This window comes from Megascapheus bottae, chromosome 7 (genome assembly GCF_031878675.1).
Source record: "Megascapheus bottae isolate mThoBot1 chromosome 7, mThoBot2.hap1, whole genome shotgun sequence".
Classification (NCBI taxonomy): domain Eukaryota; kingdom Metazoa; phylum Chordata; class Mammalia; order Rodentia; family Geomyidae; genus Megascapheus; species Megascapheus bottae.
The window spans coordinates 7,014,414-7,086,502 of record NC_143515.1 but is presented as its reverse complement, the minus strand read 5'-3'; the positions used below and the strand labels follow the sequence as shown (position 1 = coordinate 7,086,502).

The window sequence follows — 72,089 nt, the reverse complement described above, 5'->3', positions numbered from 1 at the left end:
CCATCAAAGTCATCCTTATTTCATTTTGTGTCTAGTCTTGACTCGTGTCAGAATCAAAATAAAACAACGAATCCTTTTCTGTGTCCTTATACAGTTATTATCTTCCTAAGTAACTGTACTCAGAGCCCTCTTACAGGCAGGGGGGTAGATACTGGACCATCATGGGCTACTCTGAGCTGTGGTTTGTTCTACCACTATCCTGGACATCTTGACATCATAAGTCCCCTGTAGTCACAGTGACATATGAGGAAGAGGAGGAGGAATTTGGATAGGGAAATTCCTGAGCAGCCTTTCCCTGCTTTCCGGCTCCAGTCTTAGATATTTCCTGAAGTCAAGGGCTATTCAGGCTATTGTAACTCAAGTTCCTCCCAACACACTCCTGTATCCATGGAACGCTACCCATAATGCAGTGAGAATGTATTCCCACAATATAGTTTGAGAAATTGACATGCAGGAGGCATAGAACAATGTGAACAAAAGAAATGTCCTTGGAAAAGGCATAAATGTTGTGACTTAAAGGAAAGACTGTATTGCCTTTGGAAGGGAAGTTGAAGCAATGTCTCCAAACACTTTATATATATTTAGAATATTAGGAAGATGTATGCAGACAAAATGTACAGCATTGGAAGTGTTGGAAATGTATTCCTTGGTATGAGCAGAGTACTGAGGGCTTGTAGAGAAGCTTGCTTGGATAGATTCTCTCTCAGCAGAAAACAGAGTTTTGTGATGAAATGTGACTCCAAGGCAGAGGAAGCGAGGGCTGAGAAACTAAAGTAAGGAAATGAGAAAACTAATGTAGGCCAGAATTCTTGATTCAGCCCTGTCATGTGACTCTGGCTTATTCCTATTGGGACAATGTGAATGTATCCCAGAATTGTCCAGGTAAGGTTTGGAAGAGACTAGCTATCCTCACCATTCCTATCCCCCACTTGCCTCTCAGTCTCTGTCTGTCTGTCTGTCTGTCTATCTCTCCCAGGTTTACACTCTGTGGGTATTAGGCACGTTACTGCAATTGCATTTCCCCACATGTCCTGTCCTAGCAGAGCTTGAAGGAAGATGCCCCAAACAGCTGAAATGACATTATACCTTCTCAGAGTTCCCTGCACCGAAGTGACAGGACTAAAAAGGCTAGCAGAATGTAAAATAGAGTTCAAGGAATATTCATAACAGAGCCATGAGCAGGGAGGAAATGAAGTAATGCCAGAATTATAAGTTTTGATTGTCTGAGAAATTTAAACTCAATAACATGAATGTGTCAGAGGACTTGGCACCGCAGCTGGTCACGTGCAAGAAGTGGTAGGTCTACTGAGAGAGAAGAGCTTGTCATTCTCATTGTCATAGTTAGCATAATTGCATAATAAGCATATGGCATAGTATATGGCAATCTGTATGTGCTTGGTTCCTGTATTCACAGATCATATTAGAGGCCTTAATAAAAGTATCCTTCACAAAGTGAACAAGTGACTTACCATGATGATTCCATAGATTGTTCTACTACTGAAATTCCAGAACACACAAATAATAAGATAATACCTTTCATGCTTCTTATCAACCTCTTTATAATGTTAAATGAGGACAGTGCAATCAGTTCTGAGAGGTTGCCCAAAAGCAATTCAAGCCGATACAAATGATTCTTTTGAAAGATGGATTTATTTTATTTACTGCAGTTAATAACTATAACATAATTACCAATTGCCTGTTAAATTACTAATGGTATTATGAATCCAATGTAATTATCAAGACATACAATTTTGCTTTATATTTGTCTCATTTTTTAGATTTATCCTTTTGAATATACTTATATTTACAATAAACACCCACAATTTTATGAATGTAAACAAGAATGCTTGAAATCTACTCACTCCTCTAACTATGGGTTGGCAGAGGAATAAGAAGAAACATCTGGTTTAACTGGACTGGACTGCTGAGTGGGTACTGAGAGGCGATCAGGAAGGAATGGAAGAGGTTTCATAGAAGAACACTGCCCATCTGAGGGGCACAGGACGTACTGAATGTCTCGAGGACAGGTGGTTGGCATCACCTCATCGGGCACAGTAGTCTCTTAAGGTAAAATAAAAGATTCTCTGATGCTTTGTTTCTATATCCTGGAATTGGTCATCAATATCTGAGGCTATATTTAATTTGTAAATAGAAGTTAATGTTAGTTCCACCCTTTTCTGGCTGAGAATGATGGGCTGTCTTGCTGTGGAGGAGGTGGCTATGCGCCAGCCAGGATAGGAGGCAGACTCAAAGACAGAGATGGAGCCATCTATACTGTGGTCAAGGCAAGGGCTTCTGTGCTTTGTTCAGTAGGCATCTATGAGGCAGATCTCCTGGGAACAGAAAAAAGAAGTACTTGCTAATAAGGAAGACTGTAGAATGGAAAGAAATACATTTGAAATTCTTCTCCTTAGATGCCTCTCATCTTCAGCGGCAAAGTAGGTGTGTGCAGAAGAGGCAGAGAATTTTGCCTTGATTCCCAGGAAACCAAGATCATTTTTCTCCCTCTTAGAATTCTGTATCTCTACACACTACCAAATGAAGAGTGACTGAAAATGTGAGGAAAAGTAGTGTCAGGCTCCAAGCACAGGGAAATCCAGTCCTCTGGCCTCCGAAACATAGGAAAGGGAACTTCCAGGACTCACTCATCCAGGCTGCCTCTACTAGTGACTTGGCAAGTATCCTTTGGTTGCTTTTCTGAATCCTATTTTCTTTTTCTTCCTTCCTGTCCTAACCCCAGTTGTCTCTAGGGCACATTGTTCCTCAAAAGTTAAAAATAAAACTGCTACTATCATTGCAGCTAAATGTGAGCACATGCTTATATTGTGGCCCAGGAAGTGAAAATGGCAGTGATGGATGGAATTTTTATGTTTTCCAAAAAGAGCTGGTCAGTTGTTGTTGTGTTTGTTTGTTTATACTGGAGGCTGCATTCAAGGCCTTGTGCTCTTGCTTGGCCCTTTTGCTTGTAGTTGGTGCTCTTTGACTTGAGCCACTCCTTCACCTTTGGCTTTTTGCTTCCTAATTGGATATGAGATTCTCTTTGATTTGTCTGCCTGGGCTGGCTTCAAACCTTGATCCTCATATCTTAGCGTCCTGAGTAGCTAGGGTTACAAGCATTTATCACTAGCTCCTTGAAACAGGACTAATCTTGAAAGAGTTCCTTTCGCTACACTCTTCTGCAGAGAAAGCTTCCTTGAGTCTCTTTTTTTCCAGATGTACATTTTAAAGTAAGAATGGTCAGCAAACCCTGAGGAAAGCTCCCCGCTCTGGCAAATGTAGTGGTCCTGGATCTCCAGGTTCTGATATCTTGAGATACATCTGTCTGATGCATCCAAGGCTATTGTAAGCCACCATACTCATCTTTAAGCTGAGAACGTTTCAGAACTTGGCAGCAAACTTGGCCCTCTGACAACTTCTGCCATGCCATCTTCCTCCACCCTTCATTCAAAGACATCTTTAAAGCTCCTGTTTGTGATCCTCCATGTTGCTTAAGATGTTTGACTCTGAAGAAAGAGGACCAGAACAGTTTTCTAAGATGTTCCCAACAGGAACCAAGTTGTTCACTGTCCTCCTTGCTTTAAAATCTTCAATGCCCCCTAAACAGGGGTAAACAAACCTCAAACATTCATTCTTATAAGAAGCTCCAGTTCTTCCAGTACTTTGTACTTTGGACCAAGATTTCTCTCCAGGTACTACAAGATTGGATAAAGAGCCATGAAAAGTTTGATCTCATGGCTTCCGAGCCATGTAAGTTACCTTTGTCCAGAGATATCTTGTTGCTTGGGATCTAGCTTCTAGCTTTAGCTGCCTCTAGGGGGTATAAGGAGTGAGTCTAGGACTCTCAGGATTTTTAATGAACAAGGAAGGACCCAATCCCCTGACCCTTAGTGTATCCACTTTGGTAAGAAACCTGAGCTGGCGCAGAGGTCCAGTGAGACTTTGGAGAGAGCCAGGGAAGCAATACAGGTGTGTCTTCTCTGGGTCCCTTGAGAAACTAGAACAGAGCAAACATCAGGAAATAATAGTGAAGAAATACTCAGGCCATCTGACAAGCTAAGGAGGAGGAGAACATCTTTTCTACACCACCTTAGAGGCAGAGGTGTGGCTCTCCTGACTCATGAAGGACTGTGAGGCTGGAGTCATCTCTGAAAAAAAAAATCAGTGTACTCTTTTCAGTAGTTTTGCATGCTCTGTTTCTCATACTTATATTGTACAACTATTGACAGCCTATTCTGCTAAAGGTGTAAGAGCTTCAGAAGCCATGAGTCTATTTCTCACATAAGAAAACAGTGGCCCTGAGAGATGACAAAACTTACACAGTCTAGTCAAGTTAGATACCAGATTTTTCTCTTTTTATTTACTTCATGCTCTAGGACCTGAATTCTTGCATACTTTACTAGATGAAATGCAAAAGGAAACCTCCACTATATATCCAAAGGAGGAGATTCACATGATCAGAGAGTCCTTGGAGATTTGGTTTGAGAATCAGATGGAACTGATTGCCACTGTCTCATGCCTGTAATTTTAGCTCAGGAAGCTGAGGTATGAAAGATCAAAGTTCCAAGCCAACCTGGGCAGAACATTCTGAGAAACTCCAGCTCCAAAAACCCAGGCTGGGTGACAAAGATGAAGCACAAATATGATCTTATCACTTCTTTGCCAAGTACTTTCTCATGGCTTCATTTAGTACGTGAAATAATTACACACAAACCCACATGAACTGGCTTCTGTATTTTTTCTTCTGTCTCTAACCCTGCTCTCTCCATTGTCCTAACCACACTGGATTCTTACTAATTCTTCCAAATCGTTCCTATTTTAGCCACTGCTTATGTGCATTTAGCTCCTTATTATTGTAGGGTTATGTTGTGATCTTTTTTTTTTAACTTTCTGTCACTAAAGGTTAACATAGGCTGCTCTTGTGTAGTTCCTCTCCAGTCTGAAATTCAGCCAGTTTTCCAAAGATGGCAGGTAGTTTCATGACTGTTATTGCTATTGAGTTTCATACAAGATACAATTAAGGTAACTGGAAGGAATTGTATCCTTATGGGCTTGATTTTAAGATTCATAGGTAGATTCAGAGAAACATTTAGTGTAGGTTGAATTATTTTCCACTACTTAAGTAATGTCTTTTGGATATTTTTCTCCAGTATCTTGTGAATATTTTCCAGACCAGCTGGCAGAAACAAGAATTGTTCTCTCTAATCCTTGGAATGGTATTTTTTTTAAATCCTCAACATTAGGACTAATAATTACAATACCATCCAGGGTAGAAAGGAAAAATTGTGAAATTCTGCTAATATAGTTCTTATATCAAGCTTAATGTGATTTAAATTATTTGATCTTAGTCTCATTGATTAAGAATCTATAAGTCCTAGGGTAGCCAAAAAAATGTTTTAAAGGTGTGAAGTCAACAGAATACATTAAGCAAAAGCGCAAAAAGTATTGACTCAAGACAAGAGAATGGATAGAACCATAGAAAACAAAGATGATGGATAGTAATATATCTACATTAAAACTTAAATGTAAATGCTATGAAAAGAAGAGCTAAAAGATGAGATTTTTTTTCAGACTGGATAAAAATGTAAGATATAATCATAATCACAAGACACATAAATCACTTATGAACTGAAAGATACATGCTATTTTTATTCACATTTATCTGAAAAGACAAAACGAGGCTTAGAGAGATTAAGTGACTCAATGAGATCACAAGATTGGTAAGAGATGGACTTAGTATTGATACTCTGGCAGTTTGATTCCCAAGTCAATTAACCTTCATTCCCCAAAGAAGCCAACCAACCAGCTCATGTCATGATTATAAATGGAAGCAGTGTAGTAATAGCGATACTAGAACTGAATATCAGGGCATCTCCCCGGCAGAAGTTTGTTTATACAAAGAACCCAGGGACTACTGGAGAACAAATGCATCAGGAACAAGTACCAGCTGAATTGTTTGAGAGAAAAGGACCATGCCATAGTGCAGCAGATATTGAGACAGGGGAAGAAACTGAGTTGCTTTCTCAACATTTGTTGGCTTAGAGCATTCATGAAGGTTCACATGTCATCAGAGAGACTTAGGTGATGGCACAGAAGAGTCTCCAGGGAGCCACGAGTAGAATGAGGCCTCCAATTATACCCTAGTGCTTCCTTCTCTGTGCTACACTATGGATCATCATGGGGAGAAACAAAGAGGAAGGTGTTACTTTGACTGATAACATGGTAGAGAAATATTGGGATGTGCAGAAAGTGAGGGAGGCTTGTGGGCCAGGGTCTTAGCCCTGCAGCTGGGAGCTTAGCTTGAGATATGGTTTTGTTGTTGTTCTTGTTGAGTCTCTGGGTGTTTCTGGCTGGGATGGGGTGGGGATGTAGGTGGATTGTTGTAGTGGGGGTAGGAATCAGCCAGTTCTACAAGCTGGAATTTGAGGGACTGTATGGGTAACTCACAAGACAGGTGAGGCTCCAGTGTGTGTCACCCCCACACGTAGTTTCTCTTGATTGAGTCACCAAGGGAAGGGCCACATCCACTTCCTTACCTGAAATCCAGGTGAGGCCTGGCAGCTCCAGGAGCTTCCCTGTCTGAAGCTAAGAGGCCTTTGGAGCACGGAGAACACACCTTTCATGGCTTGTAGCTTGTTGCTGGAAAAGCAGGAGATGAAACTAAAAACAAGCTGATGCGGGAGGAAATAGTTCAAGGTTGGAAAGGGTGTGGGTCTGGCTCCTCACAGCATCTGGGCTGGTTTCTATCAAGCCAGTGCAAGGCTGTATGCGAGGTTTTGACCTCACAGGAAGGGAAGTTCTTGACCAGGCTGGAATGAGCCAGCCCACCACACTTCCGACATCCCCAAAGTGAATCCATGTCTGTCTCCTTTTCCATGTCTTCCCACAGTTTATCTGGCAATGAGCATCCATAGCAGACAGGGGCATAGAGTGGATGTGGGAGATGAGGAGATGTGGCATGTTAGAGAGTAGAATGATCACCTTTCCTCTCTTTCTTCCACTCTGCTCTTCCCCCTGCTTTGCCTCGAGTCTTTTGTGATATATTTCAACATTATTATATACTTTTTAATATATGATAGTTTACACACTTGTCCTCTGTGATGTGCTGCAAAATTATTATATATTTTTGCATTTTTATTTTTGGTTTGTGTCAGTACTCTGAACTTTGTGAGTGTTCTTGGCTTTTCTGCTCAAGGCTGGTGCTCTACTGCTCTACTCCACTTCCAAAACCAATTCGTTTAAATTGTGATGATAAGTATAATATGTAATATAAATAACATAACATATGTTCTATGATTATAATTAGATTGTGTCATTGTATATTATGTTATGCTAATACATAATTCTGTAATATACAACTATATATTAAATATTATCTTATATAGTATAGAATAGAGAATATATATTCTCTATACATGATAATGTATATAATATATAATATGCTTAATATATAATATATTTATAAAATATAAACTATATCATTTTATATTTTATAAAACACAAAATACATATTTATATTATATAATGTGTAGAAAAGTATATGTATAATATAATATATAATAAATGCATTGTATATTAATATACTATATTTTATATAATACATTATCTTATATTATATATAATTATATATTATATAATATATGAGATTATCTATCATATAATAAAATAGTCAGTATAATATCTAATAGTATGTTATACATTATATCATATGTTGTATAATATACATTTTATTATTTATGTAATATTATTTTATATAATATATATTACATAAGATATTATATAATACATAATGTTTGTTATATATTATATGTGTAATATATTATATTATACTATACTATAATATTATATATTATATAATAAATATATGATATACTATATAACATATAGTGTATATGATATTCTAAGTATAATATATGTTATATGCCATATAACATATAATATATGGTATATTACATATAATATATAACATATATAACATATAGTATATAACATATTATATGATATATGATATTTATGATGTATAATTTATTATATGACATTTAAATTATGATATATGAGAAGTCTTATATATAATATATTGTATATTTCATATAATATACATTATATGATATATGCTATAAGGTATTATATTATGTATATTATATAATATATACATGATTAATATATAAATATGTTATACATAATATATAAATTTAAAATATTTTTATATTTTATATATATTTATATATGTGTTTTAAAATGTATAATGCATATATAAATTTACTTATATCTAAAATATTTGTGTATTATATATGCTATGTAATATGATATATATATATTATATAAATTATATATCTTGTATAAATAAAATCTTATTTATAAAACATGTTGTAGGCTGAAAGACCCATTCACAAACTTCTGGCCTTAACTGCTATATCAATAAAATGAAGACCTACAGAATAAAATCTCTCTGGAAAATAAAATAGCAACATGAACAAGCAAATTCCTTGACCTTGTTTTCACTGTGAAGTAGTATATAATTCATTCAATGTTGATGCAGCATCTATTGAATAAGGACAAATTGTCTACCAGGACTCTTGTAAGTGCTTAGGTCATAGCAATCAACATAGTAGATGGGGAAAATTCCCTTTATTTGTGTTGGTTTTTTTTTCTAGCAGCATTGGATGGAGGCATATAATAAATAATAAACAGAATATATAGATGTGCTTTGCATTATGTTATATGGTGTGTGGTAGAAATGAATCATGATAAGGGAGCAGTAGAGAAAGCCATAGGAGGGAAAGCTTGAGTCATACACAGAAGGTCGCATTGAGGTAAAGACCTAAAGGTCAAGGATGTGAACTGTCCTGCTGCTTTTCAAGCAGGGAGAAGAGTCAGTGCAAAGGCCTTGATCAAGGAAGAGCAAGAGATCCACATGACCTCATTAAGGACATAAGTGAGTCTCCTTAATGAGGAAGAAGAAGAACAATCGTTCAATAAATATTGGCAATTTTAATGTTTATTAAATTATCTCCCTAACAAGAATTTATTATCTACCCTAATTGTTTGTGCTGACATATCAATGCCATGGACAGCCTTACAGTTAAGTTGGTATCTTCACCCACTGAGCATGTCAGAGAATGAGAAAAGAATAGTGATAGAAACTGCTGGTAGTGAAGCTAAGATATATTCGTTACCGATTCTATTTAACAAACTATTCCTAACCTTAACAGCTTGCATCATGAAACATCTACTTATTCACCTAGGGTTTGTGAATCGGGGAGCAGAAGACTGGTCTCACATGAGATTGCAGGCGAGATGTCAGCCTGACATCATCTGAAGCTTTGTCAGGAGCAGAAGGTTCTGCTTTGAAGGTTGGTACCTCTCAGGACATCAGCCTTCTTCTCTGGGAGAGACTCTGCAAGGACACTTGTGTGTCCTGGTCGCATGGTCCCTGGCGTCCTCTCAGTGATTCAACTGGAAGAGACCAAGGAGGAAACTGAAGTAGCTTTGAAAGGAAAAGGTACTCACAGTTGGACTCACAGTTCTGGAGGCTGGGAAGTTGAACATCAGCCCGCTGGATTGAATGAAGTTGTTCTTATTGGTGGTAACATTTCATGTCCCAAGGCAGAACAGGGAATCAAATAGTAACAGTGGTATGCCCAAGAGACAGAGCCACTCAGAGATAATCAATTAACTCATTCGTCCATTTACCCTTAAATGGATTCATCTGTTCCTCTGCCAGCAAGACTTATCACCTCTTTTTTTTTTCTTTTTGTGGGTCATGGGGCTTGAATCTGGGCCTGGGCCCTGTCCCTGAGCTCTTCATTTCAAGGCTATTGCCCTACCCCTGAGCCACAGCCCCACTTCCCATTTTCTAGTGCTCTAGGTTCTTTAGTACCTGGGCTGGCTTTGAGCCAGATCCTCAGATCTCAGCTTCCTGAGTAGCTAGGATTACAGGCGGGAGCCACTGCACCCTGTTTAATCACCTCTTAAAGATCCCAATTAGTCCCACTTCTTAAGACCTCATATTTAAAGACATTGGAGTTTGGGATCAGCATGAGTTGGAGGTTAAATTTCAGCATGAGTTTTTGTTTTTTTCTTTTTCATTCCCTTTACATTTTTATTAACATATATTTGTTGTACAAGAAGGTTTCACTGTGGTATTTCCCTACATACATATAATATACCCTGATCAAATCACTCTCCTTCATTCCCTCTCCCTCTTCTTAAATCAGTTTCAACAATTTTACTGTTCTCTTTTTATCTGTGTACATAAAGTACTTTAAACAACATTTATCCTTTATCCTCTTCCTCCCTCTCCTGACTCCTTACACCTCCCACTGGCACTCAGCCACCAATGAAAACTGTTTTACATTCCTGTCATTCATTTTCTGTGTTAGTGTTTATTACTTGTACAAAGATTTTGGTACCATGTTATAGAAATAACTTGCATCTATTGTACTTTAATCAGATTAACCTCCTCTGTTTTTATCTCCTTCTGAATCTCCTCTATGCATCTATAACAGCTTGCATTGCTTTTGGTGTGCTACATTATGCCACCTTCACACACAGGTGCAATGTTTAATATAATTCTCTTTTTGTGTCTCTTGACCCATATCTTATATAGTCCCATGGTTACAATGATCCAATGAATATAAAATTTGTTGTTTTACGATGTTCATTGCAGCACTATTTACCATAGCAAAGATATGGAACCAACCCAGATGCCCCTCAGTTGATGAGTGGATCAACAAGATGTGGTATTTATACACAATGGAATTCTATGCTGCTGTCAGAAAGAACAACATCGCCCCATTTATTAGGAAATGGAAAGACTTGGAAAAAATCATATTAAGTGAAGTAAGCCAGACTCAAAGGAACATAGGCTCAATGGTTTCCCTCATTTGTCATAATCAGTAGAAACCTTGGGCTCTCCTAGCAGAGATTTACAATAGAGCAAAACCTAGATACATAAGGCCATATAGTAGGACACTAAATGAAAGGACCTCTAGGATATAGAAGCAAAAGCCATATAATGAGTGTTTGTTGTCCTTAATGTACTATGTTATCTCTCATCTCTTTTGCTGTCCCTTGGTTATCTCATATTGTTACAGTAACTCACTTTGTTATCTGATATATTGGATATATTTGTATTTGGTTATTTGAAATTGGATAGGAAAGGGGGGAAAACAAGATGGAGGGGGTGGGGACCAAGACATGAGAAAGGGTATCAATGTATGTGAAGTAATGTACTTTCCATCTGGCGAATGTAATGTAACCCTTCTATTAATTACAATAAAAATATATGAAAAAAATTTGTTGTTTGTTTGTTTTGTGGGTCATGGGGCTTGAACGCTAGGCCTTGGTGTTGTCCCTGAGCTCTTCAGCTCAAGGCTATTGCCCTACCCCACTTCCCATCTAGTCATTAATTGGAGATAAGAGTTTCCCAGACTTTCCTGTTCAGGCTGGCTTCAAACCGAGATCTTCAAGTCTCAGCCTCCTGAGTAGCTAGGATTACAAGCATAAATTACCAGTGGCTGGCCAAGCACTGTTAATGGAGCCTGCTTAGTGATGTGCCAGTGTGACATCCAATTGCCGGCTGACATAATTCTCCCTTGTTTTCAAGAAGGTAAAAAGAGCCTGTAAGTTCCATGGTAAGGCCCATTGGACACACAGGTGCAATTCCCGGATTCCAGGCAGGTGGCAGCCTAACTCTATTTGAAGTGATATTCATGTCTACAAAAAGACATCCGATCTGTTGTTCAGTGCTCAGTGCTGCTTTGCCTATAGGAAAGTTCTTTCTGAAATTTTACTTTGTTTTGCTTTTGCAATTTTTCAAATGTTTTCATTTAGCCAATTGTAAACAGCATTAGGTGAATAATGGGGTATTTCCTATGAGGGTCTTTTATTTATTCTTAAACACTTTAAGAACTTTTTGGCCCATATGTTTGAATATCATCCCTTTAACATGTTCACTTTAACAATAAGCCGTTATCAATGATACTCAAGACATGATTAAATTCTGTGATACACTGACCCTTTTGCTTTAAGTTCATCAGACAGAACTTGGGTAGGTATGGAAGGTGCATTCATTGTTTCACAATCACACATACTTTACTAGTGTTAGGCATTTAAGAAATATCTATGCTGGAATTATAGAGGTCTATCCCATCAGTAACAAAAAACAAGCAAATAAACAAAAACCAATAACAAAATGAAGGACCAGTAATAATTGATTGGGATACGTGATCCATGTTCCTGTTATGCCATAAAATACTAGATGCTATGCAAGCTGTGTGAATGGAGGGGGAAAAAAAGAGTGTTGTCCCTGGAGTTTGGAGTGTGGATAATGCATTCAGAGACAGTGTTTATGTTCGTTTTTTTGCTGGTCTGGACTTTCCAGTTTTTCTGCAATGAACTTGTTGTCAAAACATTTCCTAAGCTGGAGATACCCACCTCCCACTTCATAACAGGGCTGGCACAAGCAGGAAGAAAGGAAGGACTGGAAGAAAGGAGGGAGGAAAGGGTTGTTTTAGAATCTAGCTTTCTTGAGCTATTTCTTATTCTAGAGAGCTGGAAAGCTCTTGAGAATTGCTAGAAGGACATAGTCTCCAGAAGACTCCTTCCAGAAGAATTAAGGTTGAGCAGCAGCAGCAGGTGTTTCTGTAGGCTTAGGGTGATGTGAAATCACGCTGGGAAACCCTGCTCCTCCCTAGGTTGAGTTTCAGGGCTCCTCCCTGGTTCATTAATGTCCTTAAAAGGCCAAGACATCTTGGAGGAACAGGCATTCCCCACCGGCATTTCTACCAGGAGAAAGGAGCATTCTGAGGTATTCTTTTTGGCAGGATTGGAGCTTCAGCTGACAGACAACGCTAAGATCTATAACCTCTGTTCAGTGGAGTCGGATTAACACTAGAAGACTCAAGGGGCCTGCTTGTTACCCAGAACTTACCAGCACAGCCTTTGCTCTGTCTAAAATTTTCTGCTGTTTCAAAACAGGGAAGACTACTGTGGAGGCCAAAATGGTCCTGAGTGGGGCATTGTGCTTTCGGTGAGTATTTAGGCCTCTGATGCTGTGGTGACTTTGAGGAAAGTGAGCTTCTGGCAGAGTAGTCCAGCCTTGGGACTGAGGATGGGAGGAGCTGTACTTGCCCAGCTGGGCCTCTCACTAATAAATCAGGCAATCTGGGATATTGAACAGCATCTTACTGGCCTTAGAGCTTTTCTAGCCTTCTTTCCTATAGGAGTGGGACTGGCAGGGCACCTCACAAGTTCCCTGATGCTAAGTGAGGGCTAGTAACCCCCTATTCCTAGCGAGAATGGATCAGGAGGCTCCCTCAGAGCCCTGCTGTTGCCTACCACAAGGATGAATTGATATCTATCCAGCCACAAGGAGGAAAGTACCATAAAGACCACTAATCTGCTACTCTTTCCATCCGCTGATCAGCATTTGCTGATCAGGATCTTTTCTCTGCCATAGACTTTGCAGTGTTGGGTAAGAAAATGAGCCTTTCTCTTACTGAAGTCAGTCTAGTTCAGTCAGCCTCTCATGGATGATGGAGCTTCTGTGGATTGAAAGTATTTGAACAAAAATTGCATCTATAAGAAACATGCACAGACATTTTTTCTTATTATTCCCTTGAAGATGTAATACATAAACTATTGACATGACATTAGATATTCTAAATAATCTAAAGCTAGGGTGCATAGGTAATATTTAGGAGGACTTGAGCAACCCATGGCTTTGTGCTTGACTGGAGTCTTGGAACTGATTCATGGTGGAAACTGAGGGTTGATTGTGTCCTGTTTTCAGAATATGTCTCTGGGCCTCAGTTACATGAGATATTCTGAACAGTGGAGCTCTCTTTTAGAAAGCAGAAGTTGTCCTGATGTACAGGTCCACAGCAAAACTCAGCCTAAGTTATGTAGCTAGTTTTATCATGTTTAGCCAAACACCAAAGCAAGTGTATGGGTATACTGATGCTTTCCCCCAAGCAGTTCTGGAAGAAACCTTCTTTTTCTCCAGTCCTGGGGCTTGAACTCAGGACCTGGACAATGTCCTTGGACCCTTTTTGCCCAAGGCTAGCGCTCTGCCACTTGAGCCACAGTGCCACTTCTGGCTTTTTCTGTGTATGTGGTACTGAAGAATTGAACCCAGGGATTCTTGTATACTAGGCAAGCACTCTACCACTAGGCTACATTCCTAATGTTCATTCGGAAGAACATTAATTTCTTCCATGAGAAATATCTAAGAAAGGTAAACTGTAAGAATTTTAAAATAAGTCCTCAGTTTGGATAGAATATATGGCCAGGTGGAAATAAATGTACCTTGAAGTTTTCAGTAATCATCGGTAAATCATTCTAGGTATGTACTATCTAATACAGCATCTAGTCTAGCAATAGAGAGACCAGATTCAGAGAAGGTAAGTAACTTGTCTTTTGTGGTCCAGCAGAAAAAGTAGCAGAGTCTAGGGATCCAGCTCATAGTCCAAGTTCTTTTTCAGCAGAGCCCATAGAGGAGATTGGATAGAATAGAAAAAGTTGAATAGGTAAAGGAGCATAAATGGGAGACCAAGGAGGGATCCCATCGGTAAGACATGGCTAAGAAAGAAGGTTGTGCTCTTGCATCAGGTACAATGGAAGAGAAAAACAATCTGCCTGAGACTGGAGGGACACTCTTGAGCCAAGTCAAGCTGGAACACTAACCCATCCCCTAACAGACTCTTCCTGATGTTTCAGAATGAAGGATTCAGCCCTGAAGGTGCTTTATCTACATGACAACCAGCTTTTAGCCGGAGGACTGAATGATGGGAAGATCTTTAAAGGTTGGTGGTAAACATGACTGTGATTCTAGGTCTTGTATCTTCTGTCAATAGTGGCTCAGAGCCCAGCCCTGCCATGTAGAAGAATCATAGATAAGGTTTTTACCAAAGAAAGGACCCAGGCCTTGGAGTGACTGAAATCTTTATGCACAGGAAGAATATTTTTCAGAACAAGAGGCTTTCCATTTTTGTCTTACCCAGTACTAAAGAAGGGATTCAATGGGCTGTCTGTCCTCACTCTCCTTTATGTGGGCTTTGCCTCTTGGCCCTGAGCTCATCCACTCTCTGAAGGTTCTGTTCACTCAAAGTGGCGGGATCCAGACAGCAGGTGGCGCTGTCTGTCCTCATGTTCCCAGTGCCCCACATAATTCGAAGTCTTTTGAAAATAATGCCCACTTGGTCTTCCTTACAGGGCACTGTAACCCATGGATCCTTTTGCTATGCTGGTGTGCTTGTGTGTTTGTATGCATATGACCATTGCCATATGTATATGTACAGGTTATAGATAGGCATACACATGTGCTTAGGTAACTGTGTACATGAGCATTGTATACACATATACATGTGCAGCATATATGTCTATGCGTAAGTCTATGCATTGGTTATAGTTACTTGTGCATAACCCTATGTGTGTGAATGTATATGAATGCATATGTATGAGCACAATGCATGCATACATGTAATGTGTGTGCTCATAAGTGTGTATGGGTGAGGTGTGGAGAATATATAGAGGAATGAGATATTTTCTGCCCACATGAATCTCATGGAGATGGTAAGATATCTAAACAATTCTAATGGGTGGCTTATTAAAACAAGTCTTCAGATGCTGGTTGGTGGTTTATCCCTGTACTCGTAGGGGACTTGAGATCCAGAGGATCGTAGTTTGAAGCCAGGGAGAGGAGAAAAGTCTGAGAGACTCAGTCTACCATATAACTGGAGTGTCGTAGAGAACCAACTGAGCAAGGACAGCAAGTTAGCATGAGATATTGAGTTCAAGCCCTGGTATTGCCACAAACAAATCAAAACATCTGGAAAGAGGGCTGACAGTAAAAAGTATTGAATGCAATATTTGGACAAGTAATCTCTTGGAATTTACAGACGAGCTGCTGATTTGGCCATGAGCCAGGGGTTTGGGGGTGGGGTGTGGTAAAACATGCTTCTAGCCCTTGATGTCCACTCTGGACTGCTTAACAGAAAACTATCCTTTTCCATGTGACAAGTGTTCAGATCTTTCCCTCTGCCCAACTTAGAGTTGAGATGCCTCACACTGCTGCCCAGAATCCAAGTCCTGTTGGTCAGAATCCATGCCTTGAGTAGGAATGGACAGAAGGGCATTCAAGCTTCCTGTTCCTCATCTCTGACCTGTAGGTGAGGAGATCAGCGTTGTCCCCAATCGGTCACTGGATGCCAGGCTCTCCCCAGTCATCCTGGGTGTCCAGGGAGGAAGCCAGTGCTTGACGTGTGGGATGGAGAAGGAACCAACTCTGAAATTAGAGGTGAGTACAGTTGGGAATCATCATATGAGATCCAACAGATTCAGAGCAAATGCTGCTTGGGGTTCTGTGCCTGGGACGCTGTGCAAATGCTGCGAGTCACACCTTTATCTCCTCCCCATTGGTTCTTTGCCTTGCCCCGCCATTTTCCCACTATCTTTACTCCAGCCCCTCACTTTTCATACCTTTCTGCCGGCAGCCAGTGAACATTATGGAACTTTATCTTGGTGCCAAGGAGTCCAAGAGCTTCACGTTCTACCGACGGGACATGGGACTCACTTCCAGTTTCGAGTCTGCTGCCTACCCTGGCTGGTTCCTCTGCACGGTGCCAGAAGCTGACCAGCCTGTCAGGCTCACCCAGATTCCTGCAGATGCCAGCTGGGATGGTCTCATCACTGACTTCTACTTTCAGCAGTATGATTAGAACAGTGTGTCTCCCCCAAACTCCCTGGACACCGCTTGGGTAGGGATGGAGGTAATCTAAAGAGTCCTCTAGTGAACTCCCACTTCTGATTTAAAAGACATTGAAGAACTCTCTTTACCTAATTTGGGTAAATTCTGAGATTTGGGGCTCAGTCCACATCTTCTTTCTACACTGGAGGCTATTACTGGAGTGGGACCTCGTGAGAACCACCTGGGATAAGCTGGGAGCAGAATAACAAGAGCTCTAGGGGGTTGGGGCTGGTGGAAATCCTTTATGCTCATTGGTTTATGACTCCCCACCCCACATTCCCACTAGAGCTCCTGTCAGTCCCCTCTGGACAGGAAGTGAAGTGCCACAGAATGAGGGACCACAGTCCATGACTGCCTGTGGCCCTTCCCTTTAATCCTATCACCGTGGGCTGCTGCTTTCTTCCATCTCTGCCTGGCCTGTGACCCCTGAGGTGAGAAGATGGTGGTGTGGGGAAAACAGCTTCAGTTGAGAACATAGAAAGAAAGAGACAATCATGATCTCTCTCTCTCTCTCTCTCTCTCTCTCTCTCTCTCTCTCTCTCTCTCTCTCTCTCTCTCTCTCTCTCTCTCTCTCTCTCTCTCTCTCTCTCTCTCGGAGACATAATAAAATCCTAGAGGCTGGTCTCCACTTATTTGGAAAGGTATTTATGGCTTATGAAGTAAGAAGCCCATATTACAAAGTAAAGTATCTTAAAATTACCTTTTAAATTCTAGAAAACGTTATCCACATATTTCTGCATTCCAAAAAAGTCTGCATCAACTGCTTGTATCAAGTGTAGCAATGTCTGAGTAGTAGCAATATAAGGTATTTTTCTTTCTCTTATTTGTACTTGTTACATTTTCCATAATGAAAATAGATTACTTATATAATAATAAGAAAAGAAATTAACTCAGGCATCAGTGGCTCATGCCTGTGATCCTAGCTAATCAGGAGGCAGAGATATGAGGACCGAGGTTCAAAACCAGCCTGGGAAAGAAAGTCCATGAGACTCTAGTCAACAGTCAGCTGCAAAAAAACATATAAGTGGAGCTATGGCTCAAGTGGTAAAGCATTAGCCTTGAACACAAAAGCTCAAGCATAGCACCAAGGCTGTGAGTTTGAACCCCAGGTCTGACACCAATAAAAAGAAAGAAGAAAGAAGGAAAAGAAGGAAGGAAGAAAAGAAAGAAAGGAAATAAATTTATCTTGAGGTAAACATTGCAGTTATCATTTCTGTCTTCAGCATCTACATTCCTGGAGTGAAATTCACACTGAAGTGAGTTTGGCTGCCTCGGGCAGCAGGAGTCAGGAGTCAGGAGACATTCTGATAAAGACACTGAGGAGGATGTAAAGGGATTTGTGGTTTGAATCACCTGGGTAACAGAGTTACAGCAGGCAAACAAGCAAAAGAACAACAACCAAAGCACAAATAATAAGAAAAACAATCTACAATCTGTCTTGGAATGACCACAACCCTGGGATTCCAAAGTGTGAGGCCAGATCCAGGAGGCCTGCTGTACGGGTTTACCAGCACCCTTCCCACATCCTTGTCCTACTTATAACCTCAGACTGTGTCTTGACGTTGCAATTGGTTAAGGCAGACTCATCCTCGATTAGGATGGGAGACTGAGTCTCTGCAAAAGGGGTCATGGGAAGCACAGAAAAGGAGTCTATGTGAAGGCAGAGGTAGAGGTCTGAACACCACAAGTCAAGGAATGCCAAGGGCTGTGCCAGTCACCAGAAGCTGGAAGACATCGGAGAATTTTTCCTAGAGCCCTGCTGCTACCTTGATTTTAGACTTCTAGTTCCCAATGTGATGAGAGAACATATTTTTTGCTTTAAACCACTAAGTATATAGTAATTGCCTATTGAAGTTATAGAAAATTAATGCACTTGTTAATGACTCTCATTTCCTGCGTGAAGTCTATCTTACACTGAACCAGTGACCCAGGAATGATCTCTTTCTTCCTATCTGTCTCTCATGATTCACTAAGAGGAATGCCAGCCCCATAGACAGACTCATGTGGAGATAACTGCTAACAGCCATGCGTGTGAGCCCAGAAACAGGTTGTCCATTCTTCTAGGCCTTCAGTGACCGCAACCTTGTGGACTCTGAAGCAGCACGACCCAGCCAAGATGTTCTAGATTCCTGCCCTTTAGCTGAACACCCCTGTGAGCTATGATATTCTGATAATCAATACCCCCAAAAAGAGAAAAGTGTAAATATATTAGATGATGCCTATTTTACATTTTCATTTTCTGGTTTCAAATGAATACCAGCCCTCTCGTGACCCCAAAGCTTACCATACTCACTATGTCAACTATTCTCTGCCTCCACAAGGTTCCACTCATTCTTGACTACTTGCGCATCTCTCACTACATGCCAGAGTCTGCTTCCAGTATCCCTACCTAACCCACTGTCAGTGGGAAACAGTGAAGGGCTATAGGTGTGAGATCCAGGTATTCTACCTGCTACTCACTCACTTGTCAGCCTAGCTTGGTTCAGAGTTTGCAGAGACACCAGCAAAATGCCAGAATAGAAGAGTTGGCCTCCACCAAGGAAAACTGAAGTTCTGCAGGCCAGAGAGGGCTGCTTCTATAGCCCTCTCAGGACTGCCGAGAACATGGGCTCCCGTGCCATGCTGTGTTTCTATGCGTCCTGTTCACATAACTGTCAGTGGTCTTCCTCATCATGTACTTGTGATATTGGTGATCTTTACCCCTCTCTGCTTAAAAACAGTACCTATATTTTAACACCTTGCTAAAATACTACTTCTTCCAAGAAACTCTTGCTAAGGTGAAATCTCCAGCACTTGGCTCTGTCTGGCAATGCCTTGTGCATAACTTCCTGCATTGTAATGAGTTGACATGGAGTCCCCAACTTAGGGTGATCTTAATGTTGGGGCTGCGACACTTTGCTTTTAAACACCTACCATTTTGCTTGGCAAATAATAGAACCTTGTGAACATGCAGTCTGGACACTCTTTCCCCACCCTGGAATATTTGTACTTTCTCCTCTACTCATACATATCTGTAAGGGAATAGCTCCAATTATTCCTTATTCTTGACAATTTATGAAAACAATTTCTCTGTCATTTGTGGGAAAACAGAATTCAAAAAGACATTAGCCTGGGTGAGCGGACATGAGTCAGCTCATATGCACTGGGAAGATATAGATATAGATATAGATATGCTGGGAGATTCTAGAATCATGTTTGCTCAAGTGACAATGACTTAATGATTTTCAGTTTCTATAATTTTTCCATAAAACACAGGCCTGTGTCGATATTCACAGAGGGGCTATGCTTGTTTTACATGGCATTTGTACCTACTGCTAATATAGAAGATATCATACACAAGAAGTAAGAGTAGCCAGAATCTATATTCTGAAGAAGCAAAACCTAGAGAGCCCTCTTCAAACACTCAAAGGAATATACTTTTTTTTGTAATTCTAGAAAATGCAAGCAGAAAAACAAAGAAAAGAAAACACAGGCAGGACCAGTGATGAGTGCACATTATACAGCGCCTTTTTCCCCCTTGAATAACTCCAAAATATACATACATCATATGCGTCTTCTAAATGTTGTAACATTCCTAAGGAGTTGTTGAGGAAAAACCTTATCAGCCCATGTCTTAGCAATGCTATACCATAGGTTTCTTCATGTAGAAACTCTGGTGCCGTATCTAAGATTACTTTGCTTCTACAATTTTTTTTTGCCAGTCCTGGGCTTGAGCTCAGAGCCTGAGCACTGTCTTTGGACTTTCTCAAGGCTAGAGCTCTACCACTTGAGCCTCAGCACCACTTCCAGCTTTTTTCTAGGTATGTGGTACCAAGGAATCGAACCCGGGTCATCGTGCATGCTAGGCAAGCACTCTACCACTAGGCCAAACTCCTGGTCCCATATAATTTTTAATTAAAGAATTACTCTGACACTATTATCACTGATACACCTTTGTCCCATAACTTAGGCAGTATGGTATTTTAAACTGTTTTCCCACTAAGCATAGCACCTCATGCCTGTAATCCCAACTACTCAGGAGAAAGACATTGCAGAAATCACAATTCAAGTCCAACCTGGGGGAAAAAGTTAACATATTCTGTCTCAATAAATAGCCTGACATGATGGTTCGTGCTTAAGGTTACAACTACGTAGAAGTTTGTAGGTAGGAGGATCACAGACTGAAGATGATTCTGGGCAAAAACCTTGAGACCCTGCCTGAAAAAGAACTAAAGCCAAAGCAGCCAGGGGCATGACTCAAATGGTAGAGTGCCCTTGTGTAGATAGCATAGGGCCCCAAGTTCAAACTCCAGTACTTAACAAAAAAGTCTTTATATGTTTATTATTTGTCCCTCAGTTAAAGATATTTAATAAGAGACTATGAATTATATATATATATTTGTCACACAGCAATGTAAATTACTTTATACACTCAAATTCATCACCTGATACAATGCCTTATACTTTGGTCCTTCCTATAGAACAGTGAGAAACTGGGAGAAGGGGTGAAAACTGAGCACAGGAATTAAAAAGTAAGATATAGTCTCCTCTACGTCCCTTTTCTCATTTCTCATCCTTCTGATGTCTTTACCTAACTCTTTATGGAACTTAATAAATGACTTGAGAGAAGAAATTTCAATAAGGCTATTTAGTCTCCATAGAACATTATGCCCAATCCTCTGCCTCTCTGGGAAGGACAGATGGGAAGATAGGTAGATGAATAGGTGGATGATTTGATGGATGGATGGTGGATGGAAAGATGAGAAAATAGATATATACACACAATAGTGCAGAGCACATCATACCCATCCAGTTCCAGGATGAATCTGAGACCCAAAATAGATGGGCTTCCTTGGATATCCAATTTCATCAAGGCAGTGCTTATTAAAACTTGCCAATTAAACTCTTTGAAAAGCACCTTTCCAATTGGGGCTAGGTCTATAATGCTATTAGTTCCTGTTCTCAGGCTGGCTCTGATCAAAGAGGCCTCTTTAGACATATTCTCTTTCATTCATCACCCCAGCAAGCCTCAGATAGAACCCAATGAGCATCAGGGATGTGTGACCCCAACACTGTTGATCTGCCTGCAAACCACTAATAACATGGCCAATGACAGTAGCTATAGAAAAGGTTCAATGCCTGGCCTTTACCTAGGCTTTATGGGCGACTCTCTCCCCCTTCAACAAACACTCATTAATCTCCCCACCTTCTTATTATCCATACTATATTGAATGCATTGTGAAATGTCTAGGCTCTTCTTCCTCCCTATCCTACAACCAATTGCAGAGATTGCTGAAAGGCTGACCCACCCTGACCTGACCATATAAACAGTGTTGATGCCAGAGAGAAATCAGTCAGAGGTTCAAGGCATCAGGTTACCAGGCACCTGGATCTGCAGGTCAGTGGTGGATAAGCAGTATTCTTTCTCCTTCGTGGTCTCCGTTCTTTCCCCCCTCTCTCCTCCTTCTCCTTCCCCTCCTCCTCCTCCTCCTCCTTTTTCCTTCTTCTCCTCTTTTTTTCTCTTTTCTGTTCACATCTCATGACAAGCTCTCTAAGTAACAAAGGACTCTTTCACATCATAGAATGGGCTGCCCAGTAAATCTGGGACCACATGTGGGATTGGGAAGTAGAAATTATTCAGAACCACAGATCTTAGAAATCGAGGGCAGAAGAAATTGTCTAGGACAGTGGTGTTCAAACAGTGCTTGGTGGTGCCTGGCAGTGTTTTAGAAGCCCAGAACCTCTTGTTTCAGAAATTAAGAACACCAGCTGTATTCTAGCATTGATTGCCCTCATGTCCTGCGTAGATGATGCAGAATTCTTTTATCTTCTTTACTTGCATTCAGTTTTGGTGTAAAATTTCCTATGAAACTTAAAACCATTTTGAAAAAATAGTGACCTTGCTAAAACTCTCACTGAGAAGCCCAAGGATGAAAACAAACAGGACAAATTGCTAACAGAGCTATGTCTATATTCCAATCTGGCATTCAAAGCCTGCTGTGTATATTCCTGTTAATACATAGGACAATTAGTGTGAGATCTTCAAGTAAGTATATGCCAGGCTTTGTAACTTCAAGATCTTATGAACACAAATAAACAACACAACAAAATTTAACAGGAGTGAGCAGAAGAAAATATCCATTAAATTCTGAATAATGAAATCATAGACAGTTTGACCCCAAAAGAACTTAAGAACCATATAGTCTTTTCCCATTAATTTATACACGCTAGTCCTGAATATTGGCAGTTAAGTGAGATAAGCTTGTAGTCTGAGCTCTTTCTTTAGTCTATCAGAACTAGACACTGAACACAGACAGACAGACAGACAGACAGACAGACAGATAGATAGATAGATAGATACATACATACATACATACATACATACATACATGCATACATACATGCATACATACATACTTACATAGATACTGTGACCCAGAAATCTTAATCCTGAGAGAGCTCAATGGCTAGTGATGAGGACGGATGTCTTTTGAGGAGGATAATCAAAGACGATGCTAAATACTCCCATTGAGAAGGCTTTTTGAGAATTATTATGTTGCCTAGAGTGGTAGTTTAGTGTCTATAGAGAAGTGAGATACTATCATATGAACAAATCAGGGACAAATGGTGGCAAAAATGGAAACCACTATAGATTGTCCAGCTGGGCAGGAATGTGGTAAAAGAAGTACTTAGAAGTTCCAAGTTTCTCAAATAGGATGGTTTATATTAAAGGCAGAAAAAGTAAATACCATTCCTCACTACAGTGACTGAAGACACACAGTTATATTTTGAAGGAATAATCCATTAGGATGTGTTTGTTGACATAGTAGATTTAAGGGGAGGAGATATTAGAGGTATTACAAAATGCTTCTCAGCAGTGGTGATGCGAGAAAGATTGGGGAGGTGAGAGAAATAAAATTGAGAGGGATAAGCATGTAGTAAGAAGAACAATTAACCTGACCTTACATGCATTTTGGTGAATTTCATATTCTGTAGACTTCTGGAGGCAAAGGAAGATATTTTGTCTGGGTCTGGGAGGCATTAGAACAAGTGTTCATTGCAGATTTGGAAATTAGTGAGTTGAAATTCCATTGAATATAAAATAGAAGTGCTTAAGATATTTTTCTCTTTTTCTAAAACCTTTATTTCTAGCTTTTAGATCCTGATTTTTTTTTTGTCTTTGTGGGGTTTGAACTCTGGGTCTGGGCACCTCTCCCTGAGCTCTTCAGCTCAAGGCCAGAGCTCTACCACTTGAGCCACAGTGCCACTTCCGCTTAGGATATTTTCTTGTGGCTAGCAGCATTAGGGACAGCAAAATCTATAATGGGCATGGACCTGAGACAGAGAGATGTGAAGGGAATAAGTCAAGGTCAAGTGTTCTGAAAAGACAGTGACCAAAGAGCAAAGGACTCAAAATAGTCTTCATATTTGACTCCACAGGGGTCAGTATGGATTTGATCTGGAGAGAATGCAACCTCCACGATAGATAAAATGTAGAAAAGAGGAGAGGAGTGGACAGATAAGATGTGCAGAGGAACATGGAGGGAGCTCAGGGCAGTTTCTTGATAGTATTTGATCAAAGGATTGGAGCGTTCTGAAACAGGACACGTCTGGGAATAAGTGACAGGAATAAAAAAAGAAGAAAGATCGAATTCCAGTGAAAAGTCATTTGGGGGCCATCAGGGAAAGTAAAGCGTTATGGAGGGAGTGTATGGCGCATTGCAAAGAGTTTGGTAGAAACTCAGCCTCAATCCCAGGCTCTCTGATGGACCAGAAGATAGTTTCTCATTGCTACTCACCCCATCTCTACCCAGCCAGAACTCAGGCAGAGGGGTCCCAGTGTGGGAATCTGTAGAAGACACTGGATGTTCAGAGAATGATGAGAGAACTCTAGAACCCAGTTAGACTAATCCACAACTCAATATCCTCTGCTTGCACAGAGGTCAAGTCACTGCTGGAATATCTGGGCTGGAAGGATGAGCGATTCCTCTGCTATTCAAAGTCTAGTCCAGGGAGAAGCTGTTCTCATCATCCTCACCATCACCATCATCAACATCAAGTTGCATGTTCAGAACTGAGAACCTGGCTCCATCCTGGACTTTAGGAAGTAGAATCTATATTTTAACAACAACTGCTTGATTTTACATGTTCAGTAGAGGGTGAAAGCACTGAGTTAGGTTCCTGATTCCAAAACTTGACTCACAGTGGAATTATTTCCAGTCAAGCTTTATCAAATAAGGATCTAAAGCCAAGGAAATAACTTTACCAAGATTCCTTTAGGAGGGATAGGCACGTGGAGTCCAATGACTTTATTTATGTAGTTTTTTTAAAGCCATAAAAACATATAGAAAGGAAATTCATGTTCTTTATAGGAAAATCGTCAGCAGATGTTAAAAAAAATCACTCAACCTGTCAGCCATAGATGAGTGCTGCATCGACACTGGCAGTTTGTGTGTGTGTGTGTATGTGTGTGTGTGTGTATGTGTGTGTGAAGACGTAAATGAGATTTATTATGCATATTATTTATAATCTGCAATGTTCACTTATTATATCTGGAAAGCTTTTATGCTATAAATTTTCTTCTATATCTTCAGTGTACATATAGCTCTTATTTCGTGGGTTGGTCATACCTTTTTAACCAATCGTCTATTACTGGACATTTATGTTGTTTCGACTTCTCTATATTATAAAAAAATGTAATGAGCTGGGCTCCAGTGGCTCATGCCATCCCAGCTACTCCGGAGGCAGAGATCTGAGGATGATGGTTCAAAGCCAGTCTGGGCAGGAAAGTCTGTGTGACTCTCATCTCCAATTAACCCCAGAAAACCAGAAGTGCCACTATGGCTCAGTGGTAGAGCAGTAGCCTTGAGCTGAAGAGCTCAGGGACAGCACCCCCACCCAGAGTTGAAGCCCCATGACTGACAAAAAGAAAAAAAAACGCAAACAAAAAATCTTTCTAACTAAATACATGGGCAATTCATTATTTTTTTCCAAAATAAAAGCAACATATGCAATCACAGAATATGTGAGATGCTTCAAGCCTACACCCATTAGAAGTTCCCCTATTATACTTGACTTTCAACTCCATATCAAGATCCAGGGATTAAAAATGACTTGTCTAAAGTGCTAGTGAAGATCTAGTGCCACTCTGGCTATGGCCCTGTTTCTTTTAACATTTACATCATTATTGCTCAGATACTGATGTGGTCTGAATTCCTGCTCTGAGCACCAATCTGTTCTCCTTACCTGCCTTTTTGAGCATCTTTCCTTCTCTGAGCCAACTCTTTTCTTCCTACTTCTTTCTTCTTTCCTGACTCATTCTCCTTCTTATGTATTTGTCTTTTCTTTCACCTTCTTATTTGGTGAAAATCTACTCAGTATGGCTCAGCTGTGGTTATCCTCACACTTACTTCCAGAGGAAGTTTCCTGGTTCTGATTGGCTCTGGATTACTTGCCATGCTAGGTGCTGGGTTGCCCTTTTTGAAGGAGCTCATTACAGGGAGGAACTGTGGACTGGATCATCAGCCAGGAAGAAACAAGAGTCCTGTGAACCTTTGTGGATCCCTTGTATACACATGCATTGCTTTCTTCACCGTAGATCATTCACTCTCAAAAACACACATCTCTGACTGCTAAGCTTGTCTTGTTTTCCACCTAACAGAACGGGGCAGTTTGGGGGTGGGGGAGTCTCTCTAACCATAGGAAGGATGCCTCTCAACTCCCTCAGAGAAAGAGCAACTGGAGATATGTTTACCCATGCTCTGGTCTTTGGATGTTTAAGTTCTTGCTAAAAGGGAGATGGGAGCATAGCAGCCATTTGTATGCACTGGGATGTGGGACTGGACCTGCTCTGGATTCACCTCCAGTCTTATCCGATCCAATAACCCTTCTTCTCTTCTTCTCCTTAGTGAGAACCAGATCCCTCAATCCCAAGCATGTGCTCTCTCCCTATGGCAAGATACTACATGTAAGTCATTCTAGTGTGTGCCTTGCTTTTCCAGTCTGGGTGATCGGGGAACAGTCACAGAAGACTGAATCAGAGAGATGAGTTTCCTTCTCACCATGAAATCTTCAGGTTCCCGTAATTGTGCTTCTTCCACTACCTTAATTCCTTTCTGAGTACCTGCATGCTGTAGCTATTCTAATGCTTCCTCTGTATCACAATCTGTAAGGGAACATCCATAACTATTTTTTTGGAAACTGAGCCTTATATAACGTCCTCCATATCATATATCTGTGATCCAGAGTCCAGTATCACACTGGGATGTTGCCTCCATGTCTCTAAGAAACAATCTCATATCTTAGTGACAGCATTTTTGTGTAAAAGCCTCTGTGACCCTTCTAGTCCAGCCTTTCCACTCTTAGTTGTTGTTGGCCTCATTGCATCCTTTATTATAGTTTGCTGGTCTTCAAGTAGGATGCTGCTGACAGGTGAACTGTCAAATTCTGATTGTCAAGATTCAAAGAGGAATGCCAATCGACAAGCCTAGGGTCTTTACAGATGTCTGCTTTTATTGTACGAGTAAGCCTGCTTGCCATTAGCTAAAGGCACTATATCTAGCTATTACAGAGGAAGAAAATTCTCTTGGAGATGATGACATTAGTTCAGAGTTTCTGCCCTTAAAGGTACTAGAGAGTCCTCCAGGCCCTGAGAGCAGCTGACAGGTACTTTTGAAACCAGCCAGGCAACTGGGCTAATAACTTTGCTTGGCTTTGATGTTTCGCATGCTCACCATGCGGTCTGGCTTCCAAGGTGTATACTTACCATTCCAGGCTGGTCATTAAAATCAGAACCATTCTCAAATGACTATAATCAAGTCCTGCTTTGGTTCCTCTGCTGACCTGCTATATTTAGTCTTCACAGAGCATATCTTGCTTTGGCTGAGGTCGGTGGTACTTAGTATATTGGATATGTGTTGGATACTTAGTGTGACATAAAATGATTTTTTTTTGCTTTCTGATCAGTGGATTTTCTCCTATAAAAAGTCTTTAAAGTATTCGAAAAACCTCTCAACACTTTATTATATAGTCTATTTCTTCATTAGAGAGAGTACACAGCTATGAAAACCTGAGCACAGGTTTGTAAAATCTGGGACCTGTACTCAAAGTTACCTGAGCCCCAAGGAAATGTTTCAGCAACACTTCTACCTCTTCATAAATTGGCATTAACTCCCCTCACTCCTCTGAGTGTATTAAAAGCATAAACCCAAGATCCTTGCTCTTGCTCTAAGACAGATGTGTTCAGTACCTGCTCTTAATGGAGTAGGGTCCCTTTCCTTACCTGTGGAGCGAGAAGCTCTCAAAGGTTCAGTGCGCTGGTTCAGAGTATGGAGATGAGGCGCTTCAAAGTTCTATAATGTCCAAAGACAGTGCGTCATCTTCAATACTATCCTGTTCCAGAATCAAAGATGTGGATCAGAAGGCTCTGTACATACGAGATGGCCAGCTGCTGGTAGGAGATCCTGACACAGACAACTGTAGTGCAGGTAAGCTGGCGGGGTGTCCCCAGCTGGGACCTGTGTTACATTTCATCTACCAAAGGTCTTCATTTGTCTTCTTTCCCATCACTTTCAATGAAGTAGCTATCCCTGTGATGGTGAGAAGAGACCTGTGGCTCGGTCTATCCTTGGGAGAGAGCCTGACCTTTTGAAGTCTTATTTCCCATGCAACCTTGCATGCAGGGCCCGTTCTTTCTACTAGATCTTCATTTGCACCCTGAGGCCCCCTCATCTCCCACTTATCTTTCCTCTTCCTTCCCAGAGAAGATCTGCATACTTCCTAACAGAAGCCTAGACCGCACCAAGGTCCCCATCTTCCTGGGAATCCAGGGAGGAAGTTGCTGCTTAGCATGTGTGAAGACAAGAGAGGGGCCTTCTCTACAGCTGGAGGTGAGAGAACATTGAACCACCCCAGTGAGATGCCATTCGTCACCCAGTCTGACCCCCACGATGCTCTGGTGTCTCTGTCCCTATCCGTGGATTCCCAGCCAGGGCCACCTGATCTCTTTTTCCCTTAGATTTTCACTATCTCTCTTTATATTCAGAAATGAGGGCCTTGCCTTTTGTAATCTGTAGAAGCCCACTCCTGAATAAAGCCCTGCCCTATTGAGTCCTTCTTGGGTGAAGCCATAGTGGACTCTAGGGCTGACATTCCAGTCAACACATCCAGACTACAGCTGGTAACTCTACCCCCACAGGATGTGAACATCGAGGATCTGTACAAGGGAGGTGAACAGGCTATCCGCTTCACCTTTTTCCAGAGCAGCACGGGCTCTGCTTTCAGGCTGGAGGCTGCTGCTTACCCTGGCTGGTTCCTCTGTGGACCAGCTGAACCCCAGCAACCAGTACAGCTCACCAACGATAGTGAGTCTTCAGCCCGCACTGAGTTCTACTTTGAACAGAGTCGGTAAAAGGACTAGAGGCTGAGTTTCAGCCAGGTGTTCCCAAACCTAACTTTTCCACTCAGGATATGTGGTGGGCTGGCTCACCGCCCTCCTAAAACATGTACATCTTGATTTCCAGAATCTGTAAGTACAGTACGTTACATGGCAGGAAGGACTTTACAAATGTCACTAAGTATCCTGGACTGCCTGAATGGTCCTCATGAGTTAGAAGGCATGAGTCAGAGAACAGATAGACTCTCTTGCTGAGTGTGAGGGGGAAGAAGGGACCTGGAGCTACAAGCAGACCGTCTCTAGAATCTGGAAATGGCAAGGGAATGGATTCTCCTTCAGAACTTCTAGAAGAAATAGAGTTCTTCTGACATTTATTTCAGAACCCTGACTTCCAAAACCAATAAACTTGCATTGGTTTAAGCTAGTGAGTCTGTGGTTATTTGTTCCAGCAGCCATGGAGAGGGGTCCAAAACTGTATCTTGCTCAGAGCCAAGGCAGTGGGGGTGGGGTAAATGTGGGGGTGAGTTTCTTAGAAGGCTTCTCACAGCTTCTTCTGGATGTGCTGTGGACTCTAGCTCTACGTTTACAATCCAGAGTGGCTATTTGTCCTCAGAGGCTCACTCCTTTCCTCTTCATGAAGAATCTTGGGGCAGTTCAAGGGCGAGCAGAGAGCTCGTGCTTTCTGGGCTCAAAGCAGGGGTAGACTGCTGGTAATTCTGCCTGGTGTAAACGCTCAGTTCCTTCCTGACATGTTCTCGGTTCTGATTATGGATCAGAATCTTTAAGAACATTAGGTTTTCCCTCTCAGAACCACCTAACGTGCAAGTGCTCTCATGAGTGAAATAACCAGCTGAAGAGACAAAGGCAGCCTGTGTTAGAGCTCAAGCTCAAGTCGGGCCCAACGGACCCAAGGCCATTCCACTAGTTTATTTTCCATTCCAGGAGTTAGGGATAGAAAGGTGATTAAACCAAACTCCCTCAGACTGATCACTGAGTGGAAGAACACTGAACTAGCAAAGAAACATGGAAGAAAGCAGGGTATTCAAAGTGCTGAGTGATGAATCAAGCTAGATGGTCGAATCACATGCTTTTGACTTTTCTCACCTAAGACTGGAAGACTGGCAGGAGCTGAGACTTTGAAGGATCTGTGCAGGAATTCATGGTTAAAAAATAATCAAGAGGGGCCGGGAGTTTGGCCTAGTGGTAAAAGTGCTTGCCTAGCATGCACGAAGACCGGGGTTCGATTCCTCGGTACTACATACGTAGCAAAAAGCCGGAAGTGGTGCTGAGGCTCAAGTAGTAGAGCCTTGAGAAAGTCCAAGGACAGGGCTCAGGCCCTGAGCTCAAGCCCAGGACTGGCAGAAAAAAAATCACAAAAAAGCCTTCTCTGAGACAGAAAGAAGCTGGTGTGTTCAAGGCTGTAGCACGCACAGTAAAGAGAAGTAAGAGTTGAGCAGGGTTTAGGTCAGCAGGGCCTTGAAGACAAGGTATAGATTTTGATGTATGAGGTACAAAGGGAAGCTGCAGGAAAGCTTTAAATAGGGAAGAGATATGATGGGTTTTACTCCAATATGGTTGGTTTCTCTGAGCTGCTTCTTCATAGTCTAAATGTATACCAGCTACTTGGCCATTTGCCAATTGGCAAGTCAATTGCTATTATGTGTTATGGGTCGGAACTCTCTGTGTGTATGTGTGTGTGTGTGTGTGTGTGTGTGTGTGTGTGTGTGTGTGTGTGTTTGGGGGAGGGGCTTTGTTTGGCAGTAGTGAGCTATGAACTCAAAGCTTTGCACCTGCTAGACAGGCATTCTATCACTTGATTCATGCTCCTCACTCCCCTCCCCCAATACTTTTAGCCTAAATTGTTTTTCAGATATAATCTTGTGCTTGCCTAGGAAAGATCACAGATCTTGATCCTTCTACACGTGTTTCATAAGTATTTGGGATAATATATGTGAACCACTACACCCTAATCTAAGACTATGCTTTTATTTCTTTTATTCTGTTTGTCATGGGGTTTGAACTCTGGGCCTGGGTGCTGTCCCTGAGCTCTTCAGCTCAACACTAGCACTCAACCGCTTGAGCCACAGGGCCACTTTCAGTATTCTGGTGGTCAATGGGAGATAAGAGTCTCATGGACTTTTATGCCTGAGCTGGCTTTGAACCCTGATCCTCAGATCTCAGCCTCCTGAGTAGCAAGGATTATAGGCATGCGCCATCAGCACCTGGCTCAGGACTATGCTTATCTGAAAGCATATTTTAGCTAATTTTGTAATCCTAGTGGCCTGAACAGTAGCAGGAACACAAGATAAAGCTGAGTGGACAGAAATCATGACTTGGTTCCAGTTGTACATCCTCATACAAGGTATCAAGGCGGGCTAGTGCTACTGTGCCATTGTAGCAAGACCCACCAGCTAGGCAAGGGTATTTGTAGGAAAGATGTCTAATCTGGGCCTTCCAGGAAGAGAACATAGGGCTGATTTCTCTAGGCAAAAACACCAACACAAGAAGATATAATGAAGGAAGGCTCCCTGGTGAATCATTCAGGTGGCTGAAACCCAAGGCTTATGGCTGAAGAATTGCTGAAAATTCAAATGGGAAGATGGGTGTGGCTTGACTATGAATACCTTGCCAACGAGGTTAAGACTGTGCATGTGAAGACCAGAGGACTCATCAGACTTTCAAGCAGGATAAGAGATTTATATGTGGCTCCCTTCAATCATCACTGGCTGATTCAGATGCACCAGAGCCCCAGGTGATCCCAAGTTCTTCTTCTGTGACTGTCCAGTGGTCATCTTCAGTGTTCTGCTTGCAGTCAATATACCTTTTTCTTCATCTTCACTTGTATACTGAGAGATAAGCTGAGGAACACTGGAATTGTAGGCTGAGTGGTTCATGAATCAGGCAGCAGTAGTGCACAATGAGGGTGTGTTTGGGAGGCAAGAGGAAAAATATGATTGGCTAAAGTGGAAAGTCCTTAGTAAGTTAGGGGGTAGTTGCTAATTGGAAGTCTGTAATTAGAGGAGAGTTGACAGTTTCTGGTTGGTTAATCTAAGTTTCATGTGTGTGTGTGTGTGTGTGTGTGTGTGTGTGTGTGTGTGTGTGTGTGGTTTTTTTCTTTTTTTTTAGGCTCTGACCAATCACAATGACTTGCCTGTCAGCTCCGCCCAAAGCTCTGGAGCTCTGTCAACTTAATAGCCTCCTAATTAATTAACAATGGTAACTCAGGTTGGCCCCTCTTGTGACCTAGACATACTCAGGCTACTCCCAAAAGGAGCCCTACCTCATATTTGATCATGTTTTCCATATAAGAAAAAAAAACATTCTGAGCAACTAATATATACTAATTCTACATTAATGCTTGGTTGAGGAAGAGGATGCAAAGATCTGGAAGACACACTCGTTCAACCTTTCAAAACTGAAATAGGGAGCTGGGGAAAAGAGATGTTAAAAATAAAAGCTAATCATTCTTGACTGCTTTCTACAAATGATGAGAAAATACTCTTCCAGGAGCCTTTGACTCAAACTCTTAGAACTCAGGTTGAGGGTTCAGCTCAGTTGTAATACTCTTGCTTAGGATACAAAGCACTATGAAAGAGACAGAAAACAACAGGTTTTCTTTGGCACTCTGGGAGAAATAGTGATAAGATATGTTCAGGAATTGGCGACTTGAATAAGAAATAGAAGCAGCTTCTGACAAGTGAAGTGGAGGAAGTCTAAAAATACTTTCTTGTATCTCACAGCTTGTCTCTTCAATTCCTTCTCCTCCCTGAAAGTCTTCATAATTAGGCCATGAGAGGTATCATTATATAATAATGTGGGAGGCACAGTTTTATCCACTCTATATCTCAGAGTGGTGGGTGTGGGTTGGGTGAACAGAGGCCTGGAATGTAGTCTAACAACATTTCAGTCAGGCAGAACTAGGGATCTCAGTGTTTGGGAAGGGTAGATGCATGTGTTTCTGTGTGGTGGTGGTGAGTGTGTGTGTGTGTGTGTGTGTGTGTGTGTGTGTGTGCACCATCTGTTTATGCTGTGTAGGTCCCATGGAGACATTAATACAGAGTACGTTCCTCTTCATTCCAAGAAGCTTTGGGACAAGTTTACACAAGAAGTTGATAATGTTGAATATCTCCTAGAACCTAGATAACTTAAATCATTCCAATCAGGAGTCAAAATAAAGCCACGTTTCCCTTTGGACTCAATTTCTATCTTAAAACCCTAACCTGTACATCACGATCATTGGTGTAAATGACTTCTTAAAATGCCATACACAGATCTCCAGAGGATATAGAATACTCGCTGGTTTTAGGGAAGCATCTGTCCTCAGAAAATTTCCAATGTTTGGTATAAAAGGAACAGAGATTCAAGGTTGGGGACACTTCTGAGTCCAAGTGCCTGCAGTGTGGCCTTAAGACTGCAGATGGCAACAGAGATCAACTCGGTTCCCTTAGGGAATCTGTTGCAGTGTGCAATGTAGTTTCCATTCTAACCCTGTGTATCCCCCTGTGTGTGAGAGCCCCGGGGCCCCAGGTCTCTGCCTGGCTTCCAATGGATTCATCTTTTAAACACTGAATGCTGATCTGGATGGTGTGAAGCCTTCAGGAAGGCTTCTGAGTGCTTCTCCAGATAATGAATAGATTCTTAGCATCCCCTAGGAGCTTGAAGCCCATAGCTAGGGAAACAAACATTAACATACATTTTATTTTTTATTTTTTTGCTTTCAACTATGTTAGTCTCTTTTATTCTTTTGGCAGTCTTTTCCAGGGTTAACTACTTCTACTGAAGGTAAGGAAATGTACAAGGCTCCACATCAAATGTTCACATTTGTCATTCGGGTGACCGTGAGTTATTTTGCACTGTAACTTAATTGGGTTTTGACTTTTACATTCTAGTCACATAAGTAGTTTCCACTGTAGAAGTTAGCTGAAGACAGTCCCATGCTTTCTAGTGGTCATGAACTCCCAGCCTCTAGCTCTTTTCAGACACACTACAGGATGGACTGTTTAAACATTAAACCAAAAGGCATTCTCTTGGGTTTAAATGCACTTTATTTTTAGACAACCTATATGACATGTTTTTTTTTCTTAAAAATCAATGTCTCCACTCCAAATAAACCATGGTCAAAAGAAATGGAAACATTTCAGATGACACCAGGTCTATTTGGCTTAAGTCCTGGTGTTGCGTGGATGACAAACTCCAGTGAGTTATCGTAACAAGTGATAGATCCCAAATAATTGCCCAATTTGTTAACATTTTTTTCCATTTCTAAACCATCCTTAAAGAAAATCATAAATGGGGTCAAACCATTCTCATGGTAGTCCAGGAGAGTAACCATGCCAGATGAATTCATGTTTCCATCAATTTAAAAAAAAAAACAACAGGTAGTTATTGAAATTAGTAAGAATGTGCTTGCTTTGCAGCTCCTGTCATCAAAGGCTTTATTCCCTCATGTTTCTGTTCCTCAAGTGATTTCATATAATCATTGATGTACATTTTGCAGGCTTCCTTTGTGAAGTTGGTAAGTGAAGGTTTATGACCATGTGACTACTGTGCTTTCAGTGCCTTTGCCCTTAGGCCTTCAGAGGAGGCATTTCCACCAATAAGCCAGTCATCAGTGTTACCCTCTGTCCTACGGATCCTCTTGCCTTCTACCTCCAGGCCCAGCCCACCCGTGATCTCCCGGATCTTGTAGATGTTGGAAAACAGCTCATCATACCTGATGAGGTCCCATCTCTGACAGAGCCAGAGCGGCACTGGAAGGGCGGGGGGAGCGGGCAGAAGAGAGAGCCATACAGACATTTTGTTTGTACAGGTGTTACAGAAAACAATGTAGTTCCCTACTCTCTTGCCCAGGTGACAAGAGAGGCAGCACGGATTCATTCTCCCCTGGACACATTCCCCTCCCGTTCCCTTGGGACAGCCTTTCCCAAAGCTCTAGTCATAGAATTTGAGTGACAAAGGAGTACTAAGAGCCCCCAAATTCCAGCAGAGACTGTCCACATTAGAGCATCTAGTATAGGCATTTTTCCATGTCATATGATAAACAACTTTAAAAAAATAGTACTGATGACGTATAATGGAAAAAGCTGCAACCTGTGGCCTTCCAGCCGTTGTGCTTCCACTCTTTTATCCAAACTTGTATTTTGGTGCTTGTTTTTGTTCTAACTTAGTTCTACCTATTAGACACTTGAAGAACTCTATTTTCTTGTTTGGTAGTAATCCTAACAGTTTCACCACTTTTTCTCTCCTTTCCTCAGAAGGCACATGTAACAATAAAGAATTGGCGTTTCTTCAAAAGCCATATAATGCATGATTGTCCTTAATGTACTATGTTATCTCTCATCTCTTTTGCTGTCCCTTGGTTATCCCATATGGTTACAGTATTTTACCTTGTTATCTGATATAATTGTATATATGCATATTTGGTTATTTGAAATTGGACAGGGAAGGGAGGAAAACAAGATGAGGGGCGGGGGTGGGGGGAGGGAAATGGGGATCAAGTCATGAGAAGGGTATCAATGTATGTGAAGTAATGCACCCTCTATTTGGTGAATATAATGCAACCCTTCTAGTAATTACAATAAAAAATATATGGAAAAAAAGAATTGGCGTTTCTTTTGATAGGTTCTTTCCTCCTTCAAGGTAAAAGATTGTACTTCACAAAGGAGTTTCTCTACTCTTTGGTACTCCCACTGTTTCTTTATAGATGGGTGAGTTATAGCCGTAGCTAATTCCATTACATTTTTTCATTGCCTTTAAAGATAATGGAACCAGGTGGAAACTGGGAAATCACCCAAACCACTCTGGTTTCTAATGAACCAATAGGCCTTTTGCCTATGTGCCTAAATAAATGAGTACCTACTCATAATTCAAACTGATTGTGGGACTCTGACCCAGGGAAAAGGGGAATAAGAGGGGCACACTGGGGAGCCAAAATGGGCTACTGATTTCTGGGTCCCACTACTCACTTTTTTTTTGGTGGGTCATGGGGCTTGAACTCTGAACCTCGGTATTGTCCCTTAGCTCTTCAGCTCAAGGCCATCACTCTACCACTTGAGTCACAGTACCACTTCTGGTTTTCTGGTGGTTTAGTTGGACCTAAGGGTCTCATGGACTTTGATGCCTGGGCTGGCTTTGAACTGCAATCGTCAGATCTCAGCCTCCTGAGTAGTTAGGATGACAGGTATGAGCCATGAGCACTCAGCTCCACTATTCACTCTTTTGGGCAGCCTTTCCCTTTTGACTTTGTTAGATTTCCCCCTCCCCCCCCACACACTATTTTCGAGAACAAGAACCCATGGGCTCATATAGCACATGAGCATATCTTTATAAAAGACCACAGACGTAGGTGTCTCCTAGCTAAATGTTTTTCAGACTAGCTCAGAGAACACTTTTGTGAGGCTTCACGGGTTTATGGGAAACATGGGTGAGCTCTGATGTCTCCTGTGCCACTTAGTGGTGCTGTGGCTCAAAGTGGTAGAGCATTAGAGCTCTTGAGCACAAAAGCTCAGGGACAGCACCCAGGCCCTGAGTTCAAGCCTGGTGACCAATCAAAACAAAACCCTGTAAATAAATTAATATTCTTACATTTTTTGCTCTCTACTATAACATAAGAGGCTTAGGTCTACTTTGTGCATTACTAGCATGTATGAGAGCTAATGGCATGTGTCAGACTCTCAGGGACATTTGCCGAATGAATAAAGGGATAAATGTACAAGTTGGGAGAATACCTCATTAGTTGTGTCTTTATGGACATTGATTCCAATAAGCCCAAGTAGAATTCTCAAAATGGTCCAACTTGGAAGTCAGGTTCATCAGCAAAGGATCATTGACAGAACATAGAGATAATGGAGAAAGGATTTAGTCCCTGAAGTAGGACTGCAGAAAGTTGGATGGGACCTCTGGTCTCTGAGCTAGTGACCAACACTGATATAAATAGTCACCCAGTTATATACAGTAATAACTGTGTAATAGACCAGTTCAAAACGTAGTAACTTAAGACAATTTGTAACTTGTCATCGTTCTGTGATTGGCTGGGTTTGCTTTCACCTGGGTCTGTGGCCCAAGAAATGCATTATTGTATTATGCTGGAAGGATCAATGCAGTCTCAATTAGAGGGCTGCATTTGGTATTGACTGTTGGCTGAAATCCTTGGCTCTTCTCAGGGTGTCCTCCCATCTTCCAGTAGACTGTCATATCTTCTTCATGTGACCGTCTTGGCACTGTGTTTCTAATTGATAAAGATGAATGTCAGTTCCCTTGAGATCGAGGATTCGGAGCTCACATAGTCACTCCTGCCACACATTCTGTTGGCAAAAGCAAGGCCAAACAGATCCAGGGGGGCCATAGGTGAAAAAATGGATTCTAACTCTTGGCAGAGCTGCAGAGAACTCATAGCCAAACTCACTGCGAGTAAATACTACAGGAGTGAGCTAAGTCCAGGTTCACTGATTGCTGTGCTCTTGACAATGTTATAGAGCCTGCACAAGGAATTATGACACGGGCTGTATAGCCAGGTAAACCAGCCCTCCTTCCCTTCCTCCTTCCTTTCCTCCTCCCTCCCTCTTTACCCTCCTTCCTTCCTTTCTTCCTTCCTTCCTTCTTTCTCTTATTCCACAAGTATTATTTAGCACCCATGATGGGAAAGACAACCTTGCCTGAGCCCTCTCAATATTCTTTAGGTTTCTCAGTGGTTTCCTTGCAAACTAGAGGGCCCAAAGGAGAAGGTTGTTCTTGGAAAGGCTTGTAGGTGAAGTCCATGTAAAGCCCAGCCTAAGAAGCAGAGTAGGAAAAGTTGTTAAGTGTGTGGGAGCAGATGCCAAAGAATTTGGAGGAGGCCCAAGAAATGCATCCTGACTCGGAGAAAGCCGTTCTGCCTCCGAGCAACAATTCTCTGGTTCCACTGCTGATGATGGTATAAAAATAGACACAGTTGTTCTTCCAGTATTTCCTTCTTTTATTTTTTCCTTTCTTCCTTCCTTTCCATGTCTGCAATTGCCCCCAATGTGTCTATGCCAAACAGGCCTTTTTTTGTCATAATACTTGGCTAATATACAATAGAAACGCATTTATATACTTGCTGTTAGGAATCATAATCTGTAAATTAATTAAAGTGCACAGGAGGATATGTGTATGACATATAAAATATTTTGTCATTTTACATAAGGGATTTGTACATCCATAGGATTTTTTGTATTTACAAGATTCCTGGAGCCAGGAAATTGAGGAATACCTGTATTCACTGAATCTATTTCAGGTTCTATAGTAGAAGTCGTGTACAAGACTTGACTTTCCAGCCTTTTCAGCTTCAAACACTGATTCTCATTCCTTTGTGCTCCCTCTACCTCTGAATTCAATGCTGAGTATGTAATGAGACCTTAAGGGCTTTGAGCAACTCTGAGCCACTGATGCCACCTGAAAAATATGTATCCATAGATATTGAAAATACTAGCCCAAGCACATCTCCTCTGCTTGCCCTTTCACATTAGCCAACCCCTGGGATGGTATTCAAGACTGTCGATGGTACATATTTTCGTAATTTGTCCTTAGAGCACCACAGGCTTTCAAATTCTCTAGCTAGCTTTAACTCTCATTCTAGTTAAAGCTGGCTAAAGTGTCTGCTGCTAAATAATGGGGCTGAGCCTGGAAACCTGCATTTCCAGAAAACCGTCAGATGATTCTTGGAAAGCCTAAGGAATCCCAACATCTATTGAACATCACTTCCAGACTGACCATTTCTGCATTGATACTAATGGATTTTTTTCCTTTTTCTCCAACAGATTTAAGACATGCTTGCTTGTCATATGACTTAAAGATGAAACTGCCTGTTAGAAATCATGAGTCAGCCTTACCGAAGTTAAAATCTCAGCCACAAGACCTGATGCTTAGTGTGTATGTGTATTTCCATGACACAAGGGAATAATTGAAACAGGAAGCTGAAAATCAAAACATAACTCCTATATAGAACCATGTGTCATAATTGAAATCCAACATGACATTCTCTGCTTTGGCTTGTTAGTCACACAAGATCACGGAGAAATATTTTCCTTATGAGAAGCTTCTCTAGGTTATTACTTTCCCACATATTTCCACAAGAGAAGCAAAGTAGATGGCTCAGTATAGAAATCCAGTAAAGTGTAGTTCTGAGAATTTGCCTTCCCCTCAGTAAGATAGGCAAGAAAATCAAGAAATTCAGTTCTTCTCAGAGTGAAAAATGCTTTAAATAGAGCTGGCTGCCACAGGGGCAGGAGTATGGTTTTAAAGTGAGAGAGTTCAAGGTTTAATTGTTCCTGAATGGACATATGCAGAAGGAAGGAAGAGGCGATAGATGTTGGTGATGGGTGTGTGTGTATGTGTGTGTGCCCTAGGGCTTGAACTCAGGGTCAGGACACGATCCCTGAACTTTTTGCTCAAGCTTATTTCTCTACCTCTTGAGCCACAGCTCTCCACTTATACCGGGGGAGGGGACAATTAATTGAAGATAAGAGTTTCACAGACTTTCCAGCCAGGACTGGCTTCACACTGTAATCCACAGATCTCAGCCTTCTAAGGAGTGAGGATGACAGGTCTGAGCTGCAGTGTCCTGCACGTTGGTAATATTTTTGACTGCAGCATGAGGGATGCGGCAAGGATGTTCATTCATGGATATTTTTATTATTGACGGGTTATGATTTGTTTCACAAGTCTTTTTCAATCTTCTCATAGTAGGATTTTTCTCCTTGCTCCAGGATCCATAAATACAGCTTTTGGGGGGGTCACTTTCTAGATCTTTCCAAAGACTTTATCAGATAGATGTGAAGTCTTGCAGTTTTAAGAGAGCTGACAAAGCAATAATGATTAAGCAGAATTCTTTCCCACACTCCCTAATGGCAGTAGGTAAATACTGATACTTTTATAATATAGTACTAAACTATGAGCTTCTAAAGGCAGGGTCTTTGATGTATGTATGTGTTTGTTTGTTTGTTTGTTTGTTTTGTGGGTCATAGGGCTTGAACTCTTGGCCTGGGTGCTATCCCTGAGCTCTTCAGTTCAAGGCTACCACCCTACCCCTGGAGCCACAGCCAGAGTCTCCAGATCAATAGTGTCTGGGCTGGCTTTGAACCTCAATCCCCAGATCTCAGCCTCTGAGTAGCTAGGATTACAGGCTTGAGCCATTGCGCCTGGCTTTGATGTTTTTATTTTTATATGCTCATTAAGCAACTTGGCCTGCTGAGCTTTCCATATGGGTGTAAGGGCTTCATACCATATAACACCATCATATTCTGATATCATAGACTTGACATTTATCATGGCAGTGTTATGATACTTGTCTATAAATACCTTGTGCTAAAATGATCAGAATTTCTAGCTGATAAGGATAAAACTAGAAAAGAAACCTTTTGTTAATTTACTTTAAGGCTCCTCATATGGTTACAGCAAAGAATACCACCACGTAGTGGAATTCTATTTTTTTTTTTTTTTGGTCTGTCTTGGGGCTTGAATTCTGGGTCTAGGCACTGATCCTAAGCTTTTCAGCCCAAAGCTATCACTCTGTCAGTTGAGCCACATTACCACTTCTGGTTTTCTGGTGGTTAATTGGAGATAAGAATCTCACGGACTTTCCTTCTCAGGTTGGCTTTAAATCATGATCCTTAGATCTCAGCCTCCTGAGTAGCTAGGATTATAGGCTTGAGCCGCTGGCACCTGGCCAGATAGTGGAATTCTTAAGTCATGCTCAAAGCCTGGTCATCACTGGGGCAATATGATGTGATAACACCTGCAGGGTGGTAATATGATCAATTTGCCTCCAAAAACATCCGGAAACAATTGTGTCAACTGCTGCTGGGACACTTGTTGACAAAACCTCTCAAGTGACTTCCGGCTCTAATGGTCATTGACTCCAGCCTAGGTAAGAGAGATGGATGTAACAACTGCAGGAGATTTGAGAGAAGTGAATGGGGACTTATGGCATATTCAAAAAGGAGAGATGGTAAACTACTTTGGTGATTTTTTTTGTATGCAATGTGAGTAAATCATTGTTGAGGTTTCTAGTTTGGGAGCTTACTGATGGATATTTCTACTAAGGAATGGTGACATTACTTACTGATCTAGTCATGATGTAGAAAAAAGTAGCATTCTGGCATTTTGGAGAGGATGGTGAACTCTCTCAAGAGGTGAAATTTTAAGATGTAGAGAAATATGGTATGGAAGTTTGGCTCAGTTGGTAGAGTGTTAGCCAATGAGCAGAAGTACCAAGTTTGAGTCCTAATATTGGACTTAAAAAATAAAAGATGCATAGAAATACTCAGGTTGGGCTGGGAGTGTGGCCTAGTGGTAGAGTGCTTGCCTAGCATGCATGAAACCCTGGGTTCAATTCCTCAGTACCACATACACAGAAAAAGCCAGAACTGGTGCTGTGGCTCAAGTGGTAGAGGGCTAGCCTTAAGAAAGCACAAGCGGGGCCGGGAGTTTGGCCTAGTGGTTAAAGTGCTTGTCTAGCATGCACGAAGACCTGGGTTCGATTCCTCGGTACCACATACATAGAAAAAAGCTGGAAGTGGTGCTGGGGCTCAAGTGGTAGAGCTCTAGCTTTGAGAAAGCCCAAGGACAATGCTTAGGCCCTGAGCTCAAGCCCAAGACTGACCCCCCCCCCAAAAAAAAAGCTCAAGGGCAGTGCCCAGGCCCTGAGTTCAAGCCCCAGAAAAAAAATTACCCAAGTAGGTGTATTCAATGGCAATTACATATGCAATGGAAAGAAATTTGGAATGGAGATAATAGATTTTAGAATTTAAAGAAGAGAACTGAAATAGGACAACAATTAAATGAGGAGTGAGATTAGTTTGAAAAGGAAAATGGCTCAGGGTAGTGAGAGACAGAGAGAAAATAAGAGAGAATGAAAGAGGGAATATATGTGTATGTGTGTGAGAGAGAGGAAGGAAGGAAGGAAGGAAGGAAGGAAGGAAGGAAGGAAGGAAGGAAGGAAGGAAGGAAGGAAGGAAAGATAAAGAAAGCTTAAAAGGACAAGCAGATAGACACCTTCCTTCCAGGAGGCAGAAGGACAATCAGAGACAGATTCACAGAAGTCTTGACTAGAGAGGGTTCAGAACAAAAGCCAACAGCATCATACACTATCACAGATCAAATCTGATCAACTTTGAGAAGGATCTGCTGGATGTGAGAGCTGAAGGCTCACAGGAGCGGATTGAGCTCAGGGGAAGCAAAGGCTCTTCAGGACTGAGTGGATTGAGGAAACGCTGAGTAGACATAAGACTTGTAGCAAATTTGCCCATGAAGGAGGGGAGAAGGATATAAGTAGAAGAAAATCTGGGCTAAGGCTAGAAGTTTTCAAGATGTAGTAGTTTAAATAAATATAAATGGCATAGTGTTATACAGTAGGAGGGAGCTCATGGAGGGCAAGGCCAGAAAAATACAACCAGACACCGTATAGGATAATGAGCTTCAGAGAATTCTTGTCTGAATTCAAGTTTCTGCTACTTCTCACCTAAGTTATATGAAACTGATATACTCAAATTTAAAAATAACAAGTGGGGCAGTGTTGTATGCTTTTATTGTTCCTTGATGCAGCTGACAGAAAATGATAAGCCTTTAAGTGTAAAAAGAAACTGTTTCAGCATTTATACTATTTGAAGACACGAAAGTGCATTCCAGTTTTATTTCTAAGGTAACTATTTCATTTAGTTATTGCTTCGTGTATCTATCATTCCATTTATCTATCTGTAAGCCACCTCACAACCTAGTGGGGCTTGGAAGAGTAGGATAAGGGAGGATGGAGGAGGAGAAAGAAAATACCTACTCTGTTTCCATCTGGAATTAAGAAGTGCTTATAGTGACATCCTGTATTTGCTCTACTCAGCATATCCAAGGGGCTCAAAGGGATGCCTTTGGAGAGATCAGACTGCTTCCTTACTCCTGTATCTGGAGATGGATGCCGGCTTGCTGCTGAGATATAAGTGGGACAGTCAGCCGGAATACTTTTCCATGGCCTTTCCATGCCACTTGATCTTCCTCACAATAGGACAGCTGCCTTCCCAATGTGCTTGTCTTGAAACAGGGAAACTGGTAGAAGCTGTCAACTTGCCAGACCTTATTTCAGGAGTTACTCAGTAAAACGTCCATTTTATTCTATTCACTAACGCCAGCCCCCTTACAAGGGGAGGGAATTTAGACTCTATCCCTTATTGTAAAAGTCTCAGAATTTGTGTGTGTGTCATAAGATTGGCTATCATCAAGAATACAGGCAACAACAAATGCTGGCAGGATTGTGGGGGACAGGGAACCCTATTATACCACTGGTGAGAATATAAACACAAGATGGCAGTTTGGAGATTCCTTAGAAAGCTGAACACAGAAATACACTATGATCCAGTGTTAACTACTTTTGATTATCAAGATACAGAAAAGATACTTGAACACCTACATTCATTGTTCCATTATTCATGATCAGCAAGTTGTAGAAACAGTGCGGATGCCCTACAATGGATGAATGGATCCAAAAAACATTATATGTCTCCATGCACACAACACACATACACATATGTGTTCTACTCCATTATGTGTATACACATATGTAGACCTACGTGTACACATCAGAATGGAATATATGCATACATGTATATGTATACTTATGGAATGGAATTTTACTCATCTAGTAGAAAGACTATTATGTCATAAGGAAATGGATGAACCTAGATATGTTAAGTCAGGCTCATGTTTTCTCTCACACGTGGAAGTTAGATATTGTAAAGAAAAATGGAGGAGAATGGAAAAGGAATAGGACGGATTCGATCATCAACAGGCAAGGACTATTTGTTGAGGAACAGCGAGGGGCACAGACTTCCCAGAGGATTGAAAGTTGTGTTGGGGACTAGATTTCGGGGTAGGCTTATATAGGGCTTACCAAGGGAGTGAAAATTAGAAAATGGGTTCTGGTCTCTTGGGGCCTAGGGCGATGTTTTTGGTCAGGTCCATAGTGGAATGTTCCACCTGTTTTGAAGGGCTATTATCACCTGGTGACCGAGGGTGGTTTCAGCCCAGATAGGAACTGCCCGCCTATGGTCAGGTATGTGGTCCAGCTTGTCTGTGTGCACCTGGTGTCTTGCTTGACCCTGGGGAATAAGGCAATACTCAATCCTTCAGATATAAAATTGAAACATATATGATATCATATACAGGGTTGTTATATACGTAAATATACATATACACATGTATAATATATACTCAAGTAGACTGACTCAAGGATGGTATATTTATGAGAAAAGTCCAGTGGTATAGCTCCTCTGAATAACTATTGAACCATCTCAAAAAATGAATACCAGAGAGCTGAAACGTGGGAGGGGCACATGAAAGGCAGGGAGAAGAGTGAGCAAATGCTGTCATTCTATTTAATTACATTATGTAAAAACTGAACTCCATATTTTGAGGGTAGGGATGGGAGAGGAAAAGGTGAGTTAGAACCATAGAAGAGTAGCACTGATCAAGATGCACTGTACTCAGAACCTGGTGTTATGGAACTGAAATCTCTTCGTTCAACTATTTAATAGTACTAATAAAAAGAACTTGTTGGGGATGTTTTAAAAAACTACAAAAGCAACACAATGTTGTGTCCTCAAAGGGAATGGAGAGAGCACCAGGGAGTTCTGTCAACAGTGAACCTAGATAGATGTTTATCAGATTCGTGCTTGCTAGATTAAATAGCTTCGTAGAACAGCAGATGGAGGAAGGTACATTGGGGTTTGCACATCTTTGCTGTGGGCTTAGTGAGTTTGCACTTGTTGCCCAAGTTCTCATAGCAATTTGTTCCCATTATGACCCCCTGGAGGAAGCTGTGGTCAGCGCAAATGTCTCAGTCTTACCTACTGGACTCTAGGCCAGTGGAAGACCATTGCAATTCCTGCCACAGGCCCCATGGTCACGGAACCACTGGAGAGCACAGCAGATATTTGCTGTGACAGGGCTGGAGGCTGCCTCTGAGCCTCATCATCACTTGGCACACAGCTGAGGAAGCAGTGGTGTGTCTGGAGCTGAGCAAAGGGAAGTGGCTAGCACTTCAGACATGACACTTGGTGAGACGTGGAGGAGGATTTTTTTAGGGCAAAGAGAAGGAACTTTTACTTCACTGGGCGTTAGTAAACGTAAGAAATTTCCTTCTTAAGAGATCTCTAAGAATAGAGAGAGATTAGTTACACTTTACTGTTGTTAAGAACAGGAATATTTAAGAGGAGGTCTTCATGTTAATATGGCCCCAAACCAGTATTCCTGAATGTCTGTCAGCCTTGCTGATGTTCTGATTGTCCAGAGCACTGGAAATGGCCCTTTACCTCAGACCGATGCCTTTTGATCTGCCTTTATTACTAACACTATAGTCCTGTCTTATGAATTATTTCTTAGCTGGGCCTCTTCTAGGTATCATATACATCAAGTATACATTAATCTTCTAGCTGTGTTACAGCTTGTTTTTCTAAAAAGCTAAATGAATTGATTGTTGATTCCTTTGTTGTCACTTCCTGAGCATTTATAATGTTCATGCCACTATTGTAAAATAAAATGTTGGAATTTTTACCCTGAAAGGGAGAACAGATCCTTTTGACACTAAAAAATGGTGTCAAGGTTAGTTTACTCTTCACGCTATATACTCTTTTGCCTCATGGCTTTAACCATTACTTGTGAATCATTGCCTTTAGCAAATACTTGTATAAGGTCTATAAGGATAGCTGCTCACGGACACCTTCATTTATTGTTTCGTTTACATCTGAAATACAATAGAACTTAAGATGAATTACCCATACCCTCACTCCCTTCAGGAGCAACCCCTTTCTTCTTTTTGTATTTTCTTCTCAGTAACTGTTGCTACTGCTCCTTCTTCCATCCCAGTAATTTGAGTACTCTGAGTCTCAAAATGAGACTGTTTCTTCACATTCCATATTTGCATGTTGAGTAGACTAGACACTGTCTCATTGAATCTGACACCAAATGTTTCTTTCTATCCTGTTAGTCAATAAGTGTTGCTTAGATCCTGTCTCCTAATCTGTGGGTTACCAGGGCAACCTCACAACCAGTTTTCTTACCACAAAGACTGTCCTATGGTTCCAACACCTTTATTCTGCACTGAGGTCCCTTGGATGGTTCCATACTATTTACCAGATCATCTCATAATTATCCTCACAGCTCCCTATATACATAATGTATTTAAGAACAGCCATCATGATCTATCATAGAAACTATGGTTTCCCATAGTCACTATGGTTTCTCTCTGATTAGAAAATCACTCTTCTTCCAAGTACAGCTAATTGCATGCATACATTAGAAACCAGCTACAGAATCAATCTGTCTGGGAAACCAAGTGTAGCTCTACAGCCAGATTTTTATGCAGCTTTGAGACACTGGATCCCTCCCCGCATAGTATTTGCCAAACTACACTACTTGTAAGTCTCTTCCGTTAATCTATGAGCAATTTAAGGGAAAAGGCTGTGCCTTGTGTGGGGTTTTGCATCTCCAGTGACTATCTTTCAGCAAGTAGTCAATACGTCTATGATAAATGGATAAAAGAGAGAGAAAAAATAAAGAGGATGAATGTATTGTTCATAGAAATAAAGAGAAACAACCACTAAATAACACCAGAAAATGGGTACTCTAGGCTTCAAGAAAGGAAGAAGTGATGTTTGAGTCTAGTGTTATAGTAAAAGCAGAAGTTATTCAGGCAGATTCAGACCCAGAAGATTTTTTTTAATCATGCTTTTCTTATCTTTAAGTAATTGTACAAAGGAGTTCCATTAAACAAAACAGTTTATGACTACAGTGTCATTTCTTTCCTTCTTTCTTTCTTTCTTTTTGTGGGTCATGGGACTTGAACTCTGGGCCTGGGCACTGTCCCTGAGCTCTTCAGCTCAAGGCCACCACCCTACCCCTAGAGCCTCAGAGTCACTTCCCATTTTCTAGTGATTAACTAGAAATAAGACTCTCGCACTCTTTAGTGCCTGTGCTGGTTTTAAATCAAGATCCTCAGATCTCAGCCTCCTGAGTAACTAGGATTACAGGCATGAGCCACTGTGCCTGGCTACAATGTCATTTCTTTTGTCATTTTCCCTAGTCCTTCCCAACCCTACACCTTTTCTCAACTTTCACAATTTTGTAGAGTTTGTATTGAATTTTATGATTTTATTCTTCCCTCCCCAAAGCCATGAACACATGAAAATAATGTTCATAGAAAAAATAGTGAAATGCTTGTTTTCATGCAAAGAATTATGCATTTACAGAATCTTCTGGAATACCAGAAGAATGAGCTTTAAACCAGATATCTAAGAGTAAATCCCAGAATGGGTTTGCTTGGGAATGTTCATCACAAACACTTCTACATCATCTGGAAAAAGCAGTCACAGTGCTAGCTTTAACTTCCTCCTGGAGTCCAGTGTTGGACTGCTCATCTTTACCTTGAACTCAGAGATCAGGGTGATAGCTTTTCAAGCAGGCTATATGGTTTAAATCTCCTAAGGAAATGGGTGGGTTTCCCCATTCCATATTTAAGTGTCTCAATATGATTTCTGGGCAGCAATGACATCATATCTGGAGCTCTAGAAGCAGAAGAGTCTGAGAAATATGGTTTGGCTCCCGCTTGTCTCTCAAAGGCTTAGGTACTGGGGACTCAGTTCCCAGTGAGCAAATGTTGAGATAATGGAATCTTGAAGATACTGGGGTCTGAGGGAAGATGACTACGGGAGTGTCACCTTCATGAAGGGACTAATGGGTGCCTGCCTGGAGGAGGTCTGAACTCCTGGGAGTACACTGAAAGAGGAGCCAGAAGTGAGCCCCGCATTTCCTCGGATATGCTGATCTGCCTCATGTTCTAAGACAACCAGAACTGGGAGTTAAATAAACCTCTTTTCTTTTTAAAGTACTCGGCTTCAGGTAGTTTTTTTATTCCAGTTAACTTTCTTTTTGTAAATAATTAATTTACTTTAATGTTATTATAGAGATGATTTACAGAGAGTACCATCATGTGAGTCAGGTAATGAATGAGTACATTTCTTCTCATACAGTATCTTCTGTTCCCTCATTCTCTCCCAGTCTCTCCCTCAGTACAAAGCACAGGAAAATGTTTGCTTATTCACAAAGTACTTCAAGGATAAGTCAGAAAGATGCTAAAGGAGTTTCTGAAAAGTCAAACTACCACCGGTAATACCTTTCCTTGCAGCTTTGAAGTTGTAAGAACCAGAAATGAGCTGAGAGGAGAGATAAGTCACAAATCTATGCAGGGTTCTTTCTCCTTGATCTGCTATGCTATTGAGCTATGCAAGGTTATTATCCATGGTAGAAGATTGAGAAAGTACTCTTACATTCTTCTCTACTGAAAGTCATGCATCTCTCCAGGATTTTCCACTTGTACCTTGCAGTCTAGAGCCCAGTCTAGCTTTCATGTGACTAGATATAATGCTAACACAGTGGCTAATTCACAAAGACAAACCTGTTGAACTCTCTTTGCAGAGGAATATGGCTGGCAGAGCACTGGACTGGGAGGAGAAGGTCTAGTCCCTCTACAAACAACGCCTCCTTAGTAACTGTGCTACCCAGAACGAACACCTCCCTGTTCTAGATCTTGTCCAAGGCTTCTTGACATCAAAACACACACTCATCCAGACAAGCGATCCCTAGCATGAGTATTATTCTGTTGTTCTGGAAGACATGAGGTTTGAATGTCTATGTCACCCCCACAAATTCCAAGTCCTAGGTAGAGGCATACATTTAACCTACCTTTGCATGTATGTCTATCCCTCCTCACTATCCGCACAGGAAGAAGGGAATATTTGGTTGTTTTGAGTTATGACTGGAATGCAGAACTCTTTATCTTACTGAGATATGACCAGTGAGGAATTTATTGCCACATAGAAAGTATGTTTACAGAATGGATAGAAAACAAAATATACCACTACACTATGAATACATGTTTGTGTGAAACTGTCTGTTGGAAGAGGAATTGCATGTTTTTTTTTACTTTCCTTAGAGAACATTACTATCCAAAAATATTGTAATTTTAAATTATTAACTATATATGTTTTAATTGCATCTTCAAATAGATGGTTGTACTGTTAATGTATTAGAATACATTCTGGGATCTGGAAAATGTCTCCAGCATTATCAGCCATTGGATATTCTAGTATTTAAACAATGTGTTGACAGTGTTAATATGGCAACACAACCATTGAACCATTGTTAGGAGATCTAAATCCATATGTATCCATCTGTCTAAGTCCTGTTAGATAAAGAGTAAAGTGGACTCAGATTCATTTAAACATGAATTTACTGAAAACATTGGAAAATATTTACATTTACTCAGTCAAATTATGGGCTGATTTCCAGAATTGACAAGAAAGCTGAAAAACAACCAGCTCAAGAAATGGGTGGAAATCTAGGAAAGGTTTTGTTTTTTTTTTTCCCAGCTGTGGGGCTTGAACTCAGGGCTTGAGCACTGTCCTTGGACTTTTCTCAAGGCTAGAGCTCTACCATTGAGCCACAACACCACTTCCAGCTTTTTTCTATGTATGTGGTGCCGAGGAATTGAACCCAGGTCTTCGTGCATGCTAAGCAAGCACTCTACGGCTAGGCCAAACTTCCGGCCCTCTAGTAAAGGTTTTTATAGTTAGTGAGGGAAAAGAAGTCAATGGCAGAGACTAAAGCCTATAACATTCTGTCCTTTTTTCTCTTCTTGTTTTTTTGTTTGTTTGGTTGGTTTTTTTGCAAGTCTTGGTACTTGAACTCTGGGCCTGGGCACTATTTCTGAGCTTCTTTTATTCCAAGTGAGTGTTCTATCACTTGAGCCACAATGCCATTTCTGACTTTTTTTTTCAAATAGTTTATTGGAGACAAGAATCTCATAGACTTTCTTGCCTGGGATGGCTTTGAACTGGAATCCTCAGATCTTAGCCTCCTGAGTAATTAGGATTACTAGTTGAGCCACTGGCACCCAGCTTAAATATTTTTAATTGTTCTTGTAAAGATAATGTACAGAAGTGGTTACCATTTAATAAATCAGGTAATTAGCACATTTCTTTCTGGACAATGTCAACCCCTTCCTTCCCTCTCTCCCAGTTTTCTCTCCCATCACCAAAAATCAAGTATATTTTAAGGCCAACTATATTTGTGTTCATACCTATAGGCAAGTTCCATGATAGTTGTAAGAGAAGCGTGGAATGTCAAGAGAAGACTGGATGCATCAGGACATACATTGGCCATTGAGGCTGAGCCGGGCTTTTGACACCCATGAGGTTAACCTAATGGTTACCTTTGAATACACTATGCTGACCTTGTCACCGCTGGAAGTTTCACCTGGGAAGCATTTTCATAACCCCAATACACAGATGATGAAGCTGAAACTCAGAGGGGTTAAGGACCTTGTCCCACAAAATTAAGTAGTGCAGACAAGAGTTACATTCCGACTTTCTGACTGACAGACATATTTGTAATCACTTCCTATTCACACAAGCTCAAACAAGCTAAGCTTTAAATAACCCAAACTGGGGCTGGAAGTGTGGACTAATGGAAGCATGCTGGCCTAACATGCATGAAGCCCCAGGTTCGATTTTCAGATACCACATGTACAGAAAAAGCCTGACGTGGTGCTGTGGCTCCAGTGGCCGACTGTTGCCTTGAGCAAAAAGTGTCCAAAGACAGTGGCTAGGCCCTGAGTTCAAGCAAAAAAATAAAAATAAAATAATAAATAAAAATTTAAAATAAAAATAAACGACCCAAAGATCCAAACAATCTGTGGAAGGAGAGTGCCGATGGTTGAGGGATCAGGCAGAGATGGCCTTTTCCAAGGCTCATAAATCCTTTGTTGGGATGGGTCCTGTAATGAAAGCATTAGCAAGAGAAAACAAACAGATGTTTCTTTTACGCAGATATCCTGTGTAAGATATACTGGGAGATACTCAGAGAATCAATAGTTCTCAAATAAGTAATGCTGAATTTCAGTTTGTGTGGCATCTTTAGTAAAAAATAGCAAATTGTTAGAGTAGAGACAAAATCACAAGGACTTTGAGTCTTTGAGATAAAGTCTAGTTAACAAGGTTTGTTCGTGTGGATTCCTCTAGGAAGGTTGTGTTGAGTGGTAAACTTTGTTCTCTCTGGCAAAAGAGGAGGGCAATGGTACTTTCTGTGTTTGTAAATCTGTCCTGTTTCTAGGCAACTGGAGAACGCTGAGAACTTTCTAGCAGCTTCTTCCTCCTTTCTCCTTTCCCTTCTCTGCCTCTTTACTCTTCCTGATCTCCACTTCTTTCTACCCCTCTTCTTCTTCCTTCTCCTTCTTTTATATTTTGTTGTTGTTGTTAAGATTGTCATCTTGCTATAATGTTCAGGTTGACTTAGAACTCCTGGCTTCAAGGAACCTTCCTGTCTGCTTCCCAAGTGGCTAAGTCAACGGTTCACACCACTGTTGAGGGTTCTGTTTCTTCAGCTCATTACATCTATTTAAAAAGGGCAAGTTTTAGAATGGCTCATTCTGGTTTCCCACAGTTTCTTGAAGCGCTAGACATGGTTTTGAAGATTCTCCGGGATTTTAATAGGTAAACATGTGAGAAGGAAGGTTTGGCTAGAGGAGCAAACAAGCCAAGCAAAAGGAAATATGAAGCTAGGGGAAATGCTTAGGGATACACATCTGGGAAGGCTTAAAGTGTTGAAACAATAGTGGGGAGTCAGGCATTTCTGTCCAGTGCTGGGCAGTACTCATCTGTTGAGAGTGGGAAAGCCTGCTATAACCAGACCTGTGATTTAGAGCAACTATTCAGACAGTTTAAGATCTCATTGCCATGAGCTTTGTAAATGAAATTGTTTTCTGCCTAACTCCCCCAGGTCAAGTGAGACATCAGGTACACAGGAAGAGGCTTGGCCACATGTCTGTCTGCAGGCAGATTATTCCCATCGAGGCCTGGCTGAAAGTCCCTGTCATCCCAGGCAGGACATTCCATTCTGGACATAACAACCTCCAAACCTATTAGACAGTCTGCACCACACTCTGGCAATAAACAGTCCTCACTTGTTGATGATTGAGTCTGGCCTATTCCTTTTTCCAGTCTCCATTTTTCTACCAGTAAACAGGTGGAAAACTGCATTGACTAAAGTAATAAGTTCATTCATTCTCACCATTCTTTCATTTTATTTTATTTTATTTTTCCAGTCATGGGGCTTGAAATCTGGGCCTGGGTGTTGTCCCTCAGCTCTTCAGCTCAACAGCTCAAGGCTATCGCTCTACCACTTGAACCACAGCACCACTTCCTGTTTTCTGGTGGTTAATGGAGATAAGAATCTCATGGACTTTTGTGACTGGGTTGCCTTTGTACCATGATCCTCAGATCTCAGCCTCCTGAGTAGCTAAGATTACAGGCGTGAGCCACCAGCACCTGGCTAAGAAAGTCTTTTTTAAAAACAAAATCAATGCAGCATCCCAGCATACTGAAGTATCAAGCACAGTTTGCTCTCTTTTCTAATTTCATGTGACTTATTATAAAACTATCACTCTCCTGGACAATAATGCTTCACAACTATAACGTCAGCACATTGGAGGTTGAGAGAGGAGGATTGCCCAGTTTGAGAACTTCTTGTTCTATACAGCAAGATCCTGCCACAAGTAAACAAAACCAACCAAATAATCAAATGCCAAAACAACCAAACAAAACCTGACACTGGTCTAGGGGAAAGACAGAAAAAAAAATACTCTCCCAAAGGGCATATTGGAGCTGGGGAATGATGAGGGAGAGGAAATTTCTTTTCTATAGCTATTTATTTATAATAATGGGCTGGAAGATTTAATCAATAGTTTATTTTGTCACAGTCCTGGAGTCTGAAAGTGCTGGTCAAGGTTCAGCAGGATTTAGTTTCTGGCAAGTGTTCACTTCCTTGGGTACATTTGTTGGGAGTGGAACAGTGGAAACTCTCTGATGCCTTTTAGGACACTAAGACTGTCAGTTCACTTAATTGAAACTTAAACTGCTTCCTTCAAGGATTTATCTTCAAATCCAACCAGTGAGGATTTTTAACTTCAGCATGTGAGTTTTAGAGGGACAGAATTCAGCTTATACCACAACCATTGCAATAGTTTGCACAAGCAGTTCTACTAGGAATGGGGCAGAGGCCTGTACGCCTGGGAAAAGAGAAGTCACATACAGAAGAAGCTAGAATAATGCTACCTAGTACTCATGCTTAGGTTCTGCCATCCCATGACCAAAGCAGACATGACTAATTGATCAGGCCACTCTTCCTTCAAATCTAAGACAAATCTAACATTACTTCAGGTAGTCTACACTGACAGATCAGAATGAACTCATAACCTGAAACTTGCTATTTCTATACCCTAAGAAGGAAGGTAGTTTGGGACAGGAAATCGAGTCACAGATGGTCCTGATGTTTCAGAATTGGCAAGCTGGTTTCTATGTCCTAATGTCTAGAACCTGTTGACAGTAAAAAGGAGTTTACAAATGAGATTCAATTACGGATCTCATGACGGGAATGTGGGACTGTTAGAATCACAAGGATTCTCATAATAAGGAGGCAGAGGGTGTGTCTGAGGAAAACAGGTGATAGAATTTCAGTGATGAGATCATGAAGCAAGGAAACTGGTTATGTAGAAGCTCATATAGAGCCAGAAAAGGGGGTGTTCATCATAAAAGATCATGAGCCATACCTCTATGCCAAAATACAAGTTACCAAGAGAAAAGTACAACTAATCTATTTGATTAGAGATTTCATAATCTGGAGCCTCCAGACCCAAAGACAGAATGTACTGGTTATTTTGTGTGTGTGCTGAGGTTCAGGGAATCCTGAGCTGTCATATAGAAAGATGATTGTTTCCAAAGGGAATGGCCCAATGCTACCTGAGTGAGTGAAGACCCAGCTAAAGTCATCTCTTCAGATTCTTCTTGGCTTCGTAAATATGGCACAAAGCCCCTTTTAGAATGGGCTCTTATGAGCTACTATCAGGTAAGATAGGTCAGAGAGTTTCTTTATGGGCAACATCAAGACAAAAAAGGTAGAGAAATATTCCCTTTAAACTATCTGACTTATTTCTAGAAAATCAGGTTCTAGTTTCTATGACTCATTTTGGGGAAAATAAATTTAGGATTTGGGGCTTATCTTTGAGACAGAAGGGCACTAGACAAGATGAGAAAATATCAGAGAAAAATATTGATTTCATCGCCATTTTTCAGGACTTCACTTTGGAATATCATTTTCTGAGCCCAACAATGGAAAAGATTCTTCTTTAGAGACAGAGTACAACCTTGAGGACACCCTATCACTTATGTCAGACTTCTCACATTAAGAATTGCAAAATGACAAATATATATTTAAAAAACAGAACTTGTTTCTGTGGCAATGGGATATTAACACAAGAAAGGCTATGCCACCAAGAGAAATACAACTGTCAGAGGAAAGACAGCAGATTTGAGGAGGTCAGCAGGTAGAATAATATATGAGGAATTTTGTTTCATATTCTAGATGTCATGTACATAATATCAAAGAAATATCCAACAGATGGAACTTTAGGAATACAAAGTAAGGTACATCAGATTTTTTTAAATGACTGTGTGTGTGTGTGTGTGTGTGTAGACATGGGTGATATCCCAGAGATACTTTTCTCAGTGCTAGCACTCTACCACTTGAGCCACAATGTCACTTTGGCTTGCTTGCTTGTGTGCTTTCTTTCTCTCTCTCTCTCTCTCTCTCTCTCTCTCTCTCTCTCTCTCTCTCTCTCTCTCTCTCTCTCTCTCTCTCTCTCTCTCTCTCTCTCTCTTCTTTTCTTTCTTTTTTTCTTTCCTGTAGTGTTTAATTTGATGTAAGAGTCCCATAGACTTTCCTGCCAGGCTGGCTTTAAACTCTGATTCTCAGATCTCAGCTTCCCAAGTAGCAAGGATTTATAGGTATGAGCCATTACTGCTCATAATAACCAATGATGGTTAAATACCTGAAAGGTTTTTGAATCTTTTGCCCACTTATTTGATTCTTATGACAAATGAGAAGTCTTTTTACTGTTTGATTTGGTTTGGTTACATAGGTTTTCCCAAGTAAGTAGCCCAGGTAACTGGATAAAGATTGAGATATGTGACCAAAAATTATTTAACTAATAACAGATAAATCTAGGCTCATATACAATTCAAGCTGATCCTAAACTAAGTAATTTTCATTATTATATGGGACTTTGGTTCTATTGCATGACTGAGGAAGTCAAGAGAGACTCCTGACAGATAGCATAAATCTTCTTGGCCACACAAAATGAAAGTGAACCCCCCAGAAGATAGCGATGAGGATAAAAAGCCACATAGATTAATTATAGGTAAATGAAGTTCAAAACAATGACACTGGGGAAAAAGGTAATAGTTGGTAAATTAGATTAGATGCTTCTTCAAAGGAAAATTTCTTCACACATCATGAAGTCACCAGCTCCAAGACCAAGTGTTTCAGATAATGTTAACAGTGATTCACTATCTGTTGATCCAGTAGGAGTGATGGTAGGCTGGGTAATTAGGAAACTGGACTCTTCCACACCCACAGTGTCTATATCTGAACCTTCCCATTGTCCCTACTGTGGGAGAAGCAGCGAAGCACGGTGATTTCCCCAATGTCTGAAGGCTCCAAGGAGGAAAGGAAAGCAATGGCTGATTTCCACAGTTAAAGAATTGGAAAGCTAGGTGCCAAGTGGCTCACACCTGTAATCCTAGCTACACAGGAGGCTGAAATCTGAGGATCACTGTTCGAGGCCAACCTGGGTAGGAAAGTTCATGGGACTCTTATCTCTAATAAACTACTCAGAAAAATCTTGCAGTAGCACTGTGGCTCAAGTGTGCTAGCCTTGAGCACAAAGAAGCTCAGGGACAGTGACTAGGTCCTGAATTAAAGTCCCAGGACCAGCAAAAGAAAAAAAAAACTGCAGTCTTCTTGGCCCAAAGGGTTGAATCTTCTGGATTTCATAGTCCCTCTTAGTACCCGCCATGTGGTATAAAGTCTTATCTGAGAGTCAAGACAAGCCTAGATGCCTATCCAACATTGATTGGAGACTTAGCACATGCCAATAGCTTTAGCAAACATGATTTATTTGGCTCCCATCATGGGAGTGAAAAAGTAGAAGCCCAGAAAAATGTAGTGTACACTCAAAAGTTTGCCTATACTCTTCTAGCTAGTAAGTAGAACAGCTGAAATTTCAACTCAGGTTTATCTACTCCGCATCGTATACACAATCTGCTTTATTCATCATGGTTCTGCAAGATTCTGAAAAACACTGAGTCGCAGTTGAAATTCAGATGGGATGGCAGATACTGTGACACGGGATAGCATGTGAGAGTAAAAAGGACAAGTAGCTCTGACATCAGTTGTGTAGTGGGCCGAACAGCAGGGGTAGATGAGTGACTGGTGTCAGTTTTGATAGAGGAAGGAGCTATGTAAAGGCATGAAGATGCTGGATATGTTTGGGAAGGCTGAGTAGGCGGGTGACCACGACAATGAGTCAAGAGCTTATGACATCAGCTATGACTGTTGACACAGATGGTGATTTGGATGTCTGTGAGAAGAAATCCCTAATATTTCCAGCTGGGCTCTGGAGCCATACTCATTATACATGGTCCTTCATGAGAAATGCAAACCTTTAAGCTTCCTTATCACCCTATATGGTAACTTCGTTGCTCTTTAATGTGTGAAGGTAGGTATTCCTACTGAGAACTATTATGCTCAGATTTTGTAAACTCTATACATATAGACAGGCTTCAGAGTTTTTCATTCAATAGAATAGGGTCATCTCATTATGAGGCTCAAGCCGTTTGTTCAGAATGCTTTAAAAACAGGGAAACTTTTCCATCATAATTCTATATCTTCTAACTCCTAAGAAATCTACTGTTTGGTCTTCAGTGGGTGTTATAAGATTCATTATTATATTTTCTCCCAAATTAAACCTTTCAAATAAATTGTAGCATCTTTAATTGTGTGTTCTCCCACTTCTGAGGCTTGACCTCAAGTCTGTGGTCTACCACTTGAGACATATCTCAACTTCTGGTATTTTGCCAGTTAATTGAAGAAGATAAGAGTTTCAAGAACTTTTCTGCCCAGACTGGCATAAACGTTTCCCATCTCTGATCTCATGTTCTGATTCTTGGATCTCAGTTTCCCTAGTAGATGGAGTCACAGGCATGAGCCAGCAGCACCTAGCAATTAAACTTATTTTATTGTTTTCATATATTTTAATTGTAATTGTAATTAATAGAAGGGTTCCATTATACTCACCAGATAGAAGGTGCATTACTTCACAAACATTGATACCCTTTCTCATGTCTTGGTCCCCATTTCCCTCCCCCACCCCTGTGGGCGTCCTTCTCAGACGTCTAAGGAGGGGGGCGTAAAATGGCTCCGAGTAATCCCAGGAACACAGACTCGGGAGACCAGACTCTAGGTGCAGATCTACCTTTATTCTACAAAACGTGCTCGCTAAATACAGATCTAGCGGCCGTAGCCATCAAATAGGAATGACCGTCAGCCAATGGTGTCCTGAGACACGCCCCACTTGCTCCAAGTGGGTGGGGCCAGGCGCCCTCTGGCTCCTGACCGGTGCTGAAGCACAGGTAGCAAGCAGCAGGCTACCCCCCCCCCACACCCCCGCCCCTCATCTTGTTTTCCCCCCTCCCCTATCCAATTTCAAATAACCAAAAGCGCATATATACAATATATCAGATAACCAGGTGAAATACTGTAACAATATGGGATAACCAAGGGACAGCAAAAGAGATGAGAGATAACATAGTACATTAAGGACAACAATCACTCATTATATGGCTTTTGTTTCTATAGCCTGGAGGTCTTTTCATTTAGGTCATTCTATATGGCCTTATGCATCTAGATTTTGTTCTATTGTAAATCTCTGCTAGGAGAGCCCAAGGTTTCTACTGATTATGACAAATGAGGGAAACCATTGAGCCTAAGTTCCTTTGAGTCTGGCTTACTTCACTTAATGTGATTTTTTCCAAGTCTTTCCATTTCCTAACAAATGGGCCAATGTCGTTCTTTCTGACAGCAGCATAGAATTCCATTGTGTACAAATGCCACATCTTGTTGATCCATTCATCAACTGAGGGGCATCTGGGTTGGTTCCATATCTTTGCTATGGTAAATAGTGCTGCAATAAACATCATTGTGCTAGTGGATTTAGTATGTCCTCATTTCTGGATAATTGGGTAAATAATTGCCCTTATTTTAAACATTGAGTTTTCTTTTAATGGTTTGCTATTTTCTTCTTGGGTATTAAAAAAATCACATGGCTTATGTCCTTGGATTATTTTCTATTAAAACATTCCTGAAAATGGATTCATCTTCCTTTGCCTTTGGAGGTTTTATGAGACATTGTTATCTTTCACCAGTCTTTACCCCCAAACTTAAATGTCCAATTGAAACCAAAGATAAGTAATATGTTTATGAATTTGATGTATGTCACAGTCACCTTCTAAAGAAGCTTGCCATTAATGGCTTGTTACAGGCATCAGATTCCTGTGCAGTCTTACAAATGTTGAGAAGCCTGATCTTTCTCATTTTTGCTAAGCCATTAGATGTAACTATGATTCCCTTGTAATGTCTGAGTTTCAGTATTTTCTGTATTTCTATTTTTCAACTAGATTTCTACTTCTTGTAGTTTTTTTTCACTTCTATACTGAAGTGCTAACTTTTCCTTTCTAAGTCGTGAGGTCAAAGTCACATGTACAAAAATAAACAAAGATCATTTCTTCAAAGCTATGTAAATGAAGGAATGGACTAGGACCAAGACCAGTAAATGCACAGTACTGAAACATAGAGAATAACTTGAAACTTATATTCCTTTTTGAAGTTCCAATGAAACAGAGATACTTTTTTTGAGATTTTATTAACATTGATTTTTATATCATATTTCAAATGTCATGTTTAATAAACAAGTATTCAAGAAAGGAATCTATATACAATCACTGGTACATCGATTTTAGAACATAATTAAAATTAAGCTGAGGGTTTGTATGTCATAGATACATATCAATCTATATAATATAACATTATGCCTATAGAGTATATACTCTACAGAAACACTTTTTAGTTGTACATTTATTATCTTTAGGTTGTCATACAAAGGAGTTACCGTTGTACACAGTTTATGAGTACTGTACATCCTGATTGATGTCATTCTTTGGAGTTAAGATCATATAAACTTTTGAGATGTGTGTTCTTATACCCAGATGAACTTGACATGTACAAAATTTTTAAAACTTCATAGGCCTCTGAGGAATTTTCATTCATTACTCTCAGGTTAGTGACTTGATTATAGCAAACTATAATAACTGCTTTCTACTTTAACCAAAATGCCTGTTTAATGATAACCTTCTGCTATAATAACTACTTTTACCAAAATGCCTATTTAATGATTGCTTTGTTTGCTACTCTTAACAAAGAGCTACATTGTTAGGTTAGAAGATTAATGTTATTAGTAATTAATGTGACCTTTCTCTCCCTCTTTGTCTCTTTCTTGTGTTTTATGATTGTTGCTAACTGAATTTCAGCATTCTAAGTGCAAATTCTAAATTCAGACAGAATATTATCTCCAGAGACTTTTTATATATTTGATTTAGAAATTAAAATGTTTTCTATATTAAAAGTAAAAAAAAGTGGTTCGAAACAGGAATAACAATCTAGTATACTTGAGAAATAATTACATTGAATTTTATAAATAGATGTTTTAAATGACATAATAAATAGTTAAAGGAAACCTTTTACATCTTATGAATAAAAAGTTACATTGAATGTAGAAGAACAAAGTAAGACAACCCCACGAATTCAGGCCAATTAAGATGCTGAGAGAGATTTAACCATATTTTCAAAGCCTTTGTGATGAAAATCATGAGGGAAAAATAATATTAAAGAGTTAACATCTGAAAGATTTCCAGAAATGATAAAGAAATCATACATCCTGAAAATAGACCTTAGACAAAGAAGACAAATACGAAGAAATTTAACCTTAGACACAATGGAGTGGATCTGTTAAACACTAGAGTTAAAAAGATGGCTTGACCATCTTTTGATTGACAGATGACTTATTAACTACAGTGGAAATCAAGAGATGCTTTTGTCAGTACTGCCAGGTTATCAGAATGGATTTTAAAAGTTGATTCATTTCTTTTTTACAAGATACATGCCTACCAGATTGTTTTTGCTTTGCAATGCTCAGGACCAAACCCAGGACCTAGTGTATATTAGACAAATGTTCTACCATTGCACACTGAATCCTCCTATGGTTTTCAGTGTTTGGGGTTTTTTTGTACCTATAAATACAGAAACATTGAAAGTAAAGAGAGAAGAAGACAGTCAAGCACTAACTGGATGTGAACTGGAGTCACATTATCACTAGAATGGAGGAAGGCCAAAACACAGTAAGAAAGTATTGAATTCATCGCAAATAATACTTTTAAGTTTTTGTGACTGCAAATATCTATACTGATATCTACATAGATGTCTGTATCAACTATACATATATATATATTAAATTACTGTATACAAATTATGAATATATATGAATTTATGTATATACTTATATAATTATGTATGTATATATATGACCTTACCATGCATACAACACTGCAATAGCCATAGCTTTAAGCTGACATGTATTTATTGTACCGTCAGTGTTAATTAAAATATGTCTGTGTTGCTAAGATCCTATCCATTTCACAGGCAGTGAAAATTTACTCATGAAGAAGAGATTTTATAGTCAGGTGCCTCAACAGTGGATATACTAAGAGAAATGTGTTGTTAGGCAAGTTCGTTACTAGGCAAACATTATAAAGTACACCTATACAACTTATAACAGTTACTAAGTCAATAGGTGACACTTTATTATGGAATCACTGAATACACTGATGTCCAGATGGTTGCTACACAGAGCATGACTGTGCTTGGATTGCGCTGTATTCTTTTTTTCTGGATTCTGCTTCCTTTTTCATTGAAGACTTTCTTTTTCAGGCCTGTGTTTTTTAGCTTAAGGCTTCATATCTACTTCACAGGTATTCTATTACGTGATCTGTGTTCCTAGTCTTTTTTTTTTTTTTTTTTTTTGCTCTGGCTACGTGTGTGTGTGGACATGTGCTAGTCCTGGGGCTTGAACTCAGAGCCTGGGTGGTATCCCTGAGTTTTTGTGCTCAGGAGTACTGTTCTGTCTCTTCTGATTGTTTGATGATTAAATGAAAATAAGAGGCGTATGGACTTTTCTGCCTGTGCTGGCTTCAAACACTGATCCTCAGTTCTTGGTCTCTTCAGCAGGTAGGATTATAGACATGAGCTACCATCACCTGGCTGCAATGGTTATTTTTCACTGGCCTAGACTGTGAGCCTCTATTTCTACTTCACATTTTACTGTAATGATAGGTATGCCCAGCTTTTCCTGTTGTAATGGAGTCCTGTAAGAATTTTGCCTGGACTGGTGTGGAGCTGCAAACCCTGTGATCTCTGCCTCCCAAGTAGGTATGAGCTACATTACCCAGTCTTTCCTAAACAGCTTTTTTTTTACATCATCAAACTAAATGAGGATTGATGTAGCTTTGCCAGAGGATCACAATCACCCTCAAAATGGATGGAGGCTTCTGTAGTTTCAAACAAAGAAGCCTTGATATGTTTGATCCCATGTCAGTTACTACATGCTGACACATGCACACAATAATTATGTACACACACTGCACACACTGCATATATATACAGAGTCTTCACCTGGCCTGGCAGTGTTATGGATAGTCACACCCAAGTCTTACTCAGAGTCCTTTGAGTCTTATAGGAGTGCTTCTTCCTTGTGTCTTTTATTTATTTATTTTTTTTTATTTTGTGGGTCATGGGGCTTGAACTCGGCCTGGGCACTGTCCCTCATCTCTTCAAGTCAAGGTTATTGCCCTGCCCTTGAGCCAAGCCCCAGTTCCCACTTTCTACAAGTTAATTGGAAATAAGAGTCTCAGGTCCTTTTGTGCCGAGGCTGGTTTTGAACCATAATCCTCAGATCTCAGCCTCCTGAGTAGCTAGGATTGCAGGCATGAGCCACCGTGCCCGGCTTCCTTGTGTCTTTTTTTTTTTTTTGCCAGTCCTGGGCTTGAGCTCAGGGCCTGAGCACTGTTCTTGGACTTTCTCAAGGCTAGAGCTCTACCACTTGAGCCTCAGCACCACTTTCAGCTTTTTTTTTTTTTATGTATGTGGTACCGAGGAATCGAACCCGGGTCTTCGTGCATGCTAGGCAAGCACTCTACCACTAGGCCAAACTCCCGGCCCCCTTGTGTCTTTTTATAATCAGGTTCTAATCTGTGCTGGGGGCATACCATCCTGGCATCCCAAACTTGCAGCTTTCTCTAATTAACCACATGAAGCACTCTAGCATATTAATCATTCAATTTTGAGAGCTTCCTAAAATTAAAGATGTAGATCTCATAACCCCTACCCCCCCCCAATAAAAAGTAATTTATCCTTGCACAGGCTTTCAACTTCTGGGTATGAAGTGAGGATGTCAGGTCTGGCTAGCACCATCTTGGGCATATGGTGGATGGTAGGGTCTGACATCTTGTCTTCATGCTGAGGGAAGGTGACAACCCGCTTCCTAGGTAATGGGTATGCCTGAAATCCTGGAGACAGGGGCAGGCACTTAGCTGATAGGTTACAAGACCTGTCAGTCCAATGCCTGGGACTGGGAGTTTCCTGTGACCCTGCCCCCTGACCCTATTTCGACCTGGACCAGCTCAGGTGTCACTAAGCCAAGCCACATGTCTCCATGTTCGTGTCCTGTGTCCTGTCTCCTAGGTGTTCTGTGGTCACCATGGCGTCCCATCTCAGCTCTCCATTGGAGCTGAATTGGCTTGTTGGTATTGTTTTTGTTTTTTCTTCCCTCTCTGGCCTGTTTCCTGTGTTGTATATTTGCTGGCTGCTGGTGTTTGAGACAAGAGTCCACCATGCAGTCACTAGTGCTCTAATAAAGACTCCAAGATTTACCTGGCAAAATGCTCCTTCTCCATATCTCTACCTTATAAGAGTTACAAACCTGTCCAAATGCTAGTTTACCAATTATGATTCCTAAGGAGGCAATGAAAGAAAATCTTAACCTGAGAAATCAGTTAGGAATGCTGGAGAAAACCAAGGCTCTACCTCTTCCTGTCTGGGTTTTTAAGTTACCACTTCCTTTGAACCACTGATTTGTCAGTTGTAAAGCACCTGTGGCTATTAAAGGGATGAGTACATAGCACATACGAAGCATTGGCATGGTGTCTGGCTTAGGTGGCTGTTTAACAAATAATGTCTACTTCCTATCCCACTCTGGGAGTCTATACCCTGTGGGGCCGGTTGTTATGCCCTTGGAGTCATGCATCACATGGATTTTGGAAACAAATTCTGTCTGCTAACTTCTCTAATACTTATCTCCATCTCTTTACCAAAGGGGCATATCCACATTCAGCTTCTATTAATTGGCTTAAGATACTGATCAGCAGCTGAACTTTTGGGGAGATCTTACACTGCTATCCATAGACCAGGTAGGCTCTACCTTTCACATGTGATATGAATTTTGTCCTACATTTATATAAGGATTATCAGTTCAGAGCACACCCACATTGACAGGCTTGTTTCTAGTTGATCTTGGCAATGATTCTAGAGACGTCAAAGTAGGCTGAGCATTCTGATCAATGCTATAGAGTTGGGAAACATCTCAACAGTATAAAGATTCATCTACAGGACAACAAATGGGTCAGCAAGCAGCTACAGTGTTCTGATTATATATCTACTGTGTATCCACGAGTCAAGCAGTATAGGGGTTAGGTGGACTCAGAGTCAAATGACCATGTGTTTAAGCTTTCTCCTCTAGAGAAAGTCCCCTTCCCAGAAAAGCAGAGAGGTTAATCTAGTTCAAGAGTACACTCTGTGTATGTTTTTGTTTTGTTTTCTGGTTGGTTGTGGGGCTTGAACTCTGGGCCTAGGCACTACCTCTGAGCTCTTCAGCTCAAAGCTACTGCTCTACCCCTTGAGCAATAGCACCACTTCCGGTTTTCTGGTGGTTAATTAGAAATAAGAGTCTCATAGACTTTAGTGCCTGGACTGGCTTTGAATCGTGATTCTCAGATCTCATCCTCCTGAGTAGCCAGGATTACAGACACGAGCCACTACGCCCAGCCTGACATAGAGGTCTGTGACCTTGACCTCTGACTAGGATTAACCTAGCCGGGGTGATCCTTAAGTCTGAGGCAACCCTATGTCATGTCTGGATTGTTCTGTTCTGAGAGTAGCTTCCTTTCCCCAATGATGCAATTCTTTGTAGCAGACCACAGGTTTAGCACACATTCCTGTTACTGAGCACAGAGAGGTTGCAAGCTCAGTCTCTCCAGGAATACTTGCACACCATGTACCATGGTCTAAATGCTTCTACTTTCCCAGTGAAAACTTCTAGCTTCAGTGAGGAAACGATTTCAGGAAACTATCACACTGTTTAACATTTGGGGTACATAATTCTCCCCATAGGTCCTGTGCTGCATGAAACAACCAACAGATACTCTTGGGTTCTAGTGGTTTGGGGACCGGAGGACCCTATAATTATCATCAGCTTCCTAATCCCCCCTGCTCAGCATGTAAGGGTGCAATCCAAGTTGAAAAGTCCCTAGCCTTTTCCCCTCTCCCAACCAGATTACCACTTCAAAGCTCTCCTGCTAGTACCCCCAGCTCTGTCCCAAACCCAGGGCCCTTGATAAAGTCAAGGAATGTGAGTCTGGGCGCCAGATACCCTTCTTTATGTGCTTACCACTTTTTTGCCAGTCCTGGGCTTGAGCTCAGGGCCTGAGCACTGTCCTTGGACTTTCTCAAGGCTAGAGCTATACCACTTGAGCCTCAGCACCACTTCTGGCTTTTTTGCTACGTATGTGGTACTGAGGAATCGAACCTGGGTTTTGTGCATGCTAGGCAAGCACTCTACTAATAGGCAAGACTCCCAACCCCACCTCTTTCCCCCCTTAAATGCAACACTTCAGACCTGAACAATTTCTCATAATTGTGTAAACCCCTCAAACATGCTTTCTCTTACTTAGGGGCCTCTCTTCATTCCTGCTCCTCACCCATGTTCCTAACTTGAACCCCCTGATTCACCTGGCACGTAGTGGGGACAGAGTAAATATTCATGGAACAAATGCATTTTGGGAACAAATATAGACTTTTTGTCAACCTTGTTGGCTGTTGTTTTATGTGATAAAACTCCACTTTGAACTAGCCTACAGCTCTAATTTTTCATGCCTTATAGCTTTGCCAGTGGGAAAGAAAGAAGAGTTGTTCCTCTTCCTCTAGTTTCAGCTTGAACAACATTAGGATTCAGATTGACCTAACCCAGTACATGTTCCTCATGTACTATAGCTGCAGATAAGAGAAGATGGTTGAGAGTTGTAATACTATTCACAATAGCCAAGCTATGAAAATAACTGTCCATAGAGGGTTAATGGAGAAAGAAACTGTGGTGTATAAATATAATGCAATATTATTTATTCTTTGAAGAAGGATATCCTGCCATTTATGAAACTTATATGAATCTGGGGGGTATTAGGCCAAAAGAAGTAAGCCAGACAGTGAGGCAAAAGCTGTATGACTACAATGGTATGCTCTAGTGGTAGAGTTGTAGCCTTCAGCAATAGAAAGTTCAAAGACAGCAGAACCCAGGTCCTGAGTTCAAGCCTCAGAATTGGCACATGCCCCCACATCAACCCTCCCCTCCTACAACTTAAAAAAAAGAGCTTGGAGTCTGAAAACTGAGGACCAAAGTTTGAAGCCAGCCTGGACAGGAATATCAATTAAACAGCAAAAAAACAAAACAAAACAAAAAACTGGAAGTGGAGTTATGGCTCATACGGTAGAAGGCAAAGCTTGAAAAAAGAACATAAGACAGCAAAGACCTATCTTCAAACCCAGTACTAGAGAAAGCAAAACTAACAAGCCAACAAAAACCAAAGAGGCACCAATGATTCACACCTGTAATCCTATCTTCCCAGGAGGCTGAGATCTGAGGATCTCCATTCAAAACCAGACTGGGAAAACTCTTATAGCCAATTAAATATTCAAAAGCTAGAGGTGTAGCTGAGGCTCAGGTGGTAGAGTACAGGTTGAGCAAAAAAGCTAGAGGAAAGTACTCAATCCCTGAATTCAAGCCCTGAATTCAGTGCTAGCAATAAAATTAAAAAGTACAAAGATACGTCTTCTATGTAATGTTCTCACCAAAACATAATAAAAGCAAATGGACCAAAAAGAATCTTTGGTAATCAAGGAATGTTTATAGTCGTGATGGTGGTGATGGTCTCACAAATATATAATTATCTCACAAAGACTTGAGATGCATACATTAGATATGTATAGCTTTGTATATGTCATTATATTCAAAGAAAATGATTATTTGAGAAAAATATGGAGGGAGAGAAAAAAGAAGAAGAGATTACCATCAGGAATCAGAGTACTGACAAAACAAAACTTCTGGCACACAGTACTGAGAAAACAGACTCTTGACAACATGTTTTATGAACTCAAATGTATTATGTCAATGTAGCAAGTTGGTTTTTCTTTCCTGCTTACCTGTAATAAAGGATTCTATATTCTGTTTTCATGTTTGTTTGTAAGATCTGGTAGTAAGGCCTGGGTCTCCTACTCTTGCGCTTAGCTTTTTCAGCTACGGCTAGCCCTTGAACTCTTCCACCAGTTTCACTTCTCACTTTTTGATGATTAATTAGAGATAAGACCCTCTTGGATTTGTCTTCCTGGGCTGCCCTCAGGCCATGTGATCCTCAGATTGCATCCTTCTGAGTACTAGAATTACAGATGGAAAACAGCAGCAGCCAACTAGTCTCTTCTCATTTTTATTGACTTCCTGCGTTTCCTTACGTGTGGCTTGACTGATTTTGTAGGATTATCGAAACCATGTTTTCATAATAAAAGACAGACAAGCTTAAGCTTGTTTTGGCTGAAGGGGGAGTTTGTAAGCCATGACACAGCATGAGGAAGTACAGCTAGACTTACAGGAGAGATGCTTGTTGGGGTCAGGAAAATCTGCCTGCTTCGTTCTCTTCTCTTTGCGAAATGGTCTTGATTTCTCAGTACCTGCAGAAGTGCCCACCCTTCTACCTCATGGATTGATGAGCCTCAGTAGATGCATGATACTTGACCTTTCTGAAGGCTGGTTAGTTTAACGCAGTTGCTCACCACAGATCCATTCATACTCAGTGGGCCTTGAAGGACTAGCGGCAGGCTTGGAAAGAAGTGTTCTGGGATGGACCAGCCACTGAAGACTAGAGATGTCACAAACGGTCCTTTCACTATGAACATGCCTGGGTACCTGTAATGCTTTGCCTCTCACTGACAGCCTGATTTATTCTCTCATGACAGATACCAGACTAGGCCAGACTTTAGCTCTCTAGCAAATAAGCCAAGTCTACAGGCTATGGCAATTTCAGCTCATAGACTTGACCCTCTTTATTTGTAGAGAACTGGTTCCAGGACGTCCTGCAGATAACAATCCACAGGTGCTTAAGTCCTTCGTGTGTGTGTGTGTGTGTGTGTGTGTGTGTGTACTAGGGCTTAAAATCAAGGCTTGTGTTCTTGTTCAGCTTTTCTGCTCACATATGGTGCTCAACTATTTGAGCTATGCCTTTTCTGTGGTATTTTTCTGGTTAATTGGAGCAAAGCTCTCACACAGTTTTCTACCTGGGCTATCTTCAAATCACGATCCTCCAGTTTTCAGCCTCCTGAATAGCTACACGTGTGAGTTACTGGTACTGGCTTCAAGTGTTTAGAAAATATAACAAAATGTTTCCACAGAAGCTACACAAAACCTCCTGTATACTTTACTTTTAAAAAATTGTGTTGCCCTTCTATATGGCAAATATCATGTAACCCTTTTACTAATTACAATAAAAAATATTTTAAAAATTGTGTTGCTAAGTAGTTGTACAAAATGGTCATAATTTCACAAATTAGTTGTGAGTACAACGCATTTTGATAAATGTCATCTTTGTACCCCACTTTCCCTCTAAATCCTTTCTGGATGCAACATAATTCAATGTAAATGCTCTGTAAATGCTTGCTATTGTGTATTCTTTAGGGAATAATGACAAAAAGTCTATCTATATATTCAGTACAGAAACAATTGAAATAGTTTTGGTTCATAGTTGATTGAATCCGTAGATGGTGAACTTCCACACAAAAGTGTGTATTTGAGGGGCCGGGAGTTTAGCCTAGTGGTTGAGTGCTTGCCTAGCATGCACGAAGACCAGGGTTCGATTCCTCGGTACCACACACATAGAAAAAAGCCGGAAGTGGTGCTGAGGCTCAAGTGGTAGAGCTCTAGCCTTGAGAAAATCCAGGGACAGTGCTCAGGCCCTGAGCTCAAGCCCAGGACTGGCAAAAAAAAAAAGTGTGTATTTGAGAATGTATTTGAGGTTTCTGTGTGCAGTGTTTCACAACCATCCAAAGGGATAACAGTCTGACTGTCATTTTGCAGATGTTCTCAGGGTTACACAGGTAACAGTTATGTAGGATGAAAGATGTGATATTAGGCACCAGACACGATTGCTTCATACTTTCCTATCACGGTATCACAATACTAAGACAAATTCCACCAGCACTTCCCTGGCCATCCCCAGCCATCAGCCTAGCTTTCCAGGTTTGCAAAGTAGATATTTACAAAATTTCTGATTTTGCAAATTTAGTTCCTGACTTCTTTCTCCTCTCTCTCTCTCTCTCTCTCTCTCTCTCTCTCTCTCTCTCTCTCTCTCTCTCTCTCTCTCTCTCTCTCTCCTTCCTGCCCCATTTTATTTCCTATCAATTTTTTGCCAGTCCTGGGCTTGAGCTCAGGGCCTGAGCACTGTCCTTGGGCTTTCTCAAGGGTAGAGCTCTATCACTTGAGCCACAGCACCACTTCCAGCTTTTTTATGTATGTGGTACCAATGAATCAAACCCAGGTCTTCGTGCATGCTAGGCAAGCACTCTACCACTAGGCAAAACTCTGGGCCCCTTTCCTATCACTTTTGTTCTTATACTAGGGCTTAAACTTAGGGCATTAAGCGCTTACTTAGCTTTTTCACTCAAAACTGGTGCTCTACCACTTGAACCAGTTCTGTCTTTTTGCTGGTCAATAGGATACAAGAAGTTTTTGGACTGGTCTGCCTGAGCTAGTTTGAATCTCACTCTTCAGATTGCAGCCTCCTGAGTAGCTAGGATTATAGACATGAGATATAAACACTAGGCATAGTTTCTAATTCTTTAGCAATAGACATTTCTCTATATAAATGATTCAAAACTTCCAGGTCATAACCCAGAGACCTGCACATTCTAGCTTGGTGAGTGAGCCCGCTCAGGCTAATGAGAACAGGAAGTGATGGCCACGGGAAGTCCCTAAGAGCAAAAGCACTCAAGCAAGAAACCTTTCCATCTCAAGCTACCTGTACCTCCCAGCCACTATTCAGAGTCTAGGGACTGAGACAAGAGACCCTAACAATGAGGGCAGTGTCTAGAGACTGAGGGGAAAGTGAAGATCTCTGTTGAAAAAAAAAATTTTTAACATTTAAAACACATATACTTTAATCAGTATAAAATACATAAACAATTTGGCAAGCTTGTGGAGAAGCTGACCAAGATACATAAGTTAGGAGATACAAGTGTCCATCTATAGTTTCTATATTTCATTTTCTCAGGATATTTATTAAGGTTGTTTATTATACAATTTTGTACTTGTCATTTTGGATATCCTTTATTGTAAAGATAATTCTTTGATGATAAACAGCAGCCTCAATGATTATTCTGGACCTCCACATTGGATAAATTCCATTTCTTCTTGAGATATAAGTTTCCTCCTGTATTTCTGAGGTAATGTTTTTAATATTGCTGTAGTGTCTGGTGGACCCTCATTCATCACGTCTTCCTTTAGCATGCTGGGAGACCAAAGAAGAGTGAGGTGGAATCCTTGCTGGCCTCAAAGCTTCCGATGCACTGTAGGATTGTCTCTTCTATTAGGGAATCTTATTAATGGAGTATGTGGCTTGACTACCTGAACGACCCTGCTGGCAGATGCCATCTTGCCTCCCATCATGACCCCAGGAAGGGACAGCTTCTGGGGCACGAGCGAGCCGAGCCAAGGTGCTCCCCTGAGTGGGTTCTGTTGAAAAATTTTATAAATTATACTCTTTCTGTAAATGAATGTCTGTCAGACTTGCAGGTGACAATATTGGAAATAATATTTGAAAGGCTTACTCCTTAACCTCTCCAGCTGTGGATTAGGGTACTTCCTGCAGCAAGGCTCTGCCTAAATGCACACAATGTATGACTCATTCTATAGTTTTTATTTTGCTCATGCTGCAGCCATCCTTAATTTGAAGGGATGGCAGGGAGTACCAGGCCCTTTTTGCTGCTATTAAAGCGAGACCTGGAGGGCAGAGTGATATGCCCAGACTCACTTTGCTGTCTCGTTCCAAGACTGGAAGCCAGTGTAGGTTAGTGCTGAATGGCAGAGGAGCAGAATGGGTTCTAGAGAAAGTGTGAGAGAGAGTATCTGACCTACTAGAGAGAACAGCGGCAATAGTCAGGGTATGGAGCCTGGTCAGAATTGGAGTGGGGCATGAATGCCTCGTTGCTTCCCAGTGAGGTACTTTGCTCCGTTGTCCCCTCCCCTATGTGTCCTCTTCCTCAGCTAAAATGTCACCTTGTAAAACAAGCCTATATAACCACTTTCTATAGAATATCCATCCACCTTTGAATCCCTCAAAAGCATTCAACCTTTGAATTTCTCCTACTGCATTGGTCTGTTTTCTCCAGTAGACACCTTGCTTCACTTGTTTCAAATACCTGGCAGAGTGACCCATATACTGGATTAAGTCAATACATACTTTTTGGATGACTGCTTGTATGCATGTAGAAACTGGTAGCAAATGGGTTTGGGGTGAGCACTAGTTCCAACCCCATAAGTCCGGCTCATTGCCCATATCTGACCTCTAGCTTTTCACAGGTAAGAGTCAGTTCCATCTCGGCTAGGCTGAGTCACCATTCTGAAAGCAGGGCCTGGCTCAGGGTCAGTAGTCAGCTACCCCACCTCTGCCTAAACAGCCCTGTGTGGGTGTGTGGGCCGGGCTGGGCTTCCCCAGCTTCCTCTGCTCAGGTATTCAGAAAGGAGGAGCAGCTCCACCCTGGGAGGTACTGCCTGGGTGTTCCTTTATATGTAGCAGCTGAGACTAGAGCAAGAGGCTGAAGACCTCAGAAGACCTCATACTCTGTCAGGTCCTCCCATGGCTTTAGGTAAGTTCCTTCCAATCCTATTTGTCCATTCGAAAAATGGGGGAGGAAATGTCAACCACTGGTATTTAATCAATGCTTTCAGGACCTGTCAAGCAAGTTTCCAGGGGAATGTCAGGCACATGGAGCTCTAGGCCTGTGTGGGAAGCCTGGGCCATGGGAGACCATAGTGTTCTCTGGGAGGCCAGGTAGATGGTGTACAATGATGAGCAATGTTATGGGGATTTGGGAATCCTGTTTGTTTCCCCACTGTTGATGGAAATAGAGCTATTGGAGAAATATCTCTATAAAATAACAGAATATATGCACTGTGTGATAAATACTGAGAATATCTAGTGTTCAAAAAAAAAGCTGGTTAGGGACTATAGAGAATCAAATTTTTGGTACTAGGTATTGTGTCACAAGAAAATGTCTCATTTTCTTAAATGAAAATCAAGGTATTATTTTATTATGTATGGTAGTCTGATTAAATAAAGCAATTAAAATCAAATTAAAGGCTGGGCACTTCTATTTCATGCCTATCATCTTAACCACTAAGGGGACTGAGAACTAAGGATGGTAGTTCTAAGCCAGCCTGAGCAGAAAACTCTGTTAGACTCTGATTTCCAGTTAGCCAGCAAAAGGTGGGAAGTAGAGCTGTGGCTCAAATGGCAGAGCCAGGGACAGTGTCCAGCCCCTGAG

At 41.0% G+C, this 72,089-nt stretch overlaps 2 protein-coding genes and 2 pseudogenes across 2 annotated transcripts; 2 read left to right on the top strand and 2 right to left on the bottom strand.

Moving 5' to 3' along the window:
- Positions 1-13,001: 13,001 nt before the first annotated feature.
- Il36rn (interleukin 36 receptor antagonist) lies at positions 13,002-16,718 on the top strand. Its single transcript, XM_090336091.1, has 4 exons — positions 13,002-13,030; positions 14,719-14,804; positions 16,170-16,297; positions 16,494-16,718. The coding sequence occupies exons 1-4, from the start codon at positions 13,002-13,004 to the stop codon at positions 16,716-16,718; spliced, it is 468 nt and encodes a 155-aa protein (XP_090192217.1).
- Positions 16,719-26,661: 9,943 nt separating this feature from the next.
- On the top strand, positions 26,662-29,135 carry Il38 (interleukin 38). Its single transcript, XM_090336090.1, has 4 exons — positions 26,662-26,693; positions 28,127-28,212; positions 28,487-28,614; positions 28,923-29,135. The coding sequence occupies exons 1-4, from the start codon at positions 26,662-26,664 to the stop codon at positions 29,133-29,135; spliced, it is 459 nt and encodes a 152-aa protein (XP_090192216.1).
- Positions 29,136-34,257: 5,122 nt separating this feature from the next.
- LOC150060224 (translationally-controlled tumor protein-like) lies at positions 34,258-34,916 on the bottom strand (annotated as a pseudogene).
- A 34,905-nt stretch (positions 34,917-69,821) lies between these two features.
- LOC150060223 (alpha-ketoglutarate dehydrogenase component 4 pseudogene) lies at positions 69,822-70,212 on the bottom strand (annotated as a pseudogene).
- Positions 70,213-72,089: the final 1,877 nt, after the last annotated feature.

What these genes read in the sequence shown, in the direction of transcription:
- Il36rn (XM_090336091.1), top strand. Translation starts at nt 13,002, where the DNA reads ATGGTCCTGAGTGGGGCATTGTGCTTTCG. An exon ending in AGTGGGGCATTGTGCTTTCG is followed by an intron (nt 13,031 to 14,718) that starts GTGAGTATTTAG and finishes CTGATGTTTCAG; the next exon opens with AATGAAGGATTCAGCCCTGA. An exon ending in TGATGGGAAGATCTTTAAAG is followed by an intron (nt 14,805 to 16,169) that starts GTTGGTGGTAAA and finishes TCTGACCTGTAG; the next exon opens with GTGAGGAGATCAGCGTTGTC.
- Il38 (XM_090336090.1), top strand. Translation starts at nt 26,662, where the DNA reads ATGTGCTCTCTCCCTATGGCAAGATACTACAT. An exon ending in CCTATGGCAAGATACTACAT is followed by an intron (nt 26,694 to 28,126) that starts GTAAGTCATTCT and finishes ATCCTGTTCCAG; the next exon opens with AATCAAAGATGTGGATCAGA. An exon ending in CACAGACAACTGTAGTGCAG is followed by an intron (nt 28,213 to 28,486) that starts GTAAGCTGGCGG and finishes CTTCCTTCCCAG; the next exon opens with AGAAGATCTGCATACTTCCT.